The 70,852-nt window shown below is 40.4% G+C and overlaps 12 protein-coding genes across 12 annotated transcripts; 5 read left to right on the forward strand and 7 right to left on the reverse strand.

The window, feature by feature from the left end:
* Positions 1-381: 381 nt before the first annotated feature.
* MELLADRAFT_103474 (uncharacterized protein) lies at positions 382-1,616 on the forward strand (the record flags this gene model as incomplete). Its single annotated transcript, XM_007406337.1, has 3 exons — positions 382-448; positions 609-674; positions 1,345-1,616. 3 exons carry the CDS (start codon positions 382-384, stop codon positions 1,614-1,616), a joined length of 405 nt encoding a protein of 134 aa, XP_007406399.1.
* Positions 1,617-11,282: 9,666 nt separating this feature from the next.
* On the reverse strand, positions 11,283-12,489 carry MELLADRAFT_103475 (uncharacterized protein; the record flags this gene model as incomplete). Its single annotated transcript, XM_007406585.1, has 6 exons — positions 11,283-11,364; positions 11,533-11,630; positions 11,737-11,767; positions 11,921-12,026; positions 12,331-12,375; positions 12,459-12,489. The coding sequence occupies 6 exons, from the start codon at positions 12,487-12,489 to the stop codon at positions 11,283-11,285; spliced, it is 393 nt and encodes a 130-aa protein (XP_007406647.1).
* A 3,361-nt stretch (positions 12,490-15,850) lies between these two features.
* Positions 15,851-18,651, reverse strand: MELLADRAFT_103476 (family 90 glycosyltransferase; the record flags this gene model as incomplete). Its single annotated transcript, XM_007406584.1, has 11 exons — positions 15,851-15,925; positions 16,003-16,144; positions 16,203-16,244; positions 16,416-16,433; positions 16,504-16,584; positions 16,668-16,750; positions 16,828-16,973; positions 17,063-17,233; positions 17,323-17,568; positions 17,795-17,951; positions 18,031-18,651. The coding sequence occupies 11 exons, from the start codon at positions 18,649-18,651 to the stop codon at positions 15,851-15,853; spliced, it is 1,782 nt and encodes a 593-aa protein (XP_007406646.1).
* Positions 18,652-20,033: 1,382 nt separating this feature from the next.
* MELLADRAFT_103477 (uncharacterized protein) lies at positions 20,034-21,275 on the forward strand (the record flags this gene model as incomplete). The annotated part of the gene is made up of 6 exons (XM_007406338.1): positions 20,034-20,085; positions 20,175-20,325; positions 20,407-20,591; positions 20,672-20,784; positions 20,848-20,985; positions 21,069-21,275. 6 exons carry the CDS (start codon positions 20,034-20,036, stop codon positions 21,273-21,275), a joined length of 846 nt encoding a protein of 281 aa, XP_007406400.1.
* Positions 21,276-21,724: 449 nt separating this feature from the next.
* MELLADRAFT_33839 (uncharacterized protein) lies at positions 21,725-23,596 on the reverse strand (the record flags this gene model as incomplete). The annotated part of the gene is made up of 7 exons (XM_007406583.1): positions 21,725-21,812; positions 21,907-22,074; positions 22,179-22,349; positions 22,435-22,510; positions 22,590-22,662; positions 22,741-23,322; positions 23,435-23,596. The coding sequence occupies 7 exons, from the start codon at positions 23,594-23,596 to the stop codon at positions 21,725-21,727; spliced, it is 1,320 nt and encodes a 439-aa protein (XP_007406645.1).
* Positions 23,597-29,266: 5,670 nt separating this feature from the next.
* On the reverse strand, positions 29,267-30,196 carry MELLADRAFT_60546 (uncharacterized protein; the record flags this gene model as incomplete). Its single annotated transcript, XM_007406582.1, has 1 exon — positions 29,267-30,196. The coding sequence occupies one exon, from the start codon at positions 30,194-30,196 to the stop codon at positions 29,267-29,269; it is 930 nt and encodes a 309-aa protein (XP_007406644.1).
* Positions 30,197-32,624: 2,428 nt separating this feature from the next.
* On the forward strand, positions 32,625-33,417 carry MELLADRAFT_123562 (uncharacterized protein; the record flags this gene model as incomplete). Its single annotated transcript, XM_007406339.1, has 5 exons — positions 32,625-32,688; positions 32,812-32,832; positions 32,908-33,030; positions 33,095-33,157; positions 33,239-33,417. 5 exons carry the CDS (start codon positions 32,625-32,627, stop codon positions 33,415-33,417), a joined length of 450 nt encoding a protein of 149 aa, XP_007406401.1.
* A 588-nt stretch (positions 33,418-34,005) lies between these two features.
* MELLADRAFT_103481 (uncharacterized protein) lies at positions 34,006-35,598 on the reverse strand (the record flags this gene model as incomplete). Its single annotated transcript, XM_007406581.1, has 5 exons — positions 34,006-34,277; positions 34,883-34,884; positions 35,037-35,172; positions 35,395-35,464; positions 35,569-35,598. 5 exons carry the CDS (start codon positions 35,596-35,598, stop codon positions 34,006-34,008), a joined length of 510 nt encoding a protein of 169 aa, XP_007406643.1.
* A 7,090-nt stretch (positions 35,599-42,688) lies between these two features.
* MELLADRAFT_103482 (uncharacterized protein) lies at positions 42,689-43,340 on the reverse strand (the record flags this gene model as incomplete). Its single annotated transcript, XM_007406580.1, has 3 exons — positions 42,689-42,888; positions 42,966-43,058; positions 43,307-43,340. The coding sequence occupies 3 exons, from the start codon at positions 43,338-43,340 to the stop codon at positions 42,689-42,691; spliced, it is 327 nt and encodes a 108-aa protein (XP_007406642.1).
* A 2,817-nt stretch (positions 43,341-46,157) lies between these two features.
* MELLADRAFT_103483 (uncharacterized protein) lies at positions 46,158-46,717 on the reverse strand (the record flags this gene model as incomplete). Its single annotated transcript, XM_007406579.1, has 3 exons — positions 46,158-46,330; positions 46,409-46,564; positions 46,630-46,717. 3 exons carry the CDS (start codon positions 46,715-46,717, stop codon positions 46,158-46,160), a joined length of 417 nt encoding a protein of 138 aa, XP_007406641.1.
* Positions 46,718-47,316: 599 nt separating this feature from the next.
* On the forward strand, positions 47,317-47,794 carry MELLADRAFT_103484 (uncharacterized protein; the record flags this gene model as incomplete). Its single annotated transcript, XM_007406340.1, has 3 exons — positions 47,317-47,374; positions 47,409-47,598; positions 47,680-47,794. The coding sequence occupies 3 exons, from the start codon at positions 47,317-47,319 to the stop codon at positions 47,792-47,794; spliced, it is 363 nt and encodes a 120-aa protein (XP_007406402.1).
* A 12,442-nt stretch (positions 47,795-60,236) lies between these two features.
* On the forward strand, positions 60,237-60,626 carry MELLADRAFT_103485 (uncharacterized protein; the record flags this gene model as incomplete). Its single annotated transcript, XM_007406341.1, has 1 exon — positions 60,237-60,626. One exon carries the CDS (start codon positions 60,237-60,239, stop codon positions 60,624-60,626), a length of 390 nt encoding a protein of 129 aa, XP_007406403.1.
* Between the last annotated feature and the right edge of the window lie 10,226 nt (positions 60,627-70,852).

The raw sequence follows: 70,852 nt of genomic DNA on the forward strand, positions 1-70,852 counted from the left end.
TCGGATGGGGCTTGTCGGATGGTGAGGGCTGCGAGCGGTGTTGGTGTAAGCTGTGCAAGTTGGTTGCTGCTCTGCGATATTCCACAAAGCAGCATCAAATTGATGCGCTGGATCTCAAAGCAGCACATGAGAACTGTATCTTGCGGACTGACTCTGGTAAGTCTCTGGTAAGTCACAAATTATAGGATGTTTTATACTCATCTGTGCTATCAATCTCAGTTCATTCCTGCCTACACAAGTTGGGAACGGCCAAGAGAACTTTGGCGGAGAAGCGCTTGATCCTTGATGAGCTTCGAATAAAGCGCGAGTATACTCATATCTATTTTGAAGCACAGTGGTCTCGTCAAAAACTAGTCCAGGCGGAGGTCATTGGCGACACAAATGTACAGCAGTTGGAAAACCAAATCGAGGAGTTGGTTGAATATCAAGAAGACCTGCGAGAGGCAAAGTAAGTGCTTCTTGTCTTGAATTTTCAACTGATCAAAGCTAATATAATGTGTCAGATGTCTACAGAGAGAAAAGGGACTTACTACGCAGGCGCCAAAGGAGAACCCCCGCCGAAAATAGGACTCTGGCAGGTTTGCTGGGACACATCATCTTCCTTGAAGAGGAAGTAGACCGAGTATCACTGGAGCTTGGTAGTGACCTGTTCAGGAACATGCCAGATGCCTCAGGTAAGGTATGAACATATTGCATATGTTCATTTTTAGATATTTACTACTATCTTATATTCCAGACCCAACTCGGCTTTTGTTGATACAAGTGAAAGTGGCCAAATCAAAACTCTACTAGGCAAAGGTGGGAATTATTGAACTGTCGAAAAAATGGGAAACAGGTTTTGTGGTGGCTTTCAAATTATGGCCAATAGCAAATATCTAATTTACTCTGCTGTTATAACAGGCACCTCGTCTCAGGTTCGGATGAAGAGTGTAATGAACACTAAACAGAAGTTATTCCGAACAAAGTGGAAGACATTCCACGATCTCGTTGTAACCTACAATGAATCTCATCCAGACAATCCTCCATTGATAAATTATACACTTGACGAAGCCAAAGCTTTGCCACTAGACGATGCGTTTTGGAACTTTGGGTATCTGACACATCCTGATGAAGCTTGGGCTTCGGATGCAGACACCCAGAAGGGTATTCAAGCTTACTTATTGTACTGTCGCTCCGAAGAGGAGTTGCGAAGAATCTCGCGCAAAGTAAGACACATGCTGAGATGGTCTTTGGCAACAGATGCAAAAATTGAAAATGTTCTGAGACTTTCAGACTCAAGTACGTCCTTTTGAATTCTATACTCCCTAAGATTTGTGTCCTGTGTCTGACGTTACATCTTGCTAGGGTGGGACCCAAAGGCAGCGGCACTGCGAATAGACTTGGTCACTGGAAGTACACGTTCACGTATGACAAAGACCGCGTGGGAAGATTGTACCGGCGTGTTGAGATCTCTATACCACAGCCTCCTCCTTGATCACGCAAGACTAGTATTTCGATGGGATATTCACCTCTTGTCCCTACTGCACCGAACCCAAAGCTATTGTGGAGCAACCATTGCTGAGGACAGTGCTTTAGAGTTGAGGTGGAAAGATATGCTACGTAGAATAATAGGATGATTTTATTGGACTTTTATTTTATATCTTGATCCCTCTGACCTGGAATACATTGCATGAATGATAATTCATCATATTGATTTGATTGATGGGAAGTGCAAAAGTGAGACAGTGAGACCTAAATGTGAGGGTGGCTGAGTTTGGTCGGTGAGCGTGTGAGAATCAAAAGTCCCAAAGGCAGATGAGTGCAGATGAGAAACCCCCTGAAAATTGCCTGTACACACGCTTGATCAAAAGTTGATGTGTGCAGATGAGGACAGATGAGTGTCCCCCTTTTTTTTGATATACTATACGTGTCATGAGTTTTGAGTCATGAGGTATCAGATGAGTGCAGATGAGTTTGCCCCGGATTGTAATGTGCAGTATAATTTATAATTGAATTTCAAGTGTGTACTATGGCTTTTGAGTCTCATCTGGATTATTAGTGCAGTCAATTACAGATGAATCTGCATGCTTTTGTCAGACTGATCTGTTGATATGTTGATGGATATCCATGACTGTGGCAGATGAGTCTGACTACAGCACATGGATTTTGAGTGAGAAGTTGTGAGTCTCATCTGAGTTGATAGTGCAGTTGGTGGCAGATGAATCTGTATGCTGGTGCCAAATTGGTCTGCTGCAGTCATAGCTGTGTTAATAGCCGTGACTGTAGCAGATGAGTCTGGCTACAACACGCAGACTCAATCTGATGTCAGGTTTGGCCAGATTTGGTCAGATGAGCCTGACTTGGGCTGTTCTTGTGGATCTTGCACTGTTACAAGTGTCTCAAGGTGTTAGGGGGTAAAGTGGTCTCTGAGACCTTTTTTTGAGTGTTCAGGACATGCATGAACACTCATGAAATGAAGATTAATCATAAGGAAATTTTGATGGAATTGACTTCTGATTTCGAAAAATTTCCTCAGATGACTCTGGCGCATCTGTTCTCATCTGCAGGCGGTTTTTCGGCATCAAGCCGTTGATAATGCGCTACAATATCCTCGGGTATAAGCCGGGCAATCCCGGTGTGGAACTAATAGCACAACAAGGGCTATACAGTGCTTTGAAAGAGGATAATCTGCAAATATGATATCTTTACAGAAGGTGTCTGTGACTGCTCTTTCTGAGAATCTTTAACAAACTGGACTTTGTTGTTAAAGTCTCCTGATAACAGGGAAAAATAACCAGGACTATGATAAAAGAGAAAAGTATCTGTTGATAAGGCACCAGTGAAATTTAACTCAACACAAAAGTGTTATTCCAAGTGAAGCTTTTTAGCTTATAAGACCAATAAAATAAATTCTCTTATTATTTAATAAGGGCAGTTTAAGTGAACTAGGACTGTGTAGTGATTCTTATAATGATAAAAAACTACTACACTTTATCATAGATGAAGAAGAAAGGGAAAAGTACAAAAGTGGGACAAAGACCAAGCCATATATATCTGATTTTACAAATTAATAATGGTAAACAGCTTTCAAAAACCAAAAAGATGACTAAAAAGTTGGTAAACAGCTATGATGCAATGATTCAATGATCTTCTACACTTCCCAAATTCGCCATTTTGAGCCATTTTAGCTAGTACAAATATGTAGTATGATGTAATGTGATCAATAGATCTTCTACAAGTGATTCTTTATTCATTTACCCAGCAAAGATGACTAATTGCTACTGCCAAGCTTTTCTTATGATCAATTTGTGATTTGTTGAATGGTAAACAGCTATTATAACTTCTTTAACTCATATATATTTTCGTCTCCAATCCTTTATAAACCCTTTACTAATAATGATTCATCTTCTTATAGTCAATCTTCATATATAAATGCCTTATCCACCTTCATTTCTAATATTAGAAGAGTCTTTTTGATTACCAATCAATTCTAAGATGATGGTGCTGTGTATGAATGATGAAAGAATGTGTTTCTGATCTTCAATAAGGACCAGGCGCAGATTCGAGCGATTCTTTACTATTTGAAGTACATTAGAGTGGTTTTTGGCTTTGGTATCAGCAGGAAGGTTAAACTATAGGACGAGTGACAGCCTTGTGGATGTCACTCAGTCACCTATCTAATCCCATGCCTGGTGTTTGAGATACCTCGATGACATGCCGATGATTGAAACTTCATCCTGGCTGCCCGATTTCACCTGCCCCCTTCTACAAATCCTCTTTTACATATTTCAAGTGGGCAAACCCATAGCTATCATTCGTGTCATCTGGGTGAAAGGCACCTTGAAAGCCTCGATTAAAGTGCAGATGAGCACTTGAATCCAGTGATGTGCACTCTAAACCAGTCTCCAAATAGAAAATAGACTGGTTTTTGACGTCCTGCGCAGTTTTCTCATCACGAGATAACAGAAATAGCGATAGCAGAAAAAGGAATAGAAAAGCACCTTCCTATTCCTTCACTAACAAAAGGACTGGCTGCGTAAAAGCCCCCAATGCTGCGTTTGCCCGCGTCATCGGCTGTGTAGATGACGTCGAGCCTCACTGAAACTATAGGAGGCTCGACGTTTTAAAACGAATGTTAAAGTTGATCGGACTGTGCACGATGTCTAAAAGTGGTCCTTTGTCTACTTTGCAAGCGAAAACGTGAAAAATCTGGTAAAACGAGTACCATATCGACAAAATAGTAATAACGAATCGCTCGAATCTGCGCCTTCTCTCTAATGACTAATTCATCTACCCTTTTCATTTGATTTCATCAGCTTGATTATCCATCATGGTTGTTTGAGCTCATAACCATCTTCCTTAATCCAAAAATCGAAAATCGAAAATTTCAACCTGTAACAACCCATAATTCACACTGATACAGCCACTACATATCCCATAATACATCTTCACTTCCTCTTTACCTCGCTGTCTCGTTTTCACTCGATCGATCTCGATCTCGATCTTTCCTTCCAACACTCTTCACTTCATCAATCTGTAAGTCATCTCATCTACCTTTCATTTACAATACTACCTTCAAAACTACCAAACTAACCAACATGATCTCTAAACACCACTAATCATATGTATTTAAGTTTTCATTTTCACTCGTTTCTCTTTCTTCTCATTCAATTGAATATTAATTTGTACTTAATGAACCTCTCTTCTAATAAATGTTTCTATTCTTTTCTCAGTTTTTTCTTTTCTTTGTTTAAAATGAATAAAAATAAAACTAAAACTAAAAGTTAAATAAGTGTTTCAAAAATAAAATATGGTTTTGAATATATTAAAGGAGCTTCTGTCTTAAGATTTGTTTGTTTGTATATCTTTCTTATGAGTTGTTTGAATTAAACCATGAAACATTGAATGTCAAATCTAAAACTATGTGTACTATAATAAAAAATTGGTTTTTGACTTTTAAAATGAAATATATAAAAATTGATAACAATAAAATTAAATGAAAATTGATTTAATATATGTTAGATTGCAAAGTTATGATGTAATTAATATGTAATAATAACTCCTGCTCAATAATGATTATCAATAATTTAAATTTTGATTTTTTTTTGATTGATACCATGATCTGCGCACCACACCGGGGCCACAGGTGGATTCTATGGATATCATGTAATTTCCAAAGCCTACATGGTCGAGCTATAATGTGCCATGCCGCTTGGAGGCAACCAAAGGCTCTTTCAATATCCTTTTGAGCAGATTCTTGTGCTGTGGCGTGGTTGAGTGAGGCATCATCTTGTGGCTGATTGATTGTCTTGATCAAGACAGGCCACTTTGGGTAGATGCCATCAGCAAGATAATAACCGTGTTTGTATTGATTCCTGTTGACCTCAAAGTGCATCCTTTCATCAGTACCTGATTGGATATTTGTCAGTTTTTATTCAGGATGCTTGTTCTTGAAATAATAACCTACCGCTTAGAAAATCATTAAAGAGTGGAGATAAATTCAAAACGTTGATATCATTCAGAGAACCAGGGGTTTTGAAGAATGCATGCCAAATGCGAGTGCTCTTGGATGCAACAGCTTCTAAGACAATTGTAGCTTTTTTTTCTTTGCCTTGAAATTGTCCTGCCCAACCGGAAGGACAGTTTTTCCATATCCAATGCATCCCGTCAATGGAACCTTTGCATCCCGGAAATCCTTGTGCCTTGTACTCCTTGGTGATCTTATTGAGCTCATCTGGTCTTGGAGGACCGAGATATTTTGGACCAAAGATCTCAATGACTCCTTGAACAAACTTTTTCAAACACTGAATCGCGGTTGTCTCTCTAATTGAAACAAGTTCGTCTATAATATCCGCTGAAAGTCCATATGCCAGTTGGCGTATTGCACAGGTTACCTTTTGTAAAGTAGATAGGCCCAGCTGAAGGCAGCAGTCCTACACGGAGAAAACAGTTCATACGAATCCAACAATCTACAGCTTGTCACGAGATACATACATATCTCTGAACCCAATATATATCATGGGCTTCAAGCTGTTCACAGATATCGAGAAACCTTTCTCTGCTCATTCTAAACTGTCTTTGAAAAATTTCATTATTGAATTGTGGATTCTTGTTGAGATAGTTTTGCATCAGACGTTCATGAGCTTCCTCTCTATCTTGTTTAATCCTTCTTCTTCAATGCTTTTGTTCTTCATTCATCTGTTCCTCAGTCAACTCCAACACCAAAAAAGCCTCATCATTATCTTCCTCAGTGGCTTTGCAAAGTCTCTGGAGGTGATTGATCAAAAGCGTGTTTGAAAGTAGATCATTTATTTGCAAGTTGTGTATTGGATTGTCATTGTCCATGGTGGATAATTTGAGTTTTGTTCAAGTTTAACCTTGAAGATTGAAAATTTGAAGAAGAGTTGTGAAGATTGGTGAAGGTTTGAATTTTGCGGATTCTTCAAAAAACTACAATAGTGGGACAGTGTCCATTCTGTACAGTACGTACTGTACAGAATGGTATATATTTCAACAATAGTGGAATTACATGTTTCTGTACGTACGGCTACAGTACTTTACAGACATGTACAGTAAATTTACTGAAAATGTACTGTTGCAATTCAGCCTGAGCCCCAACCCAAAAAAAGCGGGTAATGGCCTACCCGGCCCCCGAACCAATACCCAATGAGCCCCCCCGCCACCAAAACCTACCCCGAACCGATGAAAACCCGGCTCTCAGACGCCACCCCAACCCCTATCCCAAATGCCAAAACCTGCGGGGAGCCGGGGGTCCCCGCGGATAAAATCGGGGGTTTAAGCATTATGCCCCCCCCGCCCCCGAACCCTAAGGGGCCCAAAAAGCCTGACCAAACCTGCACTCCGAGGGTTTGGGGCTCGGGGAACCCTTGGGGCATCGGTTCCGGGCTCAGGCTGAGTCACGATTGTGGATGCTCTCATGACACCAAAGCCGTGGCACCACATGGCATCAGGGCACCGGGTGTGAGCGTGATGTAGTCATTGGGTGAGCCACTACATTCAGGTGGTGGGCGCGGATTTGGCAGAGAGGGGCGCGCCCGCGCAGAATCCATTGTCTGGGACGCGCCCAAACAGCAGGGGGCGTGTGGGCACGCCTTTGAAGCAAAAAACCATTAAAAACATGAAAAAATCTTCACAGACACAGCAATCAAGGCTGTGATGAAGCTCAAACACAAATGGGGATGTGAGAAAAGCTGTTTCAAGTCAGTATGACCACACTTTCAAGATAAGAATCACTGAAAGTTTTTGTTCCAGAACTAGTTTAAGCGTCTCCCGACTCAGATGAGCTCATCTGTAGGGCTTTCTCTGCCTTGAAAGTTAAACGGACCAGAATTACAATTTCATAGGCTTCCTCTAGCCCAAGATTAGGCCCAAGAAGACCTCCTACACTTCAGACCATCCAAGTCTTGCGTATGGGCGTGCCACCCCCTAGTGTTTTGAGAAATATATGACGCGCCCGGCGCGCCTGGCCGTGCGCGCCCTTTGACGCACCAAACGCGCCGCGCCCACCACCTGACACTACATACATGAGCCAATACATCTCGCATATGTAACAGGCTGAGTGACAGCCACCTCAGCTGTAACGTAGTGGCTACTCAAAATAGTCCAACATTACCCTCACCCATCCTTATGAGGGCGACCGATACATATCAGTCGCGTTTGAGTCGCCCCGTGGTGTACTAAGATCCTCAATACGATACCAGTATAGTCTCATGGCTGTGATGATATTTGCAAACAATCCAAAACCAAGCAAATTTATAACCCAAATCAGCAGCCGCTTCAAAGTCTCCAAAAGCCATTTATAAATGTTTTGATTTAAAGAAGAAAATGAACCAGTAGAAGCTATATCAGTGCTAAGATAGAGTGCTTCTGGTAAAGGTTGGTTAGCTGATGCATGCTTTGAAATTATCTCAAGTGCTATATCAGTATATCTAACTAATAAAGGATTGGAGATACAAGTAGCAGGAGCATTTGATTTCTCAGGTGAATGTTGAGGTTCAGATCGAGATCTTTCACTAAATTTTAAAACTTTTCTAGCCCGTTTGATTCAATTGAGAGGATCGGAACATGAAAATCATCATTGTACTGTTGAGTAAGTGATTCTAGATTGACCACAGGGATTAAGATCTTTCAACTCGATGGAGGGATAAAGGGGATAAAGGGAGTCAAATTTGAGTTGGATTGTGATCAGGTGAAGGGAATGAGATAGGTTGTGAATGAGTCGATCGATCGCTATAACTGTTTTGTAATTGAGGTTTAGGTTGAGATGAAGAAAGATCCAATTGATGATATCGTAAATTAGAAGCAGTCTTTAGAAGCAGTCAGAGCAGATGAATGCTCAAGTTCATTTGATAAGATCCATTTCAATCAGTTTGTTTGATATCCATTTCGATCAGTCGGTCTCATAGATTCCATCTCGATCGGTTCGTTCTTCCATTTCAAGCAAGGCAGATTAGTATCGTTGCTATTAAGATACAAATATGACAGAGATGCTTACAATTTGCAGTTTGATTTAATCAAGATAAAGGAACAGGTGGAAGTAAAGGTCTAGCATACCTGGATTGAGATTGTCGCGGTGAGTTTGTTTCAATCGATTGAGGTGGTTTAGCTTCACTTGTTTCTACAGACACCTTTAAGTGCGGAGCACAGAAGTCTGGAGACGGTATCACTGTCTTCACAACTTGTCTCACTGGTAAGAGACACTTTCACCAGCTGGTAAAGGAAGGGATTTATCAAGCTTTTGATTCTGATTGATCCTAATTAGAATGATCACTTGAAATGCCTTTTTGGTCTTGTTGGTTTCTGAGTACAACAATCGTTCATTTTATTCGCACTCGATAATTGTTAATTCTGAACAAGGACCACCAAATTAAGACAATGGAATTTTGAAAACTATGAACAATGAACTAAAGCTATCGACCAGTAATAGTATGCTTGTCATCACCAAACAATCATAGTATGTCCTTTGATGAGATGACCCAGCCTAAAATGATCGATTCGTGTTCAAAAAACAAAGCAAAAAAAGAAAAAACCCACCAAGCACAAGACACGAGATCACAAATTCAAGTGATGGACACCTCAAGTTAACATCACAGCTTTCTCATGTTGATGATGGATTCATAATCATACACTGTGTGGGTCCTCCAATTAGATGGCTGATCAGTTAACAATTAGGAATTGGAATTCAAAAAACGAAGAAAAAAACGAAAAGAACAAAAAAACACAAAAATGCGAAAACCGAAGATTGGGTGCAGACACCTCGCGTCTTGGCTTCCGTAGATAAATGTATAGAATACAAATGAGAACATAAGAGTTGTGATAAGGTCATGAGAGATTACAAATGAAAACATAAGGGTTATGGTAAGGTCATGCGAGCTCGACCTTTTTTCACACTAATACATATATAACATTTTATTGTTTTAGGGGATTGTATAAGAGTTCCATATTACCCAAACATATAAAGACAGTTAGCTTATATTATTACATATTGTATATAGAGAGAGACATGAAACTTGATCATAACTCACCAATATTGGAAGTGCCTTCCAGCTCTGGAAGGGGGCAACTAAATGCCTCCGCAAAGGAGAGGCAAAGCGATCTAGGCCTCCGAGTGTAGAGGCTCCTCCGTGGAGAACCACCTTCGGAGGTGCCTTTTGAGTTGGCAAGGTGAATGTTATCTTGCTCTCCTTTGAAGGAGATCCATCGAATGAACCGCCTGCGCAGCTTACAAGATTGTAGGAATTCATGTAATCCCTAAAAAGCATTCTCAAATAAATCAGTGGATTCAATTGATCCCAGGTATGATCGCTCCACTTACTTTCAACTGTCTTCTCAATGACATTTTGACGTTAATGGAGATATGATATGAGGAATGAAATTGTAAAGGTTCGTGGTGTATAGGTATCAAACGCAACACAATTATCTAGCTGTGTGGGAGTGGAGTAGCAATCGAGATAGTGGATTGTAAGTTTTAAGCTGATCGATTGGTTGTAAAAGATTACTTCAACACAGAAGGAGAGAACATCAGGCACTTACGCCGTGAAAGGTGAAAAGCAACTGGTGGTATTGATGTAAGACTTTGGGATAATTAAAGATTCTCAGAAATTATACAAAAAGAAATCGATCGTGAGCGATGTGAAATTATGAGAGATTCTAAGAGAGTAGGTGACTCGATTGGATAGAATAGCAGAATAAATTGCAAAGGCGATGATCTAAAAGGCTTTTCTACTTGAAACGAAACGAGTATAAGATATATAGATTTATAGTGAATGGTAAAAGATGGAAAGAGATATTGTGAACGTGGTGGTTTAGAGGATGTGGATAGGAAAAGGGAATCGAGGACGAGCTCTATTTATAGTAAAAAAATCAGTCACAAAGCCAAGGAAGCAAGACCACTATTACAAGTCGTTTTTACACTGATAACTGTGTGGAATCGTAAGCGACCCACAACTTGATTGTTCAACTTAAGAATGGTATAGGTGCACAAATAGTTTTGTGATGATTGGAAGATGTGCAAGCATTGGCATTGCAAATTGTTTCCATATAGCTTATCTCGTCTTTCACATCTAGAAAGTTCTATTCCAGAAGAATAAGTGTTTTTCCATGTCAGTATGTTTCTTAAGAGTCATAGAAAGGAGCATAATAAATTGCATGTTTCCGAGCATTGGCTCACCTACTGATAGACTTTGTTGTGGCGCTTCAGGTCGTTTGAATGTTTTTGAGTTGTCCCTGGACTTCAGCTTTACAAGCCGGATTGGTGCTGAGTGACATTAACTGAGACCCGCAAGTTGATCAGTCATCACTCAAAAAAGGTATAGGTCTAGAAATGCTTTCGTGATGACGATGACCAAGAACTCTGGATAAAATTTCCAGATTCTTTCCAGAAATTATACCCTGGTAAGACCAATCTACAGAAGTACTTTTTGTCAGTATACTTCTTAATATCGCAGAGAGCTCCATAGTTCATGGTGTTTTTCTCAGCGTTGACTCACTTTCTGATATCTGGTCTGACTGACTGAAGTCTTTTATCACACAAACGCTGCAACTTTACGCTCCACTGATACTTGTGCTCAGTGGAATTAAATGACATTCAAGGCAATCATTCATCGGTCAATAAAAAAGGGTAGGTATACCAAGCCCTTGTCGTTTTTTTTCAAGACCCTCAAAGAGCTGACGAAGTTGTAGATTATCTCCAGGAAGGCTATCCTTTGTCTTTCCCATATGGAACGTGCTATCGCAGAATTGTAAGCAATCTGTGTCAGTAAATTGATCTGCACAGTCCAGCTCTACATACTACTTGTAGCTTTTGCTGAGCCTCGGGGGTAACCCACAATTCGATTTCGTAATTTATCCTGAAGACGTTTGTGCCTATTTACAAGACAGAATGAGGTTGTAAATTCTTTCCAGGGGTCCTACTCTAGTAATCCATGTAGACTGCTCTATCGCAGAAAAATGAACTGTTTTTTGTGTCAGTATGTGTCTTAAGGATTGTAGAGAGGTTGATATTATATGACGTGTTTTCCAGACTTAACTTACGGACTAATCAATTCTGATACGTCAGTTGAGGTCTCTTGCATGATTCCAGCTGTTTCAAGCAGTCTAGTTTTACATGCCAGTATCTCAACTTCGACATACTTTCAAAGGTCGCATGTCCTATTGTTGCTTTGGAATCATAAACAGTTCCAGAGCTTTTGTCAGATTGAATCTTAGAGTAAAGCGACTGATGAATACACTACATACCAAACTCGGACATCTTGTTGAAGTCATACGGCTGTAAAAGCCTATCAAAAACCTTTACTTGAGAAAGACCGTAGTGTCCTGAAGCATTCTTCTCCTAAAGCACAAAGCGTCAATTTTGACAAGCCTCAGGATCAAAACATTAAGTCTTACAATCCTTGTTTCCTTCAGTTCATGGAAGACTTACTTCAGATGTCGACGTTTCGACTTTCTAGATGCGATACTTATGGTGGTGCGGAGGGGATGTACATGAGTTTTGTTTTGATGATCAATAATCTCCGCGTGACATAAAGCTTTTGATGAGGACTTGCAGAAGTTTTTTTTCGAGGATCAGCTCCTTCATCCAATCGCCTGATCCTACGACCATGAGCTTCACGCGTTCCGTTTTCTCCTTTTTCTCAAAAGACCGTTTTAGATGTCCTCTCCCTACACCATTCTGTCGATTTGAGAACGATGTTCATCATCCGTGAACATCATATTCTGATCACAAAAGCCATTCGAGGAATCCGTTGATATACCTACGATTTTCGAATGAACTTGCGAAGGAGCTTTTTAGGCTCTCATTGTGATGCATCAATCTTTTCTGGTGATACGAACCTTTTTGTATTCTAAAGGCGTGATTGACTTCAATCTTGATATATACTATAAATCAAAAGACAATTAGTAAAGACAACACCTTTAAAGCTTAATGTGATCAGTTTTCGATTTGGTAACATCACACTTACCCTCTACCCTTCTTCCTAGTCTTCCTTCCATTCCGTAACATCGAGGTCTCCCTTCTCCAGAATTGGGATATCATCCAACCTAGTCCCTCCACCCTTCTTCCAAGCCTTTGGTCCATTCCAAACGATCAGATGTCTCTCCTCAAAGACTAGGATACTATCAATTTTATCATAGTTGTGGAGTCGTTTCTCACTCGTCCTTCAAAACTTCATATGGACCCGCGCCCACTTTCTTTCGTTTACTTTACATAGATTCTATCAGTTAAGAAAATAACTCAAACGCTAGCCTCAGTATGATCAGTTGACGATCTTGTGATACATCAATCATCCTTTTTCGAAAAATTCAATTTTTCCTGTCTTTAATCGATTCCAAGACCTCACGCTATTTCTCTTCAAGGGTTGAAATATCAATAATGATATCTAAGTTATGAAAAATATTCACCATAGTCAATCACAGACTCTTATACTGCTTATAGAAATTGCACTCACTTTCTTCCGTCTCTTGGTATTTCCCCGTCTCTTAAGTTAATCTCCTATGACTCATCCTAGGAAAACTCGCCTTGCCCTTTCTGTATATGGAAGTCATATGTTTACCCAAACAGAAATGTTGGACGTCTCATTCAAGCTTTCTAGAATCTTAACAAACCACATTTGATATACCGATACCAAGATGAACAGTACCAAAGGTTTTCATAATTTGTATCGCGATCTCTCTTGAAACTTAGAAAAGTCACTCTCCCTCGTCGCAAGAGGCCCTCGAATATCCTCGATAGTGATTTAAAACTCAAACACTATATATCGCAATCGCGCCCATTTTCTCCCGTTTCTGTAGACTTCTTGGGCTCTTACATTTCTTTCCTGTAAGTTTAACTCGTTCCAGGAAACTTCGCCTTGCCTCGTCTGTATATCGAAGCGAAATGTCTACCTAAAAAGAGATGTTGGACGTCTTCGTGAAGGTTTCATCAATCTTCATAAACTGCGCTTGATAACCGACATCAAGTTGAACAGCACCATAGGTCTTTGTAATCCGTATCACACTTTCTGTATATTGAAGCTCTGTGTCTTGTCAACCGAACATACTACGTCTTATTCAAATTTTCATGAATCTTCATACACCAAGCTTGATATACCGGGTTCAAGATGAACAGCATCCAAAGTTCTTCCTGTGCAAGCTTATGATGAACTTGAGTATTCATATTCAATCAATCTAAATATATATCCGAATTTCAATCAATTAATCTTTCGGAATACAAACTTTGACTCTGAAACAATGAGCATATGTGTTATGAATCCTTACCAATTTTTCTTTTGAAGCCAATTGGTCTGCACCGATGTTTCTTACATATACATCAATGGACCATTTGGCAGGAGATTTCGGTATATTCCATCAAGTCTCGAGTTGACCTGGCGTGTACCTGAATAAATTTATTTGGATGTCGAAGGGATCGGAAGCAAGATGATATCAAAGATCATGTATCAATATACTGCCCAAAAGTATTCCTTCTTCAACAAGCTCCACGCTACTGTCCAAGGGATTCCTTCATTCAACAAACTCCGTGCCACTGGCCAAAATATCATTTCTTGGAAAAGTTTCACGATACGATTCTCGAAAGGACTGTCCGAGAAGGGCCTGTGGTTTCCCTCGCCATAGTAATATACTATACTACTTGAACCACGGATGATTGAACAGTTTGATCTCACCTCACATCAAGATATAAACACACGACAGACGCTATTATCTCAATGGTCCAAGTAACTCTTTCCAACATTCTCAAGGACACCTTACGAACACATCAGCTGGAATTCGGAAGTTTATGATGTTGTGGCATTTGTAGTATAGTCTGCACTCATGTTGAATGTTGAATTTGTTGGCGAGTCATTAACTTGAATTATCTTCTCTAGATCTTGGTCCTGAATCCTTCAGTGTTCACAGGTTCGTGATCAAGTTTTTTTACTGACTCCCACCAAGGATTATTGATTCGAGAAAACGGTATAGAGTCCTTTGTGACGTCGAAGGATCGGCTGAGCGGTTGACAGTCTGAGTCATGACCAATAATAACGAGTCACGATGAGGATTGTATTTTTAGTGTTGTCGCTACACAGGTCATGAATTTTCGAAACCGAAAAAAACGAGTTGAAATGTACGATCCAACGAAGTTTAAGAATTTTCTTTCTGTCAACCCAATTCGAATGTTGAAGGCGATCGAGAAAAAGAAACCCAGATATCTAGAAGTCACGTCGTCTCTTCCGCTAGACGGTAAACAAAGAAGTGATTTGATCGAATTTCGGAGGATTCGTGCTACAGAAGCAACTTGAACTAAGAATTTGATTCGAATTTGAAGAACTAGCAAAACTTGAAAGCGGTTGAGAGCACAGCATAAATTGAGCAAGGTCATCAGAACTCCAAAGATTTGAGAAATCTGTTGCTCTGTATTTCCTACGTGACTATTTACAGTTCCAGGACCACCACTTTGTCAAATGAATTATGGCTGAAAGTTTGATCGATAAACCGGCTATTTATCCGGTTAGCATTAACTCTATTGATCAATCAAGTTGACTTGGTTTCAAAAGCAATAGAACTTTTCTTTCATCTTCAAATGATTCTCAAATCTTTATCTTTCAAAATTCTCTGGCTCAACTCCCCACCATTCACAGACTTTGTATCCATAAATTCATATCCATAAATTTATTTCCAAATCAGCTCTATTCCAGTTACCAAAATCCATTGTAAACTTCAAGCAAAACTTAAATCCTTTCAAAAAAATCATCACTAAAAGGCACAATGAAGAGTAAGAAATAAAAGAAGAAATTTTGAAATGTCAAAAACCAAAGTATAAGATAAAGATCTTGAGAAAACATAAAAAAAAGGTGATTGTCTAACCCAACAAACTTTACACTATGTATATATTGCAACTTCTGTTTTCTATAAAGTTCAGTGTGATGATGTTGTACATAAATTGAAAATAGCTGAGTGATACTTCATGAAATTCCGTGTTCAGTGATTTTGCTTTTCTTTGAAATTCAGTTATTGGAGAACTACCAATACTCAGCAGGGTTGAAAAACCCCCTTGGCTAACTTTATCAAAAACTTGATGGAACTATAGTGGGCACCAAGTTCACTCGGGTACTTTGCTTCAACACATGTCGTCTACTTAAATATCTCAAATCTTACTAATCTCAAAATTAATGCTAATATAATCTGCACTACATCATATTTCTCTCAAAACACTTAAAAATCAAAATCCTTCTTACAACACAACTTCAATACCATATAAAACTATATCAAATACAACAAATTCTATGGTCATCCTTGATTCACAGTTTATTACAAGAACCCCTATCCCAAAATTCACCAAAGACTCAAGAAAAAGCCAACAAAGGTTAAGATGAAGTGCCTATTCCTTAGGAGGATCATCAGTCAAAGTGTAATCCATCATCTCCGTATCCCTATGCAATAACCTACAATATTCCTGATTCCAAACACCCCCATAAGAAAGATATCAATATTTTTCCTTTGACTTTGAAAAATGAAAAAACGTAAACAAACCAATATCAATCGGAACATATAAGCTTGCATATCTTCCTTTCTCCAAAACCTTTCAGTCCATGTTTTACCAGCTTCTCCAATCTTCCTTCCTTCTTCATCCTGTGCTCCTTCACCATTCAAGTCACCTGTAAAAAAGGCCATACTGTATTACAAATATCAGTAAGAGATAAAAAAAGGATGAATGAAGTTGAGAAACTTACATATCATATAGATCTTGATAGTCTAGTCGAACAGGAACATAACTGTAAAGTAAGATCAAATTCGAGGTTTAGAAAAGAGTCAGAATTGAAAAAATGAATGAGATCTGGACTAACTGGTACCATGGCTGAATTCGATCCGAATACCTAGATCAATGAGTCAGTTTGGGTTCCTGAATGTAGAAACTCTCTGTTTGAATGAAAAATAAAACATACCATTCTGGAAAGATTGTGCTACACAAACAAAAAGTAGAGTCAGATTCAACTGACATAGCAAAGAAAGGAGGAGAAAAGATCTGCTAACCTTTTGAGCACGACGCTTTTTGTCCCCATCAATCTATGAAACCTACCACTCCATCCATTACCATCAACATCCATTATGTACCTGAGAGTTGAGATGACAGAAGCAAGGGATGCATATACAAATAAGTCAACAGATAAAAAGAAAGATTGCAAACGTTACTGAACTTGTACTGATTCATTTCTTCTGGATCAAGTGATGGCTTGAAGGTGTATAATTTTGCAACCGCCTCACAGGTACCATCAAGATTCTTTATAGCAGGACCGACCAGATATCAACAGATTATTCTCGTCTCTCGCCATATGGTCCACACATAAAGAGACTCACATCACATTGAACGGGCCTACCAGCAAAACCCACATCAAAATATTTTTGATTGAGTAAGGCGGTATCAGCTTCAAAATACTTCATTTTCCTTGGTAGAGTGCCATCGACCATTCGAAACGTCTTGTTTCCTCTCCCATCGTTTGTCACTGAATTGATTTACCCACAAAAGGATGAGTTGAGCCACCACTTTGATGACCACACATTCTGGAAACACAATCGAACGAGATCGACAAACCTTTAACAAGACGAGCACGCTGTGACATTCTCCAATTGGTTTCAGAATCAAATAAAATCCCGGTATTCCCACCTCGCCATACCAATTTATTATGTTTATTACTCCACTCTGGATCATTTCCCACAGGTACCGAAAACTGGGATGGCGGGGTGATGAGTATTTCTGAAAATCCTACGAGTGGTTTACAAAATGTAAAGAGTGGATAGAACGGATGAACTTTTGGTCGAGTTCTGTAAAGAAAGGATACGTTAGAATCTGACGATGAGGTGGAAGATCGGGTGAATCGTACGTTGATAGAAACCCATTTTGTTGCCACAGAGTAGGATGATGACACATGTTCATTGTAGAAAGATGATCATGATGAATGAAACTCTGGGTATTAGGTTGAATTGGGTCAGCAAGACCTTCTAGTTCTTTCCTCAATCGAGAGTCTGATGGACATATGTTTGGCCACCCTCGCAGCCCGGGTTGATTGTACGTTTCGTTGTATTCTGATTCGGGTAGATCTAGAAATGAAGTTGGCGCATGTAGTGTTAGAGAGTTAACATTTCAAAGAATGCATGTGAGAAGAATGTACATTTTGATTGAGAAGCAAGTTGGACGTGTCGTTGATGATTTTTGGCTGAAACGGCTACAGCTGTTTTTCGAGGTAGGGTGAAGATGTGAAAGAAATGCGAAGATATCAATACTTGTCCTTAGAACCAACACCGCAAGAAGATGATAAATGCTTACTTGGTATATCATGAATAGAGATAGGTAAATCAACATCAGGTAAGAGATGAACAATATCTTGTAACAAGTTGACGAGTTCTCTTGGTCTTGGACCATTTTGAGCTTGAAAACCAGAGAGAGTGAAATGACCAGATCTGATCGAGATCACAAAGGTATCCTGCAATCATTAAGAGAGACAAAAATCACCATTGTTAGCAGTAGATAAATGAGAGAGAGAGAGTTCAAGTAAATCATACATTACTCCATTTGGTCCGAGAGTTTGTTAAGTCATCAACTCTTTGACGAAAGAGACTAGCTGGTAAAGCAAAGAAAGGTTCGATGGATCGATTAATAGAGTCATATTCATCTAAAAGTTTTACATTCTTATCATTTGACCAATTCCACCATTCATCAAATCCACGAGGTGGTGATCGATGATATCTTCTTTTGTATTCTTCTGTAGCAGATCTCAAGTTGGTAGATTGATTCTTGAGTTTGTTTTCCCATAAAAGAGTTGCGTTTCTGATTAATGAGAAGATAGGATGATCGATCGATGGTTTCTTTGACTCTTTTTTCGATTTTTGATAGTTTGTATTCGAGGTTGAATCTGAGTTAGGTTGATCGAGTAGGTAGAGTAGACCATTTGAAGAGGTATGAGTATTGGTGATAAGAAGAGGTGGTGATGTTGTTGATGATGATAATGTTATTGAAGGTGTTTTTGATTTTTGATGATTTCTTATTGTTTTGATTGGTTCGTTGATGATGGAATGATGAAAGTAATAATAATAAGTGAGGACGATGATGATGCTGGTGGCAGTTAAGATGTAAGTTAAATTAGTAAACCGACGAAGGTTCAGGAAACTCGTTAACTTTCTCATTTTCTTCTCTCTTTGGCTGCTTTGGTTAAGAAGAATCTTGTATTAAGCGATTTACTCAATTACAGCGCACTCAAGCCGGCAGAATAACCAAGAAGAAATCAGAAAAACGCGAAAATCTCAAACACCGCATCCATACAGTCTCACTTCCGATCAACACCTATCAAGACTTGTGCCGATTCTTTAGTTCAAACTACTTCTTATGGAATAACTCAATCCGGCTAAGTCAAAATCACTCTCCATATAGAGTTGAACTCGATGAGTTCCTGTTCCCATTCCACACTCCCAAAATCTACAAAGGAATCTGTACACCACGGAAGGGTTCTGAGCAAACCTAGCAAAGTTCCTCGCCAAAGGTCCGAGGCTTCTATCGGAATAGCGCGATCCTTCATTAATTCCTTCAAATGTTCTTGAAATTTGATCAACCCCGCATGGCGCTAGTGGGTACAAATTGTCCAAGATCCAGAAAGCTGCTTATGTCGCCGTGCTTGAAGTACTTTCACCGTTCACCATGTATGATGAAAGTTTTACCTATAATCATGACACCGTACCAGTCCAGTCCTATCCATATCGTATACAAGAGAGGACAGACATTGGCAATGTCACAGGATCTTAGAGTTCTTCAAGGCTTCGGAGGGAAATCTCGACAATCAAAGGACCTTTTTCCATAATTGACCGAGTTTAAATATGACACTACACCCTACATTCTCCACTAGCAAAGGATCCATTCAACTTGGAAGCTGATTGAGTATAAAATCTCGTTGACCAACCCAATGTCATATTGAAAATCACCTCACTCGAAAGGAGGACTTTGCACTCAGAAGGACACGGGCACAATAGCTAGAATAATAACTGGAAGATGCAGAATTTATCATATAGAACTTGAAGTTGATAAGGTAGAAAGACTAGATTGGAAGGGGTATACATCAGTCATGGACGAATTGTCTGATGAATGATTTAGATATTATCAAGCAATTGATTGTTCGAAAATGAAACCAGTTGATACTGTTTGAGATACAACTTGATGTCTTTTTGAGGAAATACAATTCCTAATAATCGAGTAAAAAGACAGTCCGATATATCCTGGTTTCCTTTCTTTTCTTTCAATTAATGTTTTCAAGTGATGTTGTTAGTTTTGTTTGTATGAATGTGAATAACTCACAAAGTGAATACTTATTTGAAGATTGGTAAAGAGAGACCGTGACTTAGTGGTGAGAGTCTTCAAATGACGTCGTTTTATGCTTTCCGTCCCGGATTAACCGTCTCTTTGAAATTGAAAGGTTTTCTAGTTTCAATCAACTCTCAACTCTTGTGATCTTTTCATTCAATTCCCTTACTTCATCCTTCCTTCATAAACTCTTGTTTTGATCAAATCGAACCGAAAGATGTCTACTCCCGCATCCCTATCATTAAAATCGCTCATCGAGCTGAATTCAGGTTCAGTACTTCATTCTTTACCGCATCAGATTGGCTTGATGACAATTGTAAATCACTTATCTGTTAATTGGTATCATGATGGTTTTTAGGGAAATCGATGCCAATGCTAGGACTTGGTGTCTATAAATCTGGTGATGCCAAGGCTTCTTGTAAAACTGCTTTTGAAGGCGGTTATCGCCATATTGATTCAGCTAGAATGTACCATAATGAAGCTGATGTGATCGAAGCAGCCAAGTCATCGTAAGCTGAACCAACACAGTAGATCAAATGTCATCCTAAGAATCTGACTTGGTGTCTGTTAATCATCACATTTTTTTTCAGTCGAATCGAACGTTCAGAGTTATTTCTAACAACAAAAATCCTCGGTCGAGATCACGGTTATGAGAAATGCAGCAAAGCGATTCAAGATTCTATTGAATCTTCCAAAGCAGATTATTGGGACTTGATTTTGCTTCATGACCCAACCAGCGGAAGTCAAAAGCGTTTAGAGGCATACCGGGCTCTTGGTACGTACATATTCCAGTGAGATATTTAACGCTTTGTGATTGACCTCCAAGGTGTACTTTCAACTTTCTCTGGTCTGAAGCTGAAGCTCAAAAGGGTGGACTTGTAAAATCGATCGGGGTATCGAATTTCGGAGTGGCTCACTTACGCGAACTAGAGGCTTCCAACAAAGGACCCACACCAGCCATCAACCAGGTTTGCATAGTTTACCTCGTTACTGAAATTGCTACATGTTCTGATGGTCGAGTTGTTCTATAGGTCGAGTTACATCCTTGGTGCCAGCAAAAAGAAATTGTCGACTACTGTCGTTCAAAAAACATTGTTATTCAAGCGTATTGTCCGCTAGTCAGAGGGGAGAAAATGACAGATTCCACTTTGACCAAGATCGCCGAGAGGGTAAGTTTTACAACCTATGACTTAATAAAGATTGATCAAGATATACACACTCATCCTAACCAATATGATCACTTTTTATTCAGCTTAAAAAAACTCCAGCTCAAGTTTTGATCCGATGGTCACTTCAGCACGGCTTTGTGCCGTTGCCAAAATCTGATAAATCTCATCGAATAATTGAAAACTCTGAAGTCTTTGACTTTGAACTAGATGCGGAAGCTATGGATCAGCTTGATTCACTTGATCAAGGTGACAAAGGTGCAATCAGTTGGAACCCAATATATGTGGACTGATCGAATTGATCAGTGGATGGGTGGTATTGATGACAGTTTCAAGGGAGAATATCTTGCACAATTATATTCATCTATCTAATCATCGCATCTATATTGTTAATATTTAACTTGAAAATGAGCCACAACAAAAACAGTGTTACTACAGACTCGTCCAAAGTTTACCATACCTGGAGAGGGATGTTGTAAATGACCGTTCATAGACAAGGTGAAACTTGGCTACCAAAATAGAAAATTAGAATGTCCATCAACCTTGAGACTTGGAGAACATTGTACTTGACAATCATCTGACACAAAAATGTGCACATGTTTAAGAAGCTTCTTGGGAAATTCTACAACCTCTTATTGGAAGTAGAAAGTACAAGAAGAATTGCAGTTGAATTCCAGAGACAGGTAATTTCAAAAGAGAACATCATAGGTCAGATATATCACTCATAAGAAATATGAGACATTCAATCCGAGTCATGCTTCCACCCATGTAGGGTTGAAAGATCAACACGCTTGATAGCAGGTATGGAATCTAACTTGTCCGGTCTCCATCTACGTCAAAGAACGATCTCATCAGCATACATTGAGTAGTGAATCCCTCGAAAGAAGATATCTGAACTGATAAAATAGAACAAAGGTAACTGACCTCCATGCTGATTTGTGTTCTTCACTCAAATTACCCTCTAGCATATCAGCAACATACTTGCCTACATTTGGTAAATTCTTAAACGAATGACCGCTACCACCCGTGGCAACATATAGTCGATTAGGTGAAGATGGATGAGAATCAATGATCCATCCAAAGTCAAATGACCTACAAAAATACATCAAATATCATTCCTCAAAAGTTTAAATAAATGCAAGAAGGAGTCGAAATCGGGTGCAGGTAGAGAAGGTAAACACAGGCAGTAAACTCACTCAGTGTCCCAGAGCATCTTGGTTTGGAGAAACTCTCGTTCACTAAATTGTGGCATACAATACTTGATGAAATCTCTGACTTCCTTGATGTCTTCTTCTGGTAGACTATCTGATTCGTGGTACGCTGCATCTCGTGGAATAGAAACTGGATTAGACCTTCCTTGCACAGTCCTCATCCATGGATGGCCTGGTGGTTCGATTGAATCAAAATCAGTTTCGTTAGCTAATTAGTTTGATGCATAAAGCGTTCATCAACTTACCTACGTGCAAGTCGCAAAACTTGAGACGACCATCTGCGTCAGGTGGAAAGGTGTAACCTAAAGCCTCTACCACTGTGATCACAGACAGATATAGAGATATGTTTGGCTAAAGATACTCAGGGTCTAGATGAGGAGAGCTCGGATTGCCTACAGATGACAGGCATATTGCGATACTCCTCTTGTTCTTCCGGGGTCAGTTGGATATGAGTTGTGCTGTAGGCCACCTACAAAGGGGTTTGTTTGGAGAGATGAGTTCAAATCCATCCACCATTTATCGACGAGAGGTCATGCTAGAAACTCACCGCGGTTAGTTGTCCCTCCATATCAAGTAAAGTATCCGTGTAAGCTCCAAGACAGCAAATGATCTTATCAGCCTTGAAAACCGTTCCATCCTCAGTCTTCACACCAATCACTTCACTTTCCAGATTATCCTCCGTAGCTCTAACCAAGGAAACCGCCGTGCCTTTAGGACCAGTGACAAATTTCACTCCACTAGCCTCACAGAGCTTTCCAACTGTTTCTAAAGCTTTTGCAGCATCAACCCAACCAGCGTTTGAATCTAATACGCCTCTAAATCCAGGAGTATTAGCAAAATATTTAGGAAACCGGTCATGTAAATCAGAAGGAGTATGAAGCAGAGTTAAATGCTCTGGTTTACTGTAAAGTTGTAAGGTTTGAAGAAGTCTGTCAAAAGCGCCAACAGCACTGATAGAAGTATCTTCTGATTGATCTTTCTCTTTTGATGGTGCTGGTTTCGCATCACTAGTACCAGCGACCCAACCTGAGAGATTGATTACATCTTTAAAGATTGGAGTTTTCCATTCTTCGAGTGCCTCTTGAGCCAACTTCACGTACATAGGGTCGGCATAAGCAGTGCGAACGATCTGATTTGACAGTACTCATCACAGAAGTGTTTATCAGGTATAGACGTAGGGTTCTTTGATCAGGCTTCCATTTTCGATAGTCGGCATATGTATGACTCAAAATCAGACTCACTTTATTACGATCATAACCAGCAGAAGATTTGCTGGGGAATGGCCATCGATCTAAACAAACAATTTGATTATATCCTCGCTTGGAAAGATGCCAAGCGGTAGAAAGTCCAAAGGTACCACATCCACCTATAATAAGGATCGATTTAGATTTGTCGTTCGTCATGATATTCAAAAAAAACTATGTATTGTAACGTGAGTTGGCTCTGTGAAATGCTGAGTCTCGTTGAAGATTGAAATTTTGTAAAACAAGTTAACACTGAACTTCAGGAATCAGGATCTAGAGGGCATACAATCGTTCAAGATTTGGCCATAAGTCCGAAGAAAATCGCAACTTTCCCCGCTGCACCGAAACTTTATACGAGGTCTAAGATACGTAATTCAACCCAATTCAACCCCCACATTGACATTACGGAACTTTGTGAAAGATTTCTCTCGATGAAGGCTTGCGTCGTAGATATGTACCATCCTCTGATAAGACGGAACCATCCCGAGAATTCTACGATGCGCGTTTTATAGCTGCATGAGATGTAGCTTCAAAGCAGGTGTCGCGTTGACTTATGAGTTGGTTTCACTACTTCAGAACTCAGACAACACTCACCAGATTGTTCAATCCCACTGGGTTCGGAGGATTCCAAGTGATTGGGTCAATAGATAGTCCTCCGAGACAACTCTCCATAACCTTACACGTTACTTGTGAAGCTGACCAGGTTCGGAGGATTCCAAGTCATTAAATTGGGTCAATAGTCGTCCGAGACACTTCTCTTCAAATTACATGGCACTTACACCGTGAGCAAAAGCCACGGTTGCGACAGTTGGTCGCTGCATTGGCCCAGTCAATCGCATCAATCTGAACCGAATTCATCGATCAATAGGGGGTTTCAAGTTCATTTTTTTTGCGTGAAATTTATATCAATTCGGACTATCTTTTTACAACAACGTAAATTTATAAACTTGACCGTTTGTTTATAAAACGGTTTGTGATCATAAATCAATTTGCAACGTTTGATACCCGATCCTTAAAAATCATCAAATAAACCGATCATTCCCGTTTGAATGATAACGAATCTTCTCCCTTCGATCATCTTTCACTTTAACCATGGTTCGGACCTCGCAACGAACTGAAACTTTACAAACCGTTAGTCAACTCTGTGATATAGCCAGAATGGATCAAGATGATCAATTTTGGGAAGAAGCCATCCTTGGTGAACCACTCTTTCCAACTTTTGGAAACTTACTATTTGAAGACGATGAAGAATTGAGTGTCATGACCGACTTCCTATTCAATGATGTTGATGATTGTGAAGATCTGTTGGAAATTCTGGAAAATCTTCGCTATCACGATGAACGGTGGAAGATGCCATTTGAGATGGATTTCAGCTTGAATGACCTTCTTCGCGATTGAGAGGTCGAGTTTCGACAGTCAATGAGAACATCTCACGCTGGATTTTACGCTCTTCTAGAAATCATACAAGGACACGAGATCTTCCTATCTACAAGCCCAAACCCACAGCCACCTGTGGTCATCCAACTCGCTCTCACTCTTGAGCGCCTTGGAAGCAATGGTAATGCGTGCTCTGTCCGCCGTCTGGGGAGAGATTACAAGAGGTCAATGGGAGCGATTGTCAACTGTACTCGACAAGTTCTCACTGCGATCGATGAGCTATGTAGTCATTACATACAGTGGCCTGGCGAGCAGAGAAGAGATGAGATTTCAACTGTCATGGCTCTTGAAGGCTTCCCAGGATGTGTTGGTTTTGTCGATGGAACAACCATTCCATTATATCAGCGACCCGGATTTGATGGAGAAACCTTTTTTGATCAAAAGAAAAGGTACTCACTCAATGTTCAATTTGTATGTGACTGTGATGGTCGAATCACTTGTCTTTACGGTGGATGGCCGGGCTCATGTCACGATCAAAAAGTCTTTTCAATGATGACTTTGTCTAAGGATCCAGATGAGTGGTTTGCTAGAGGTTAGTATCCCTTCTTTTCAATCAAGAAGAACAATTGAATCCAGCTGACAAAAGTCCTCAATCTTATTTACTTTCAGATCAGTACCTAATGGCGGACTCAGCATACAAACTCACCAATACTGTTGTTTCTACCTACAAGGGAGCAGCATCACGACTCGAACGAAACTGTCTGTTCAACACCTACATTGCGATGGCCCGAGTTTGAAATGAGCATGGTATTGGTATTTGGAAAGGAAGATGGGCATCTCTTCAATGCTTACGTCTAAGACTTGATGAAGACTATCACATGGAGTGGATTTTACAGTGGATCAAAGTATGTGGGATCCTACATAATATGCTGGCGGACCTAGGGGATCAATGGGAGGATGAGTTCATAGAGGATTTCATGGAAGCTAGATATGAAGGAGCCTCTGGACTTGGATTGAATCCAATGGATTATGATCCAACTGACCCTATTGGCCAGCTTTGAAGAGAGCTTGTGAGAGATCATGTGGTTGCATTCAATGAGATTTAAAAAAATAGAATTTTGTTTCTCTTCAAAAAATAAATGTCGGCTTGGAACCTTAGCAAGTCTTCTTTTGCATCAGTCTTGCCTCTCTCTCCGTATTCTCTTTTCCTCAATTGTATCTGTGATTTGCGCTTCTTTTTCATAGGTTCCTGTAATGCAAAAAATAAAAAATGTTTGTTAAAAAAAAGAAGTATGCTGCTGCTTGGAGAAAATGGCAAAAGAGGGAGGAATCAAAATGCAAATATCGGTGAATGAGAAGAGTGACATGGGATTGAAAACTGTCAAAAGAATTGGGGCATACTTCAAGTTTCACACAGACTATCGATGATACACTACAAGAAAGATAATATTTTCTGGGCAGAAAATTAAATTATTGATACACAAAAATATTGAGAGGCCAGGAGGAGAGCAAAAAAAGAAAAAAAAATGCATCTTGTTCCCCGCGTTGAGAACTTCACTGTGCATATTTTTCCGTATTTTTACAGTCCATATTGATAAGTGTACTAACAATAAACCTCCACAATCATCCAATCACAACCTGTAACAAGCACTGAAATTTGGCTCATTAGTGTTTAGAGAAACTTTTGATTTCTGAAAATACTCATAACTTTTTCAATTCCGGTCCAAAACGCTCGATTTTGGGTGCATTGGTAAGCTGGAATTGTCCTCCAAATAGCTCATAATAGGACCACACAGCATGCTGGTCTGCTAAAAAAGATATCACCTTTTTTATACCTTTGTACATACAGATCCATAGAATGATTGGCATACTAGCTACATAGTTCTTGATCTTATGAAAGTTCGAGAGAAAGAGTTCAGCTTTCTAATGCACTTAAAATCGAGTGTTTTGATGCAGATTTGACAAAGTTATAGGTGTTTTCAGGTATCAAAAGTTTCTCTAAACACTAATGAGCCAAATTTCAGTGCTTGTTACAGGTTGTAATTGGATGATTATGAAGGTTTATTGTTAGTACACTAATCAATACGGACTGTAAAAATATGGAAAAATATGGAGAGTGAAGCTCTCACCGCAGGGAACAAGATGCATATTTTTATTTATTTTTTGCCCTTCTCCTGGCCTCTCAATATTTTTGTGTATCAATAATTTAATTTTCTGCCCAGAAAATATTATATTTTGTGTAGTGATACCCTAGAGCTTTTGACAACTGATGTGGTCTGAGACAAGCCCTAGGGCTCCAGTTTTCCTTTCAGGTCAAATGCTCCAAGCCTGGGACTCGAACCCAGGTCACATTCTTCTTAGTCACACTGCAGGAAATCCGCTGGCGTGAGCCTGGCTTGCGCCACCGTGACGTGAGCCACGGGCTGGCCCCGGTCTGAAGCCAGCCAGAATTTACACCGACGCCTGACGTCAGCCATTGGTCTGTTGAAGACAGCCTTGACGACTGCCACTCATCTGTTTGCATACACTTTTTGATCCTTGTCTTCATCACTTTCTATGCCACCTAACAACCTTGGCTCCTGGACCCCATTCAATTTTTCCAACTATCAAAACCTTTAAACCAGTACTCAGATTCACCAATCCGAACCGTTTCAAAACTCGATGCCTAAATCTAAATACATAACTGAATCCGAGTCATGGGTCACCTTCAAGGTATCTCACAAGCTCCTGAACCACATCCATCTCTTCAAGATTCAATGCCTGTGCCTAGAAAACCACCTTGGGATTGTGAATCAAATTCTTAGGAAATCCCAAAACCTTCTCAACCACATCTGTTTTTTCAAAATACAATGCCGGCAATAAGATTCACTGACCGGAGCCTGGGATCGATTTCAGATGGTTTGAATGTCTCACAATCAACTTATTCTCATCAACTTACTCAAAACTTACCATCAGCACCATTATCATTACCTAAATTCTCTGAATCAAGCTTAGAAGATTTCTTTCAACCTAGGCTTAAATCAACACTTGGTAACTCTGCTCAAGTTGATAAAGATCAAGAAAAAGAAATCAATGGATTTCTTTAATGATGAAGAGAGTGTCAATGATCAATTGCATTTAGAAATTTTAGTGAATTCTTCAAGACAACTGGATGAATGATTGAATGAGATAAAATGCAAAGTAATATTCATTCTGTAATTCATGTATTTGATTGACTGAATGTTCACTTCTCGAGGCTCTTTCTTGACTTTATCAGTCTTTATCAATGAGCTGTGTACGGATGTGTCGTCTTTCATCATTCTAGCGCGCATCAATAAGTACAGTGAGATTCAGATATGATAATATCATTCAATGGATTGAGATCGTTTGAAATCAAAATCGATTACTTACATACTTCGTTTTTCACATCCAGGCAGGTTTTAAATTTGATTCCGAGATACTTTGGACTGCTTGTATGTTCAGATTGGTTTTAAAAGGATTTTGTTAAATCAAGAGGTAAAGCAAGAGATAAATCGGTGATTTGAGATACATGAACCATTGACTATTTTTGCTCCGTTATATTTTGGATTTTGGATATAGCAAATCAATCAATTCTTTATAGTATGTATCTCATATTTTTTAAATGTAGGATCTGATTGATTCAAGCTTTTTTCAAATTATGTATTAGATTTCTCTTTCAATGATGTCTAGGATCTGTGAGTTACTACGGATTTTGCAAAGCAAAAAAACAACTGTGCACTAGAGAGACTCAAAACACATGTTTTTGTAATAAAAGGAGAGCGATTCATATTGAGGGGTTCAGTAGCTTGATTGGATGAGCAGAGGAGGTGGCAGAGGATTGTATGAATCTGTCGTTGATGGCGTACGTCAACCAGCTGGATGTCTTCAACAAACCAATGGCTTACGTCAGACGTTTGTGTGAACGCTGGTTGGCTTCAGACCGGGGCCAGCCCGTGGCTCACGTCACGGTGGCGCGAGCCAGGCTCACGCCAGCGAATTTCCCGCAGTGTCATGAGCCTATACCACTAGACTATGACCGATTAAAGTGACTGACCTAATAGGCAATCATCAAAGCACCCTTTCTGAGAGACATCTCCTGATCATTACTTTCACAACTTAGTAGACTTACCTAAAAAATCATAAAAATATGAAATAAGAATGAAACTGATAAATGTACTATACTACAACTAAAAGAATTTATTAAATCATAAAAATAAGATGAAACCAAAAAGATCTCATAGGCCAAAGAGTGAAATGAGCAGAAGAACTTGTAGGAGGTACAAAAATATATTCTTATGTATTTATAAATAATCAGAAAAACTACAAATGATTGAAATTCAAAGTTGAAATGTATAATATATGTTTTTTGTTTGATGTGAAACTTGAAATCAATATTTAGGGAATTCAATGATAGTTAAGTGATAAAAAAATATTGATCAATAAGAAAGTAATTTACTTAGCAAACATGAGATCCAAGTAGTCTTTGATAGCAGCAGGAGACATATTCTTTTCATGACATGATTCCATAACCTCTTGACGAATCTTGATTCTTTCTGTTTCTACACGAGCTTCCTCAGCTTTCATCAATAGATTATTCTCTAATGTAAACTTCTCGCGCTGCCATGCTATATCTTTATCGGCCTTTTCAGCTTCCATTGTAGCTTTTGATGTTTGATGTAATTGTAATGAAAGAGCTTTGCTTTTGAATTTTTCTTTCTCCCAGATCAAATTTTTTTCACCCAAAGAGTTTTCAGCTTTGTCCTTTTTTAATTCACGCGCCTCTTTGACATCAAGCCTGCTTGATTCACGTTTCTCCCGGGCTTCAGCTTTGCGATCTAAAAATGAAAATCGTTCTTCATCTCGATTACCAATGATAGTAGCAGCTGGATTCTTACGTCGAGGTCGGCTATCATCAATAGGAGCCAATGGTTTCATTGGTCGATTAGCAATGGCATCAGTGCATGCCTTACATTTCTTAGTTGCCTTAACAGCCTGCTTAATTGATGGAATGTTTTTTTTCTCTGGAGGAAGTGGTGATGGAGAGCGAGTATCAGATAGAGGATGGAAATCATCGGAGTGGTGAGAAGACGGGATTGAAGCAATAGGAGAAGCGTGATGTGAAGCAATTGGAGAAGTGTGATGTGAAGCAAAATCATTGATGATTTGATCAAGCTCTGAAGTCAAGGGAGAGAGTAATCGGTTGTAGGTATCCTTGGGACTGTTGTGTACAGAAGGGAAAGGGGTTGGATTGGCAGTGTTGTTGGTTGGACCTTTGTTCATTGAATGAATTAAACCTTTGTTATCGTCCAGATGGGGATTGATTACATTATCCATGTCGTTTTCTGAAGGCTGAGAGACCGGCTTGGAATGTTTTGGTGTCATTGTTTCAAAAGTGGCGGGTGGTGCAATATTTGCTTTGTTTCCATAGATATCATCGATCGTTTTGAATTGTGGGCACATCAATTCTTGCTTCTTTCTTAATAATACCAACCCTGCCTGCTGTTCTTGCTCTGTTGTACCAGTACCAGTTGATATCAAATAACGTCTTGCTGTTGTGTATCTCTCTTTGATACGCGTCCATCGCTTCTTGAGCTCAACTCCAGTTAAATCCATCCTGTCAGAACAGTTGGTTGTTGACTTCCGATTCTTCTGGTTGTGATGGACATTCATGAAAGTCGCAATCATGTCCCAAGCACCTGATCGACCCATTCCATCCACTGCAGTTGAGCTACCTGAGCCAAACAGTGCATTGTGATTTTCTTCCTGACCAATCATATCGAGTAGGTATGCAAGATCATCGTCATCAAATCGTGGGCTGATGTTTAAGGTTTCATTAGGATTGGCTGGAATCGTTTGTTTGGTCGGTTTAGTTGAGTTGGAGGTGGAAGGGCCTGATTTTGGCACAATCGAAGTCGGATTTAAAGCAGAAGCAGGCTGTCTTTTGGCTGGTGTGGCTCTTGCTCTAGGAGTTGGTTTTGAACTGGAGGGGGCTGAATATAAGGATGGTAAGTTTTGATTGGACATAGGTGGGTTATTGGGTTGGGTCGAGGCATCTTGGGTTTGTTCCTTTGATAGTCGGCTTTGTTCCTTTGATAGTCGGCTTTGTTCCTTTGATAGTCGGCTTTGTTCCTTTGATAGTCGGCTTTGTTCCTTTGATAGTCGGATTTGAGACTGAGATGGCTTTGAGCCCGGTGGAAGCCCACAGTCTATAGCTATTTGCTCCTTTGAACGCCTGACCATGATTCTGAAAGAGGAGACATCAGAAACATAAACTTAGAAATAATGAAAAGAATAAATAAACATACCATCAATAGAAACAATTTGATAACCCAATTCAAAAGCAAAGAAGAAATAAAAGAAAAAGATAAAGAAACGAGGTGGAGGAAATGACTTTGATTGATCGTGATTGATTTTGATTTTGATTTCAATGAATTTTGATTGATTTCGATAAAATTTGGGAAGGATATATCAAAGAATGGATGGTGGTTGGGTGATTTGAGATGGTCATTGATGTGTAGTGTGCGGTTTCCCCAAATCCGATGGGAAGGGACCTCAAAAGGTCCGGATAGTTGTTTATGAGCGTTACAAATACATATTTATTACGTATTTATAAAACGGGATGCCTAAAAAGGTGTCCCGATTTAAAAATATATACGTAAATTTTTACAAAATCATCCAAGTTTCCAAAACGTAAAAACACGCAAAACAATGAACTTGAAACCCCCTAATATCTTTTCATTCTATTTTGTTGCTGCCCTACTACAACTCAGTGAAGAGCCGCTACGCGAAAACAATGTCAACAGAGTTTCATAGACATTGGGTGTCTGTCAATACCAAAAACAGACATGTTTGAACATATATACTCATATATAGCCAGCTGTGCCCCTGATTTTACTGTGAGATCTGGATGACGGACCAACTTTTTCATTCTTACAAACGAAGCGATGCTGGTTATGTGACTGAGATTGGAGCCGTTTACATGATATGATACTTGTGTTCATACAGATAGTATCAAGATAACAAATAAATAGTTGATAAGAATATTGAACAAATGAAACAACTCATTGCAAAGCAGCAAATGGCCAATGGGTACCCAAGTTGAACGTATATCCTGCGCTCAAATCATATCCGGATCTCGATCTCCATAATCCCCTCTCATACGCATCACAGAACCTCAGCAGACACATGTCAGCTGATTGAAGGAGATACATAAGCAAGATATCTATACTTTTAGAGAGGTTCCGGTTGGACATCATCAGATAATGCCATCATTGCCGGAATGATATGAAGTCACGAAGAAAACTCGACTTAGCTTTTTCATTGCTTTTGTGTATCCCCTGACATAGCTCCACCTGATGTAACAGGTTTAAGATTGGGTGGTAGTACTTGCACTACAGGTTGCCTCTGTATCTCTGATTTTGGGTTTGATCAAACTGCGACACAGCTGATTCATCGCCGGCACAATTGTATTCATCCCAGATAAAGCAATTGGTGACTGAGGCATGCGGAGAATTTTGTTTTACAGTGAATTGGAATTCACTTATGGCAAGTTCCAACAATGGTTGTCTATACTTCCAACACACCAATAGTTGCAGGCTATGTATTTAAGATTTCTGACCTGCTCTGAAAATGACTGGATCCATGACCTGTCAGATATGGCTTCTATGATGAGTTGTGAGGAGAACCAACAATATAAAAGAGCCCATTTTGCTTGATTTCAAGGGTCTGGTAGCCCAGGCTTGTTATTGACTTTCTTTCAAGACTCTGATATCAAAGATTGCACTCCATCTCTATTTCTGCTTCACTCAGTATGCATTCAATCCTTCTGTTGACTGCACTCCTCTGTGCACTACCCTTTGCCTTGGGATCACCAGGTGAGCGCTGATCTACAAATCCAGTCTCTTTATCTGCTCTACACAAGCTGTTTAGTATCTTACTTGTGTTGGTTATACATTGATACTCCCAACTGTTTACCATTGCGTTGATAATGGATGTAGTGAACCCGTTTAATAAAGCTCGTGGGTTCTGATTCTGTATGCATGGATACTGATTCAACCAAAGATTGTATGCTGAACCTTTGAATTCCAAAAAAGAGAGTGATGTTGGTAGAAAACTTGAACAATACCTAGAGGGACGGCCTGCAAAAGTGCCGTTCAGTGATCTCTTTGAGCCCAAGCCTAAAATCTATTACAATGGAAATGAAATGGAATTCTCAGGTTAGTGATTGATCAAAAGCAGACTTGGTATTCCCTCTCACATGCTAATAACCTCAACTACCAGACTTTCATCACCACACTTTGGAAATGCGCTACAAGCCACGAACCGAGAAGGAGGAAGACCCAGGTATGTGACAATCAAATTTACAAGAACATTCAAAGTCATCTCACATTTACCAATTTAATACCTACCTTTTTTAAAAATCAGAACTGTGGCCGGATGACAACGAAATGATCAATCCACCCAATTCATACACACATTTTTGGCAATGGAAACATAATGTTGACGGTCAGACAAAGTATGGGACTGGCAAAGCAAAAATGTTGTCAGGCAGGCTAATCTTTGACACAGTAGCACTTGTTGATACTCAAGCTTATAAAAAGTAAAGTAGCTCCTAACCTCGCCAAACAACCGTACCCTGTTTCCTGGAGTACTTTTCACCACCATACACGTTTACAAATATCTACTGTAAAAACATCCACTAGTACCTTTTCTGCTGAAGAAACAACACTACCAACATAAAGTAATATTCACATTGGAATAGTGATCAACACCACCGGCGCTCCGCCCGAGATAGCGGCAGCGGAGCGGTAGCACAGCGCGCGCTCGCTGTTTTCCCATATAGCGGGTTTTGGGCTTCACTATAGCTACAGTGAAACCCAAAAATTTATAGCGGTTTTGTTGACCACCCTGTATAGCGGTATTCCGCTGCGCTACGGGCCGCCAGAGTGACCCCGAGCGCATAGCAACAGGGAGCCACAGAGCGCCCTGTAGCACCTCGTCAGCAACGATCATATCAATGTCATCTGAAGAATCACTCACATTCTTATTGTTTTTTAATCAGCCTGTTAAAGATTAAGTTTGTGATGAGGTTCATCATACCACTGTTGCTCCTACTGTAAGTTACTGGTCTTTATCTAGGATGGCCTAACATTGAACTCATATCAACTTTCTTTTTGATTTTCTTCAGACCGTCACCAATTAAATTCAGCTACCGCAGAAGATGATGTGATTCCACCTGCAGAAGAGGAAAACATCGGAGTCGTAGATCGAGGTGTTTCAGTGTTGCTTGAGGTGAGAATTGTATCAGATGTCCCAGAAGGATCTGTAAGAGTCATCTGAGGTGTAGATACGATACTAGCATCAGGCTTAGAGGCTTGTGTCGAGTCAGTGCTAGTGGTGTCTAGGGATGATGACGGAAGTTGACGAGCTGGAGGTAAGAAAGCTCCATTGATGTCACCGATTCCTATAAAGAAGTTGTCAAAGGAATGTAATCATATTGGCTAAATTCTGAGAAGCTACGCCACTTATTCAAATTTCATGAAGAACAGCTAAGGAAGCATATAGCTTTGTTTTATCCAAGTTTTTGATAGCATTGTAGCACATAGCTGCAGCTAAATAAAGGTCGGCCATGTAAATCTCCAATCGCTCCTATGAGATAAAAAGACAAGATAGAACCAGTAAGGGTTGTTAAGTCAGTTGGTCGTTGGTCAAGAGATAGATGAACAAGTGCAAACCAGCTTATAGAGCTCCAGTAAATCTTCAGCCCTACTCGTGTAAGTGTTAGCATTAGATGTTGATGACCAGTCAATCAATTCATCAAGAAGTTTCTTAAGTTGCTTTAATCAAGAGTCAGAGAATTTGATCAAATTTTCTGGTAAAGAGCAAACTGAGCATTGACATTCAAAGCCATAATGTTCACGAAGGTGAGCGCGTTGAGTTTCTGTTGGCTGTCGTATGTTCAGATCTAAGCGGTTTAAATATAACTTCATTCAACCAAGTGCAACGTTTAGCAAATGGTCCATTTCGCGAGCCTCTGAACTTACACATTGTGACGAGCTCCTGACCTACCTCTATCTCGCGAACAGCATACATATTCAACTTCAAGGTGGTTTGATCAGTGTGATAGATTGTATTGGAGCAACAGTCATGATTTGCCCGTCTTGCACAATTCATTCTCATGAGTGTGCACTTTCATACTCAAGACTAGAAAGTCATGACTTACAAGGCGTCCAAGAAGAGAGCCATGTAGGGCTCATCTTCTAACGTGAGCGCAAAGCTATTTTGCCAAATCACCGACATCATCCAAAATACTTCAGTTTCACCTTCACCAGGTAAGGTAGCAATTTCAGGTCTAGTTTCTAGTGGTCAATAATGAATGATTTACATGGTAAATACGACCAATACTAGGGCTGTATGTCCAGCTATTCCCAGACATCACCGCAATCATCAATGATGACTATCATACTGGTATTGACAGGAAAAAGTCTGGTCAGAGATTTTTGCATCATAGCTTTCATCCAATGATGCAAAAGAGTCAGATGGGATGTTGAATTGGATGCCAATCAAACACAACTACTCACTTCCACTTTCATCTCGACTTAGTACCCTACTGCCAAACAGTTCACTTGTGGGATCAATGATACAACAAGTCTGATGAATTTTTCACTTTTCATAACATTCAAATCCCTTTCAATTCTTTTTTCTATCGTATTCTAAATCCTTCAAAGTCTAATCACAATGCAGTCTTATCATACTTCACTTGAAGACCTTGTATCATTGCACATTTTTCCAAATCAATGCCCACGGAAAAAATCAAGTTTAATCGACCTGTAGTTTTTTATCCTTATACTTTAGAAATGATCACTTGTCCCTTTCTTCCGTTGACTATGATTTATGTGTAATCAAAGCTTTTGAGCGCTTTTGAACGTGAGATTTGCTCAAAGCGGAGCGGAGCAATTCAAAAGATCGCACCACTCTCATGAGTCATAGCGCCTTAAAAAAAGGCAATTGATAAACTACGCCGGCCAGAAACCAGGAGCGACGCCGGTTTTTCTTAGCTCGGACTCTGATGGAAGTTATACAGTGTGTATACAGAGGCACTTTGCCTCTAAACGGTGAGAGGTACCTGTAAGGGCTTCCGTAAGACTCTGAAGCCGGGTTTTGGGATTGAAAGTGGGCGTCATCCGTTCCAAATTGTTATAGGTTTCTTTGAGACTGATCACGGAAGATCTCAAGCTGTCCATGTTGGACCATAAAGTGAAAGGTACGCTCGAGAGCTCTCGAGCGTACGGGATGGCTATGTTTCCAGCTGACAATGATGGCTTTTGAGATAACACATCAAACCTTTCAATATCAGAAAAGCCGTGCATTGTAATCAAGGTCCCATAATGTGTACATAGATTCTGCTCTACAGCTTTCTCTTTTTCTCGTCTTTACTTCCCTTTCAATTGGAACCTTCAAAGAAATACCTCAATTCTTGCCCCAAGTCCTCTCTATCTATGGTGTTTATCAAAACAAATCATCGGATAGGCTTTTTTGCAAACAAACCCGAAGCTGATTGTGAGCAACCACCACAACTACACTCGGCTTCACATAGGGAAGTCGGTGTCAGAAAGGTTTTGACCGTCATTATAACATTCAGAATCCGGCTTCAGAATGTTTCTGAAGCCTTTACAGGCCGCTCCGACCTGTATAACTTCCATCAGAGTCCGAGCTAAGAAAAACCGGCGTCGCTCCTGGTTTCTGGCCGGCGTAGTTTATCAATCGCCTAAAAAAAATAGCGGCACGATTAGTGATTTCTCGTAGCGCTGAAACGCTCCGCTCGTGAAATTTCGAAATATAGCGGGGCGCCGGTGGTGTTGCCTTCACTATAAAAATCCATTGATCAATCAAAGTTCATGACTGAGATAAGTAAATGAAGAGTCTTTCTCAAAACAAACTAACTTATTGTGTTGAGTTTCAACAGCTGAACGTTTTTTAGCTCGAGCTTGTTGTTGATGAGAATGATCTAAAGAATGATCATTGATTTCATGACTGATTCCAGTTGAATTTTCTTCATCTCGATCAATTAAAAGAGGTAACAGGATCAACTAAATACTCATTGACTTCATCTTGGTCTACTTTTTCATATGCCTTAAAACCAAACCAAAACCATCAGTTTTGAACTTGTTTATTAGGGGGGAAATTTGAGAAGTGGTTTTTCTTACTTCTAACGATAAAAGCAATCCTTTTTTTGTTCTTGTTAATTTGATTTCTTTTTCCAATGAACTGATGACTTGATAATGTTCTCTATTGCCTTGATCTAACTGAATTGCTAATTCATCAATCTGATATTTCAAACCCAAATAAAATGGACAACTCGGATATTGATTAAATCATTCAACATCAAAGAGAGAGAGAGATAGAAGGAGATAGAGAAGGAGTGATGTAGTGCAATCATATTTACTTCATGCTCAGCCCTTAGTAATTCTTTTTGAATTGTGGTAGAAGTAGCTGTTATTGAGACAGTTTATTAAAATGATCTTGTGATAGTTGGTGTTGTTTTTGATTGATTGGATATAGGTTTGAATTAGTTGAACATTGTAATAATTCTCTTGGATTTCTGTAATGTTTTTGCGGTTGATATTTGTTTATGCATTGTTTTGTCCGTGTGGTCGATTGTTGACACTTTGAAAGTGGTTCTTCCTGGGGAATCACACCGCGGGAATTAACACGTTTGAAACCCGATTGAGCAGAATTTTGGTGTCCGGGTTCAAAATTTCCTCGAATCATGAAACTCGTTCACAACTCGTTAGCATTACGTTCGCTGATTTCCCTTGAGTAGACTACAATACATACACTTACACAGCACTTGCAAAACCTGTGATTCCAACCGTTTGACTACATATCTCACCGCTGATCATGTTCCCGCTGAACTGCTTTTTTTCGATTGATCGAGGCTTGAAGAATGAGGATGGAGGTGAGGAATGGTGAAAGGGGATGTTGCTGTATGATGTGACTGTACATACACGGGGCCAGCCGAGTACAGAGTACATCCCGAGGGGAATCGGCAAACATAATGCGAACGAGTTGTGAACAAGATTCACGATTCGAGGAAATTTTGAACCCGGACACCGAAATTCCTCTCAATTGGGTTTCAAACCAGTTGATTCCCGCGGTGTCAATGAAGATGAAAACAATCGAGATGGTCAAGGGGTTTTGTTTTGAAAGGAGACTTTTCGAAAAGCAGTAAATGCTTTCGGAATCAATAAAGGACTTTTGATGACTAATGGGAAGACATCCTTTGATTGCCGGATCTTGTGATAAACCGATTCAAATTGCTTTTTGATACACCACAATCAAAAGCAGAAAAATGTCAAAGTGCACGCAAAACATGAAGCTTCCGGGGGGGAAGACTATTCAGCATGAAGATAAACTGCTTTTTCCGACAGCATATGAAGCTTTTGAACCAAAGACAGCTTTTGGAAGCGCAGGACAAAATTTGAATCGAAGGGAGCTTTTGAATACGCAAAAGCCAAGATTAAGGCCAGCTGGAAGGTATAAATAGAGGGGCCTGAAGAAGTAAGGGTTGGGCATCGTTCAATGCTACCCATGGCTACACCTAGGTGGGTCGTAAGTGGGAAGCGGAGAGATCCCGGTCCGCACCCACCCAAATTGCTGAACCCATGCCGCTGTGACAGGGTTGGTGAATCCGGGGGGTGAATCCGGATTTAAGAATATTAATGTTCTTGATTCAAAATGCTTCGGGTTGATGCATCATTCTTCTGGGACATGATTGATAACAGTGTCAAACAACTTGAAAAAATAAAATCAGATGCAAGAGGCGAGATAATGAGATTCGGAAGTTTGTCAGTTTAAATATAAGAAATTCTTAACTTGCACTATAGAGCCCACAATATGGATCAAAAGTTTGCTTACATAATTATAAAGTAGATCAAAATCTGCATCCCAAGATCGATTCAAATCTGGATTATATGTAAATTTCTTCATGATGCAGTCAAATCGATCATTTGTATGATGATCGCCCAATCATTTAAAGATTTGTATCAAAGATGCGAGAATTTCTATCAATCATTGTAGGAGGTAAGAGTCATATTAGGATCTAAAATTCTTCTTTGACTTCGAAGATAATGCAAAAACAGATCATTTGTGAGAGTTCATGTCAGATATTTAGTTCGATCCTACTCTGTCCAATCTGTTTTGATCATTTTTGATTTTGTCCGATTTTGTTCAATCCGTTTTGATCAAATACAATCCAATCCAATTCGATTTGACTTGTGCAGTTGAATCCAGTTTGAACTTTTGAATTTGATTCTGATATTGAGATTAGCCTCAATCAAGTAAAACATGAATAAATCAGACTGTATATCAACAAAGCCTTTAAATCAATAGATGATATTTGAATGGTTCACCCATTATAAAGAATTTGGAAGTAAAAGGGTCAGCAACGTCTTCCAGGGTTTGATCAGTATTTGGACAGGATACTGTGTAGTATGGTAACAACGCACACCTTGATTAGAAGAAGTTCCAATGGAGGGTAAGGTGTCTTTGGATGATTGATTTTTTGAAGTTGACACTACACAAAATGTCATCTTTACCGGGCGGTAAAGAAAACTACTGACATAGAAAAGTCCTGAGGCAACAGGAAGAGAGCTAAAAATCTGAAAAAATATGCACCTTGTTCCTAGATGTTGGGGCGTCATGACGAGTATTTTTTTGTATTTTACACACAGATATTGGTTAATGTACTAACAATAAAGGCTGAGAATCATCAAAAACCCACCTGTAACAATACCTGAAATTTGGCCCTTGACTTTGAAGACAGGATTTTGGAATCTTCAAACATCAATAACTTTTGCATTTCTGAATCAAATCACTCGATTTGAAGTGCATTAAAAAGGTGAGCCTTTCCTCTACATTTTTCATTCAGATATCACATCTGTAGCTGGTCTAAAAAAGATCCTACAGAGCTATTCATGCAGAACTGTTTGAACATATGTAGAGTGTTTAAATGACTAGATAGCACCTTACTAACATTATGAAGTGTGAAGGAGAATGGTTCAGCTTTTGAATGAACCAAAAATCGAGTTATTTGGAGCAGAATTGCAAAAGTTATTGAAGTTTTTAGACCACAAAATATTGTCTTCATACTCATGACCCAAATTTCAGGTATTGTTACATGTGAGTTTTTGTTGATTTTCAGTGTTTATTGTTAGTACATAAACCAATATCTGCGTGTAAAATACAAAAAAATACTCATCATGACGCCCCAACATCTAGGAACAAGGTGCATATTTTTCCAGATTTTTAGCTCTCTTCCTGTTCCCTCAGGACTTTTCTATGTCAGTAGTTTTCTTTACCGCCCGGTAAAGATGACATTTGGTGTAGTGTGATGATGTTCTAGGAATTGAGATAATAGGTCTCACTACTTTAAATGATCGAGGGTGCTTTGGATTAGGGGTTGGTTGGATTATTCTAGTCGCAGAGTCTGGAGGATTGATGGATTTAGATGGGACTGCTTTGACTACTATGGTTGGACTATGAACATGAGATCTTGGTGTACTCTGATCTGACAAAGGAGAACTTTGATGAATTGAAGAAGTTGATCCACCTGAACAAGTAGAAGAACTTGAAGATTTTTGTATAGGTTGTTGTGAATCAATTGGAGTCTTTGATCCAATGCATTAGCATAAACCACATAAGATTTTCTAACTTGCTGTCTTGCCTTTTCTGCTAATTATTCAATTTGATAACTACTATTCCAATGATTGATAGTTAACCTTTTATGACAAAACTGTCCTCAATCAGTTTCTAGAAACTTTCTACTGGAAAAATCGCTTTTTGTTTACTAAACTCAGATCAATTTGCTTGAATTATTTCTCCTATTCTGGCTGATGCTTCTGCTGATGCTTCTGCTTTTGATTCTTAAGGTTTTCAGCTGATTTCATGTGTCAAATGACGTCAGAACATGAGGAGTAATAGTTCATTTGACGCAGAATCATCAAATTCAGAATGTTCAACCTTCAAATCATTAGTAACAGAGGTTTATGACAAAAGTTATAAGGAATCAAAGGATGTGATTACACATTAACAAGATCACAAATCATTAATAACAAGCAATTACATCATTGGAATGCTGAATCATCATAAAATCAAATCAAGATTCATTCTAGAACATCCAAAACACAGCATATACACAGCATATACACAGCATTTGATCATAAGAATAGGGATTAGTAATAGATCTTATCAGATGATGAATAGAAGATCACATTACATCATGGTAATGATCATAATGAGTTAATGAGCTACTGTTGGCAAAATTTAGGAGTGTACACCACGGGGTAATCCATACCGTTGTTTGGCGGCCATGGAATACCGCCGTACGGCGAGATTTGCTTGGTGGTGGACGCTCGCCGCCAGATGGTCCGTGGCGCGGTGGTCAAACGGCGAGATTGCCTTACCGCCGTTAGACAAGCCATCTGGCGCCCTACAGACCGTTTCCGAGGAGATGTTTCCGAGCAAAGTTTAGGTGCCGATCATCGGGGAGCTGATTGAGGGAACCTCTTTGTTCCCTCCCATAGCGACGCCATCCACCCCTGGTGGGTTAAGGTATCAATGTCAAGGAAGACGTGGAGGAGCTCCCAGACCAAAGAATGGATTCTAGGAGCTCTCCCGCTGTCAGAATAAAAAAGGGATGCCTTGAACCACGTCTATGGAGGCAATTGTGAAAATGGACCTTAATTTCACAGCCTCCGGTTTTACATTCCTGGAAGACATTACGTCTTACCATCTTCTGCTCACCAAAAGACTGGTTGACCTCTCGCCAGGCCTACCAGCTGAATTCTGGCCGAAATCCCAGCTTTTGACCAGAAATCAGCTGGTATGGCCATACCAGCCAAAATCTGGTCGCACACTGGGATTTTGGCGAGCGTTTGGCCAGATCTCGACACAACCAACTTTTCGCTGGTATTCCAACAAAAAGTTACCCTGTGGTGTAGAGAGTGGTGGAATCATTAGATCATAGCTGTTTACCAAAATTTTAGTCATCTTTTGGTTCTTTAGATGGTGAAGAGGATTTTTAAGAGCTGTTGACCACTCATTGATTTTTATATAAAATTGTGTACTTTGTGCAAAGTTAGGTTTCCTTTCTTCTTCATCTCTTACAGAGCTTCAATTTAATTTATCATTATAAATTTATTTTAGCAGTACTAGGTCACTCAAACCAGCCCTTCATCAGAGGAGAAATTTGCTTTATGTGCTTTATATGAAACTGTCATTCTGGAATAATATCAAAAAGATATTGAGATTATTTTTCTTCATTTTGACTTGACTGGAATAACACTAAAATTGTGTTGAGACTAGCCATTTGGGCGGCGGGCGCCGCTCTGGAAAGACACTCCCATACAGAGTAGCCTAAAATCAAGTCAGAAGAAGGTTCAGACTTATTGGTGCCTGTTTTAGATGTTTTGAAACTTGAGATTCTAGATATCCTTTTTGCGTTCCCTGATAAATACCTTAAGACCTGGTCTCACACACTCAATTTGGTACAACATTGAAAAAGAATAATCCAAAGATCTACTAAGTATCTCATTATAATGAACACTTTGTTTTAACACCGAAGAATCATGTAAATAAATGAGAATTTGGGGTGTTGAAGTACATAGTTGAGATGCCCCTCAATTGACTCTGAGCTCCACGCTTGTCAATCTACACACACGCGCAAGCAACCCCTTGATTATAACTCTTGGGAACGTTTCTTCCAATACAACGGCAGCTCGTACCGCACCTGGACTTGGAAGGGTAATGTGAGGATGCTCTTGAGTATCGGATGCAATCGTACACAAAGTAACTATTACGCACAATAAATCAATCTCAATATGGAGAAGGGAATAAGAGGACAGATGGACAATTACCATGACCTTTGCTTTCACTTGGGTTGATTCGCAAGGTAGTGTATACACAATATGGGAGTCCATCCGCCATATTGACTATTTGGAATGCGTATTGACCATACAAATGAACACAGTACATTCGACCGTTGTCGTGGTATAGCCTAACATTTCCTTCAACACCTTATAACCAAATCGAATATCACCAATTTCAGTACAAACTTTGACATCCTCAAAGTGCAAAAATGTAGATTGCTTACCATCACGGAATCTATCCCTAATGATAAATAGTTGCTGAAGTACATCAGCATCCATGTGAAGGGTGGTTCCATCTGGTGAGACACTCATGAAAACTATGATAATAAAAGAATTGAGAGTCTGAAAGAAAGTAGAGAGATCTTGTATCTTTTTGATTGAAGTAGAGAGATTGTGTAGCTTTTTGAACGATTTATGATTTTGTAATAGTGTTAGGATCGATTTATGAAATTGTAGTAGTCTTAGGATGTGAGGGGATAACCATCTCATTTGGCAAGCTGTCTAAATAAACAATCATCCTGATGACTCGCAATGAAACAGTCCAAGAAGTTCGAAAAGGACCCACGTAAGATTTGAGAAGTACGTGGATAATTTTCCATCGTGCAATAAAGATAAAATGAGATTAAATAAGATACAAACTGAGTCGGTCGGCATTCAACAGCAATTGATGATATCGAACGACTTAACCTTCATCTTTGTTGATTGAAAAAATGTATGAATTAAATGACGTTTGTTAAATGGCGATATGAGCTCATTATCAAAGGGTTCAAATCGAGCGACTTACGATTTGGTGTTTCTCAAAAGAAAAAACGCTATAAACCCTATAAGATTTATCAAAAGAAAACATGAGCTAAATGTCGAGACGGTTTGGGAAAATTGAAAAAGGCTCTGAATTGCCATTAGGGATCACAAATTCTTCCCAAAATTGGAAGAAAATCAAGACTCAAGGTCTGTTCAACTCAATAATACCGTTCATCACTTAGTTAATCTTATGTCAAATCTCTCTCGAGTTATCTCAGAGTAGAAAACGTACTCATAAGAAGCTAAAAAAATGGAACACATTTTTTAATATTTCAATTTTTGATTGTTATTAAGTTATTCGGACCAAATCCATAGACTACTACGTTTAAAGCAATCAGATGATACCCATAAGACAGTTCCCCCTCTTTTAAACAGTGAAGTCCTAACGCTTGCTATATAACAATGAAAAGGAACATCACAACACACATATGACCCCTAATAACTATTCTTCTATAAGTCCCGTGAAAGGTGATGTAGATCTTGTGTTAGAACTTCTGAACATTTAGAATCATAGGTATAAAACACAGCTTACAAAGATGTCAGTGCATGACTACACTAATTCTTCTATCTTCCCTGACTGGTCCTCGAGTTGATCAATAAACTCCTGTGAAAGGGGACGCAAGTATTGGGTTAGGGATGTCTACGAATCATAACAGGGCTAGCAAGCACAACTTACCAAGATATCCGCATGATTCATGTCGATTCTGAAATGACATGTGATTCCACGATCCCTGAACAGAGCTTCCAACAAAGGATCGCTATTGATGCTCCAAGTGTAAGTGATGAAGATGAAATGTTTCAACTTTGGTGAACCCTTGAATGTTCGAAGATCTGGCAAAACTTTGGCCCAGAACGTTTTCGTAGCTTCATAAGTTGTAATAAAAACTTCAACCGTTTTGAAAATGGGCCAATTGAACCAAGATAATTGAGAGATGTAAGAATCAATAGACATGGTCCGTACCACTCGAAGTTTTGGTAGCGACACTCTAGCAACATGGCAGGGTATGTGCCAGGGAATAGTCTCCAACATAATCCCTTTGAGAGTGTCTGACAACTCCAAAATAATTCCAGCACAATGATTGGGGTCAGAAGGCGGCGTGTATCCTAAGAGTCGGATTTTCTTGCCTTTGATTGCGCAGAAATCGTGGAACGCAAAGAGATTGTAGATATGGCAGGATATCCACAAATGCACGAGATTAGGTAAAGCGCCAGTGTCCACGTGTATAGGATTGAGAGTCGCAAGTCTGAATGATAAAGATTCTAAAGATGTAGCGTTGTTCAAGACAGCAGTGATGGATTTTGAATCGTTTGTGATCTCTCGCACCTTTGTACCTTTGATCTTCAACGTTTTTAATTTCTTGATGCGTTTCAATGCGAGTACCAAACCATCTGAGAATCCTACTGAGTTAGTAAATTTGAGCTTTAAATGTTCCAAGTTGGAGCCGCATAAGCTGATGATGCTCGCCACGTCCGGCATAAGAATTGAGTTTGGTTCTCGATTCGCGTACTCCAATTCAAGTTCGTCTAGAGTGTAGTCCGGTAAAGCTCCATAAACGGCGAGGTTGTTGAAAGCGGGGATATACATAACTTGCTCCAAACATAGGTCACGCAAATTTGAAATACACGAAACAACCATACAGCTCTCCCACATCTTGACCATATAGCCCTTGATCCAAGGAGTTCTCAAGTATAAACTGCGATAAATGACAGGGGGAATAGCTATCAACCATGACCTGGCCAAGAACCTCAAGCAAAGTAGATATGTAATAGATGCATGATTTAAGAATGGCTTATCAGCAATATCAAGAGGGTCACCGAATAATTTTGGAAGGTCATCACATAAGAAAGATATAATACACTCTACAACTTCTACAGGTAAACCAATAGGGCGAGTCATGTTTGGCGGGGATTACTGTTTAGGGAAGTCAAGGAACTTGAAGGCTTTTAGAACAATTTTGAGAATGGATTCGATCCACCTTTGATTGTCATTTTCAAAAAAATAACAACTTCGAAGGAATCAAAAAGGTAAGATTGTACTACCCATCCTTCCGAAAGGCCCACTGCTTGTTCTTGTGTAGACAACTTACATATGTGTGGATTGGAAGAAAGATGATGGATCGCACGGGCAATCCAACGTAGTGGGTCTGTCATATCACCTAAAACTCTTGCTCGCACCACCGGGACATCTAAGATAGGAATTTAGAGGCGTCATCTCACGCTCTTGCTTAGGGACAACTTCTTTGTGACTTCAGACCACGCGGTATTCTAATCTTCAACAGTCTCATGTACACAGATAAGTTGATTAGACATTTTGAAGTTGTAGAGATCACAATATTGCATTGTGATATGAGAACCTTTTCGGTTAGTTGCATCAGAAAATGATGGTTATTCTTAACAAACGTGAAAACGGCAGTAACAATAGAGCTACAAAATGAAAATCTAAAGCCTCAAAAAGATGGGAATTTACCCACGCAAATGACGACACACTCTGAGATTGGGCGGGCGTTTCTCTCAGAGATACGCCATACTCTTAGCTTGATTACATGAAGCCCATACCTGCCCATTCTCAATTCTCTACACGCTTCGAGCAATGAACAAAAATAGCTAAGACACATTTAAAGGGATTGATGGCCAAGATCCCTTATGATCGCGATACGCAAAAGCACAGCGTCGATTGCTGCTTTTGACATTATCTGTTCTGATAATACCTTAGCTCGTAGAACCCGTGTACTTGGAAGCACGAGCAACCAATGATGTCGGGTTTTGGATGAAATTGTACACAGACCACCTGTATAATAGATACAATGGATATCAATATATATATCATTGGGTCAACTCACAGGACCGAATGACTCTTGAGACTTACTCTGATTTCCACTTTCAGTTGGATGGTATTCTAAAGTCATGTACACAACATGATCCCCATCTGTTGCGCGGACTATTCGAAAAGCCTTATTTCCAAATGGATGGACATTGTAGCTTCGGCCATCATTGTGTTGTAATCTAGCACTTCCTTCACTTCCTTTGAACCAATCCCAATTTCAGTGTTTCATTTACTCCATGAAGTGCAAGGGCTTAATTACTTACCGTCTTCGAATCTGTCCCTAACGATGTAAAGCTGCGCAAGGACATCATCCCTAATTTCTAGCGTGGTTCCATCTAGTCCAGTTTCCATGGCTACTAAGTTGAGAGACAGCGAAAGAAATAGTAGAGAAGAGTAGATTTTACTTTGGAGTACGAATTGGTGAGTTACTTCATAGAAAAGCTGACCTTGAATGTGGTTTTTTGGGGAAAAATTTGGAAACACCAATGAGATGAAAAGGGAAGAAGAGAGCTTGCTTGATTGGCTGTAAACACTCAAGCAGAGGGTAACATATACGCGATTTGACCTTTTTCGAGTGTTTGGATCAGCTTCTGCATAGTATTCACGAAATTCCTTACTTGAGAACGTGGCCTCACTTTCAGAAGAGTCTTAAAACCGCACAACTTAACTTTTTAGAACTCACAGGATATAGACTTTTTCATTGAACAAAGGGGATTGTTCAAGATCGACCAACTTGAATTAAGAGTCAAACGACCCCATATCTTTGAGTTTCAACGGCTTAAGGTGTTTGGATCTTTACAAATGAAAATCCTTCGAACGTATATGAATCTGAATACTTTGAATCTTTATCAAATGAAAGGCAAAGATCGAAATCAATCCAGTATTTGCACCGATTACGCAAAACAATATCATCCTTATCAGTTCCGCGTGTATATAACTTATCATGTCATATGTTAAATAAAGGAGTGGGCAAGACATTAAGAATGAAAGATATCGGTGCGTTTCAAGGTAAGCACTCGCTCAATCACCCCTTCAATGGTAGCTCGTGGGATTTCATCCTCTGATACAATCCCAGCTCGTAACTCGCCTCCAGCAGCTGGAAGTGTAAACCTTGGATGTTCTCGAGTTTCCGATGAAATCGTACACGAACTATCTAAAAAAACAAATGATATCAATACAGACAGTGGAAAAAGAATACTGGTCAAGACTCACTGTCAGTGTCGGAGTGAAAAGTAGAGTATACACCATATGAGGCTCCTTTGGTCCCTTGCACGATTCGAAATGCATGATTACCATACAAATGGACATTGTAGGTTTGCTTCTACTAATACAAAAGTCCATCAATCAGAAGTTGGCTCCTCTTTCAAAGGAGGCTTAGAAAGTAAAAGACTACAATTACTTGAAGTTGAGGGAGATGGAGTGACTTGAATTGTTCAAGATAAAATGAGTTGAATTCTTGGAAGTCAAACAACCCCAAATTTAAAAAAGTTGGTACTCGTAAAGATCTTTTGAACAGACGATTCAGAAGATTGAAAAAGGTTGGGTCTGTTGAATAGATCCAGGAAAGAATTTCTTCGAACACGGATCAGCCCAGATGATTTAATGGAAGGACGACTCGCCAAATGACATCACTAAGTGAAAGAATAAATCAAGTTGATTGTCGTTCAATTGCAAGAATGACCCAGGCAGATGAGAAAAGTAAGAGATGGGCTTGTAAGGCTGTGCAAAATTGAGGTAAAGGAAAATGTTATTGATTAAAAAAGTTTGAAATTTGAGTAGTTCATTGATATGGCCTTGAAAACTGGTCAACTCATACCACTGATAGGGCAACATGTACGTAGAAGTTAGAGACATGTATAAGAAAATGAGAAACAAAAATGTATTTCTTGAATCGATTGGCATACATAAAATTCAAAGACAAATACATGCAACTTCATTGTTTCTTTTTCCCGCCTTTTGTTTTTAACTTGATCTTCTCCATCTTACCATTATTCTCATCCATATAAGATTTGACTCTCTGTTTCTTGAATTTCTGCCACTCCGCATCTGAGAGACCCTCCTTTTCCTTCTCCAGTATCCTTATCCTATTTACCAAGCTTTCGGAGATCTGACATGATGAGCCATATAGCGTAACACCACAATCTTTATGCTCTATGACCTTACCCTCCGCATCCCTGGAGATCGATGTTGTTGTATAGTGTGGCACCTATGTTTACATAATCAATACAAACCCACATCAAAGGTGAAAGAGGTTTGAAAATAACTTACGGTAACATCCCATAACATCTCATACATTCCATCACAACGGCTGAGGACCACCTTAACGCCATAGCTTTTGACCACAAAGCATGCCCCTTGCACAGAGCCGAGTCGCTTTGCTTCCTTAGCTTCAATTGGATTTCCAGTTTTACGATTGATCAAACCCCACGTACCCGATGCATACCTTGTATGGTCACGGTCAGTGTGCACACGGTTTGCAAATCCATCCCAAGTCACAACCAAATTTGATGCAAAGACTTTACCGTTCTGAGTGTCCTGCCATTCCAATGCATCAAACCCTGGTACCTTAGTTTCCAACGCGAGTGCCAGGTTGGACTTGAAAATCAAAAGTGAGAGTGTTGAAAACCTTTCAGCCAAAAAGTCACGAATGATATGGAATCTTATCATGCGTTCGAGGTCGGTGAGGAGGCGATCTTCTGTTGTTGCAGTGAAAGAGTTCACTGCGTAGGCACCTATGCAGCCACGCGATTAGTATCTTTCTACTGCATTCGGTGACTATCAAAAATGCAACTACTTACCAAGTGAACGTTCCAAGTCAGTGCCTCCCCTCCAGCCACAACATGCCATGCATCCACACACAGCATGTGCATCTTTGTCAACATCCTCCTTATCCTTATGCGCTCCATTTATCTTGCAGAGGTTGCGGGCACGTGCATGAAGGAACGTCGTCGATACCGCGTTATCAAACTGTTCTCTTAGCTTTGAGTCCATCGAGGGAAACATTGTACACCTCACCACCATTACGACCGACAGAGCCTCCTTATCAATAACCACTACAGTACCATAATAGATTTCAATAAGTTCTTCCTCATCACTAATATCTTCATCATCGCTTCTCTTCCGGAAAATAAATTTTGTGTTTAGTGGTAAGCCTAATTCCCGTGCCAGCTTCGATTGCAGATCATTCCGTTTTCTATGAAAGCGATATAATGGTCTTCCTAAACCTGTTGGTTTCTTTCGATGCTCTTGATACTTAAGATGGGAGGGTGAGGTTTTCGAACTGAAGTTTTTAACTGGTATACCTGCAGCACGCTTAGCCATGTTACTTTGCTGACGACCCATCCTCAATCTGATACAGAAAGAGACATTTGGTTAATCCCAAAAATCAGTGAATTATGAAGGTGATAAGAAGAAGTTTGAAGTCAAGCAAAAACTCACCACCTTGATCTAAACTGGAAAACGGTAACGACACTTGAGCTTCCAATGTAATAGAGTGTCAGTGCTCGATTTTCTGAAAGTTTGCTGATCAAGGAAGGTAAAAGAAAGATAAAAAAAGAACCATCTTAGCATCAATTATCGATATGTCGCCATCAGTTGGCAGTAAGATTAACAAAGTCAAAGTACACTTTGATTCTGGAGAAGTAACATTTCAAAGTGAGCAACCCCTTCAACATGAAATGAAAAATTAAGAGGAAGAAAATCACCTACTCGTCTGTGGACTCCAGATGGTTTCAGGAAGTGATGGAAGCAGGGTGATATTTGAAAGAAAGAAAGTCTTAACATAGTTAGATTCATGTTTATGACATATTAAACCTTGAAATCGTTGATGTTACCAATACGTGAATGACCTCCAGATGATTTGGAGATGAACGAAGCAAACTGTAAATTTCCAGAAGTAAGAGCCTGAGATTAGGTTTCTGTTTGACTGTGTATGAAAAATGAAAAGAGACAACGATACCGATTTATTTGTCCTCAACAGATGATTCCTGGAAGACAATCGACGCACGCTATCAAACGGAAGATCCCCGTATGTGATGCCGGTTCGTAGCTCAGAGGCCAACCACACAACAAACACAATCAGTTCAAATGCCAAATGATTTTGTGATTGTCGTTTGACCTTGATATGATTTGAACCAACCTTGTGATTGTTGAAAAGCTGAGATTTGATCGATATGAACTTGGTCTGAAGGTGATTGAAGTAAGAGGTAAAGTTGAAATTTGTGGAGTCGTTCCAAACTCTCAAAGTGAGAAACCTTAAAAGAGATTAGGATTCAGAAATGGATTATGGGACTGAAGTTACATTACACGTGACATGGAGGTGACTGTCTACATGGTGTAACATTTCACCAGAACAAACCGGATGAATGGTATTTGTCACTAAAATCGCAACATACACAGCATATATATATATATATATATATATAATAAGTTCATTATATCGAAGGTAGATATCTGCACATACAGTCAAGCATTATGCACTGAAAACAATTAGGCCAGCTAATTGATTTATTGTTGAAAAATTTTTAATGAAAGCACATAAGTTGTGAGAAGAAAAAAGAAATAGAAAGACGGTGAAAATAATGGCCAACACTATGATTTTTGTGATCTATAACAAATGACCATTTGTGCAGAGATGGAACCTGACTTATGAGAATAAGGGGCATTCGAACCAAACTTAAAATTGTAGCACAGGGTGGAACACTATGTTGTTTGTTGCTAAATCATCAGAGTCTGAAGTAATACAAACATTGACATTCGTGGCCATAGTGCAACGCGATAAAGCCACATATAGCTGGCCATGTGTGAAGACAGGACGTGGGAGCAAGACGGTTACCCTATCCAGACTTTGACCTTGACTTTTGTTGATGGTCATACAGAAGGCAGGCGTGATTGGAAATTGATATCGAATAAACGGGATTGGACAACTCTCGGTTCCTTCGTGATGGAGCTGGATCTTTGGCAAGCTGATTGAGGCACCTTTTAGCTCACCGGTCAGAATTCGACATTGCAATGCACTCCTTTTGCAATTGGTGATCAAGAGGCGGGTACCGTTACAGAGACCATCGGCTAGATTCAAATTTCGTAACAGCATTACTGAAGCTCCGACTTTGAGCTCCAACTTGTGAGGAGGAAATCCAGGGAAGTTGAAGGTATTGAGTACATCAGTTGTGACTGGATCGAAGAAAATTTCATTCATCTCGTCTCTTGAAGTTGATATATGAAGATGTGAAGTGAGAACACGCAGGTTCAAGATTGAAAGCTTTCGAAGTTGAGGCTTAGCCGTATATATAAAAGGGATCACCTGGGGAAATCAGGTGTCGTATAAGTACTACGGCACAAGCCTGATAAGCTTCGAAAGAGCTTCTAAAATGAAAACACACCTGGGGAAATCAGGTGTCGTATAGGCAAAAGAAGAAAAAGAGAAAGACTTGAGACAAACCTGTGCGTAAAAGCAACAGGATAAAGTAGAACAGTATCAAGTCGGAAGATGTAAGTAAAAGAATAAAGCACTAGAATAGAGATAAAAATAGATGAGACTCTTTAACGTAGATAAGTTGATGAAGAAGAGAAAAAGACTTACAGTTTCTTTCCGATGAGGAAAGAAACTGGAAGGTACAATAAAGATCTATATATAAGAAAGACATGATAATCTTATCCACAGTCATACATATAAGTCACGCAGGCCACACTCGGCCTATTCCCAAAAGAAAGAAAAACACCCAAATTACACACAGACCAATCTACCAACTCGAACTCATAACTTATCAATCAGGAAATAGAAATCAACTTGATCTTCTTTAACGACTGAAGTTCTTGACCCGTCAAGTAAATTTCATCTTGAATAGAACATTCCAGCCTACGCACCAGCACCCACAATTTCTCGAACACACACACACACCGTGGTAGGAATAAGAATACCACGACACGCCCCCTCAAGAACTTCAGGAGAATCATACATGCTTCATCCCCAATAGTTGGTGCAGATAGTAGAATTGCTGCCTTCCAAGTGGTTTGGTGAGCAGATCAGCCATCATTTCGGTGGTAGGACAATGCTTGACTATAAGGGCGCCCTGTTTAACCACTTCTCTGATCCAGTGATATTGTATTTCAATATGCTTAGTGCGAGCATGGAAAATAGACTTAGTTGTAAGATGAATGGCCCCCATATTATCGCTACATAGCTCTGTAGGATCAGGATCTTCAAAACCGAAAACAGCCATCATACCCCGTAACCACAGTAACTCCTGGCCAGCTTCGGTGATGGCCCGATACTCCGCTTCTGTTGAAGATAACGCGACCGTGGGTTGCAAGCGAGATTTCCACGAAATGGGTCCTCCCGCAAGTTGAAAGATGTATCCAGTCGTTGAACGCCGAGATTCACGATCACCGGCCCAATCAGCATCGCAGTGAGATTTAGGCAAGCTGAAACTTTTGAGACCGTTGACCTTAGTTGAACTAGACTCCTCACCACTGTAAGAAATTCCGAGGTTGATAGTTCCCGAAACATAGCGAAACACGTGAATCACAGCATCCCAGTGTTTACGAGCAGGTGAATCTAAGTGTTGAGAAAGCACACCAACAGCGTAGGAAAGGTCTGGTCTTGTGCACTGGGCTAGGTACATTAATGAACCGACGGCACTTCTATAATTAAGGTTTTCAAGTTGAAATGCACTAGCCTCTTCATTTCTTGCTCGGGAAAGTTTTAATCCAGCAGGAAACGGAGTAGAGGCTGGTTTTAAGTTCAACATATCAAAGCGCTCAAGTACAGCTCGGGCTAAAGCTGCCTGAGTTATGGTGTAGCATCTTGGTGATTGTCGTATGATTTGAATTCCTACAACTGTCGTAGCTACTCCTAGATCTTCCATCTCCCACTTTCTACTGATTTCGGATTTGAAGGTGGTGACGTCATTACCTGTGATGGCCATGTCGTCCACGTGCACATATACTGCAGTGAAAGTGTTGGTTGTATTGCGAGTGTAGATGCACGGATCCAGAGGGCATTGAACAAAACCAATAGAGACTAGAAATGCAACAACGTCATCATACCATATCTTGGGAGATTGCCTAAGTCCATAAAGAGAACGCCTTAATTGACAAACTCTACGTTTTGATTCCTTGATAAACCCTTCAGGTTGATACATATACACCTCCTCATCCAAAGTTCCGTTAAGAAATGCAGTAACAGCATCCATTTGATGGATCTCCCAACCCTGTAGAGCAGCAAAAGCTATAATGAGTCGTAGAGAGGATGGTTTACCGGTGGGAGAGAATGTCTCATGAAAGTCCACGCCTTCCTGTTGCATATTTCCCATGACAACAAAACGCGCTTTGAACTTCGCGACAGAACCATCTAGATGAAACTTCTTTCGAAACAACCAAAAACCTTGAAGGATGTTCTTGTCTAGTGGCGGATCAACTAATTCCCAGACACCTTTACCAATAAGTGAGTCATACTCCTTTTGACAAGCCTGACGCCATAAATCAGCCTCCGGACCATTAACAGCAGTTTTGAAAGATTTCGGTATAGGTACGTCAATAGTTGATGTTGAAAAAGCAGACGGCAACACATCGAAAGCAGACACGTATGTGCAATCCTCTAGATAGACATGTCCTCCCATGCCTTGATAGTTGACTGTTTCTTTAGTTCGTAAAGATCTACGAGTGGTGACCTGGTCGCTATCACAAGGTGGGTTGATGGTTGGTGGAATCGAATCAAAGGGTGTGTTATCACCAGTAGGTACAGTGGGAATATCTTCCACGTCACTGTCATCGTCGTTGTTTAACAGTACTTGAAAACGATTAGGGTTTTCGACAGACAGGGGTTTGCTTTCAGGTTCAAAGAATAAGGTAGGTAAAGACAAGTTGATTAAAGTAGAAGACTTATGAAGAAACGGGAATATGTTTTCACAAAACGTGACATTGTGAGTCAAGATGATTTTCCTCGTTTCTAAATCGAACACTCGATAGTTAAAGTTGTCATCCTGAAAACCGATTAAAACTCCTTCGGACGTTAAAGATTTAAACTTGTTAGACCTAGCCTCCTTCCTGATGAGAACATTGGCTTGACAACCGAATACTCTAAGATGATCAATGCTGGGCTTTCGGTAAAACCACATCTCGAACGGAGTCTTCTCCTTCGGAAGAGCAGCAGTCATGGTTCTATTGGTGATAAAAACAGCTGTTGCGCATGCCTCGTACCAGAAACTTAAAGGCACCCCAGACTGCACCATCATTGATCAAGCTCGAGTCGTAATGGTTTGATTACTTCTCTCGGCGACTCCGTTTTGTTCAGGGGTGTAACTTGCGGTGAAATGTAATACAATTCCCTTATCTTCACACAAGTTTTTCATGATAGAGCTGATGAATTCGCTTCCTTGATCCAATGTGAACTGAATGACTCGACAACCAGTTTGTCTTTCTGCAAGCGCTATGTATTTGGTAAAAATAAGAAAGACAGACTCTTTCGTCTTATTGCATAAAGAGAAAATATGACGAAAGGAAGAGAAATCATTGGTAAAAAGTATGTAATAGGATTCATTATGAAGGCCAGTAACTCGATTAATGCCACTCAAATCAACATGAACATTTTGAAGAAATGAAGATGCTCGAGGTCGGGAACCAGAAAAGGGAAGCCGCTTTGCTTTAGATTGAACACAAATTGGACAAGGATCAACCTTAGTAGAAACATCACACAATCCATCTCCACTCCCCATCTTAGCCATTTCATTCATGTATTTGTGACTTATATGGCCTAAACGTTGATGTTGTAAATGACATGAGTTTGAATCCTGAATAGATTGAGCAGTGGCGATAGAACTCACAGGTTCGAGTGCAATCAACATAAGATTTCCAGTAAATGCTCCATTAAACAGTGCACATTGACCCATAACCAAGCTGAAACAGTCAGGGTCAGATGAATTGATTAAAGTAACAACCCCCTTTTTCAACAGAGCACCCCCAGCAATAAGATTTCGGCTTAATTCTGGAACGTAGAGGCAATTGGCCAGAGTAAACACGGTACCATCTCCAGCACGAAGTTTGACGGAGCCAGTGGAATGCACAGCTAATGAAGTGTTTCCTCCAGCTAGGCGAAGTCGTTTATTGTTGTCCTCCAAAGGTTTCACGGTGGCCGCATCAAAAAGAGATATGTCATTAAACATATGATGAGAGGCGCCTGTGTCGTTTAAAGCCCAAAGTCCTTCGGTAGGGTTCACAGCAGAAGCAGTGGCTTCAATATCAACTAACTCAGAGCCTTGAGCAGATGGAGTTATCACGTCGTCGTCTCGAGTCAAAGTAGGTTGATCAGAGGGAGTTTGGAGAATTTCCTCAGGTACCGGAACTTGAATAAATCCGGAAGATACATCAACAACGGGTAGGTTAATCTCAGCTGACTCGTGATGAGGATTCGGTCGAATTTCAGTAGGTTGAAAATCAATGAAAAAGGTCATGGCATGGTTTGAAGAAGCAAGTGGTGGTCGTACTATCTTGATGCCACGAACATTACTAGAAGAAGTTTCCGTATGATTTGCTTGTGCTTGCTGAAAACTACGACATTTGAAACGTTTCTTGTTCTCATCTTGTTTACTCATCCACTCGTCTCGTTTGGCAAAATTTGCTGGCTGCTTGAAACACTGCTCCGGTTTTTGAGGGTTTTGGAACGTGTTCCCAACACAGCGATCGATGGTGCATTTGGTCAAGTGACTGGGGTTGGCTTGATAATGTGAGACATGTTGAGATGACTGATTAGAGGTGTGGTGAGATTGAATTAAAGAAGGAGATACATAAGTCTGCTCATCTTCATGCATTAAAAGTTCTTCTTTGACTTTGTCGAAAGTTAGTGGTTTAACTATTCGATATATGATAGAGATGGTAACCTCGTATCCTGGTTTCAAACTTCAGATTAAAGTTCTTGCGGCTTGATCAGAGGACATATCACCTTTAAACTTGTGATATTCTCGTAGTAAAGAAGAAAATTTATCGATGTGAACTTTCAAAGTATCAGATCGAAGTTGCGACATATTCAATAAAGCAGTTTCGACATGTTTCAATTTGGCTTCAGAGATGCTGGCATGATAGTTTTTCAGATGAGTCCATAGCACATACGGATCGTAGTTTATCGTCATTTCCTTAGTGATGGAATTTCGAGAAGTTAAAGCGTCTCTGGACCTTTCTCCGTTTACTCCATCACACTTGTTGAGAATCCAAGTGGTGATAAGGAATTTAACCTTCTTATGCTTGTCTTCAGAAAGAAATGGGTCACGATAATCCTTCACATCTAAATATGATTCATAACCTAATGATTCAATAGATTCGTGTATAAGTAAATTCCAATAGTTGAAGTTCTCGTCGGTTAATTCATTCTTAATGTTGAATTTGCTTAGAGAAGTAGTGGTTCGTTGGACAAAGATTTGTAAAGGTGTAAAGTTTGAATCAGAATTATCGGTAGACATGTTAGGAGATGTAGGTGACAGTACAGATGGAAGAATAAGGGATCTTTGGCCGGTGAAGCTCTTGACAGTTGAAGCAGTGTCAGAAGATGAATCGGACTCTCTAGTAGTTTCGGAGTCGGTGTTGGAAATGGTTGGATCCTCTTCAGATTGCATAGACAGGATAAGTCGTCGGAGTTGGAGTTTGATAGTATTATCAGACTCTCGCTACCATGTGAAGTGAGAACACGCAGGTTCAAGATTGAAAGCTTTCGAAGTTGAGGCTTAGCCTTATATATAAAAGGGATCACCTGGGGAAATCAGGTGTCGTATAAGTACTACGGCACAAGCCTGATAAGCTTCGAAAGAGCTTCTAAAATGAAAACACACCTGGGGAAATCAGGTGTCGTATAAGTACTACGGCACAAGCCTGATAAGCTTCAAAAGAGCTTCTAAAATGAAAACACACCTGTGCGTAAAAGCAACAGGATAAAGTAGAACAGTATTGAGTCGGAAGATGTAAGTAAAAGAATAAAGCAAGTTTCTTTCCGATGATTAACAACTAACCTGGGGAAATCAGGTGTTGTATAAGTACTACGGCACAAGCCTGATAAGCTTCGAAAGAGCTTCTAAAATGAAAACACACCTAATCACGCACAATAGGTTAGTGTAGGAAAAAGAAGAAAAAGAGAAAGACTTGAGACAAACCTGAGCGTAAAAGCAACAGGATAAAGTGGAACAGTATCAAGTCGGAAGATGTAAGTAAAAGAATAAAGCACTAGAATAGAGATAAAAATAGATGAGACTCTTTAACGTAGATAAGTTGATGAAGAAGAGAAAAAGACTTACAGTTTCTTTCCGATGAGGAAAGAAACTGGAAGGTACAATAAAGATCTATATATAAGAAAGACATGATAATCTTATCCACAGTCATACATATAAGTCACGCAGGCCACACTCGGCCTATTCCCAAAAGAAAGAAAAACACCCAAATTACACACAGACCAATCTACCAACTCGAACTCATAACTTATCAATCAGGAAATAGAAATCAACTTGATCTTCTTTAACGACTGAAGTTCTTGACCCGTCAAGTAAATTTCATCTTGAATAGAACATTCCAGCCTACGCACCAGCACCCACAATTTCTCGAACACACACACACACCGTGGTAGGAATAAGAATACCACGACAGAAGAGCGCCAGGGAGTGATCGCATGACATGTTTGTTCAAGGAATCAACCGTAGCATTTAGTGGAGTAATGAGACATCGGGAGGCGTATAACTCGGTCAGGCCAGTCCAATCTTGGCATCGAATTAGATGGTTTACCCCGCCGTACTCGGTATCTAAAAGTTCTTGATCAAATGCGGTCGGGTTACGTGTGACAGACACATTGCAGTGTCTCAAGGGAATAGAAGCTGTGTATGCCTCTTGTAGATTGCCTGATCCCAGATCAAGCAACCATTTTGCAAAGTTGACGTTGTTGGGATCAGGCTGAGCTCTTCCAATTCCAAGACGAATGTTAACGGTGAGTGCAAACTTTTCCATTTTATCCCATAGATACGATGCTTTGAGGGTTGCTTTCGCTTGTTCCATCAGAGTCGAGCGCCTCACTATTGGCAAGGTTTGTCGGAAGTCGCCCGCAAAAAGGATGATCTTGCCTCCGAAGGGCAAATCAATATCGGTAAGCATCCTGAGGGTTCGGTCGACCGCTTCAATGGCATGTCGGTGTTGCATCGCCACCTCATCCCATACAATAAAACGGACTGATTGCAAGGTACGTCCAATATTATCACGCACTGATACTGAACCAAAGGAATCGTCATATACCGGGATCGGTATCTTGAAAGCACTATGTGCTGTTCGTCCCCTTAGAAGCAATAAGGAAGCAATACCTGCTGCTGAGACCGCTTGGAATGCTACATCGTTCGCATTACAATAGTGCAGGATGCAATTAAGAACAAAAGTTTTACCTGTTCCTCCAGGTCCGTCCAGAAAAGCCAAATATGGCTGATTTTCTTCAATAGCGCTGCATATGTTATGAACTACAGCACGTTGTTCGTTTGTTAACACCACCAACATTGCCATGTGTTTGCGTTGACTTTCTTCTGGAGCAACAGTATTTGTACGATCAGTCCTAGCATGATCTGGTAGACTGAGTTCAAAGATCAATGCTTGGTCAACAGGTCTTAGTCCGACTTGTTCCAATGTTGAATCCATTCCAACTATGCACTTTTCTAGGAGGTAGAGGGCGTAGTTATGAACTTGATCTTCGGTTGGTTCTATGAGGGGATTAAGTCTTTTGATTTGATGTTTGCAATCATCGGAGAGATCGTCTATGTGATGGTCCCATAAACTGATTGGATTTGCGGGTGAACTATGGCATAAGATTATTGCTAACATATGTCTCAATTGCCTTCCTGTTTTCCAGGTGGCCGCTTCCGTGAGAGATTCATGATAGTTTCGATCGTCCACTAACAGTCCCAACTTGTCTGCAGCTTCGCGAAACGTATTGTAAAGAACACCATCAACTGTTCGGAGATGAGCAAACGATGTTGGTCCTGGCACATGTGTCAATAAAAGTCGCAAATAATAAACATCCCCACGTCTAACATTGGCGAAATAGACTCGGCCTATTGATATGACTTTGTTTTTACGGGGTGTAAACTTTCTTGTTTTGTCGTTCCAGGTGAAATGTTTGGGGATTTCTTGATACCTCAAGGACCGAACTGTTTGGGTTTCCGATTTCGGAAGTTTGGTGTTCTCGCTACACAGCCTGAAGAATTTGGTAAGTGTCGTCCTTTCTGCTCGGCCCGTCTCGACTGCTCTACGCAAACCGTGCTCGTCAAGGAAATATATTATCTGGCCATCTTGCAAATGGAGACTGAGACGTTGAATTGCAGGGAATCTCCCTGATATTTCATACATGAGTAAACACCAGATAGCTATCATAAATATCAGTATAAAATTTCAAAAGATCAAGCAGAGGATGGAACTCACCTTCTGGTGCACTGAGGTAGCGTGCATTAATCAGGTGCTTTTCTTTTATCAAATCACTTATATTTTTTCTGGTGCCTTATCTTGCTTGTGTTCCCGAAGCCCGCGGTGGTACTCTGAATTCCATTATCCGGAAGCAGTGTGAACCACAGGTGTGATTAGGCCGAGAGACCCGAACGAGTGACAGTCCCGACAGACCTGTCACAAGAGTTCGGGACTCTGGAAATTGAGAAGAGAGAAACAGAGTTTTTTCCTCTCTCTCAGCCAATTCCAGATCTCTCCTAATCCGCACCTGTAGTGTTCTCACAAGTCTATTCTAAAACAATTTAGTTTTAAAAGCAAGATTGCATTACATCCCAGATATAGACGATACATTCAACTAAAGAACACCTCCTTAACTTCTGCCCAACTGAAGCAGACACCCCAAAGCTAAAAACATCATTAAATGTGGAGACAAATCAAACCGAAGAAAACACCAGAAGTCTCGACGTCACAAAGAATGATTCAAGCCATCAGGAAAGCAGAAGAGGAGAAAAGGGAGAAAGCAAGAATAGAATTAGAACAAGCGGAGAAGAGAAGGAAAAGAGCTGAATCAAGAGGCCCGAGAATTCTAGCGGCATCAACGTCAAGAGGACCAACCCTAGACCAACACAGTCTAGAACCTCCTATCCAACAAACGGAAGAAGACCGGAGAGAAGACGTCACTGGCAACCAGCCCCAGAGGATTGAACAGCCGGCTCACCTCGAAATCTCAGACGATTCGGAAGGAGACGCTAGAGAGGAACAATCAGAATCAAACGATTCCGAGACAGAAGAGGACACCTCGGAGAAATAAGGAGAAAGACAGAAGAAGAAGAAAAAGGAACTTACGAAGAAGGGTAAAGAAAGGAAATTGTCAAGCTCGGAATCTTCAGCCAAAAAAGAGAGGGAGGAGAAGAAAGAAAGGAGGAAACTGTATGGATCCCTAATCGAGAGAGACCAAAGTAAGCATCAATTTCTGATAGTAAACAAGGAGGCAGACACGGAACACACGTTGTAGAAGCTGTTTCGACGCTCCAAGAATCCAGTGGCCTGAAGGGTTTCCTGCTCTTAACGAAAACGTAACCAGTGACAAGCTCCAGTAAGAAAAACTGTCGTAGCTCCTGGAATAGACCACTTCAACAGAAGAGCTCCAGTTCCTGAACTGTAGTAGCTAGAAGGTCTAACAGCTCCGAGTCAAATGTAGATGCAACAGCTCCTAATATCCATCAGAGATGCTAAAGCTCCATTGAACTTTCGTGACGCTAAGAGATCAGAAATTTCCTTCGTGAAACTAAAGAAATTGGCCAAGTAATAAGAAACTGATGCCGGTAAACTTATTTACTTGTGACGCACCAGGAAACCAGCAGTTGTCAGAACCTAAGAAACAACACAGGCCTGGCACGGCCCATCTGGAAAAATCGAGATCTTTAACGGACAGACTCGTCAACGCTATAGAATCAAATGACATACAGTCAGTGAGAAGCATCAGGATGGAGATAGACTCTTTTGAGAGAGAAGCAGAGAAGTCAAAGAAAAAAGGAGGTGAAAAAGAAAAAGAAAGATAGATCAAAGAAGCAAGAGAGAAAACGTGGGAAGAAGAATTCAAAAAAGTCCGGAAAGAAACGGAATTCCTCACCTCCCTCTTCATCGGAAGATTCATCCAGTTCCTCTTCATCCTCACCACAATCCTCCTCTGAAGCCGACACATCCTCCAGAAATTCTTCCTCTCGCCGACAATCTGACTCAGAACATCGCCAAACTGATTCAGAAGATGACTCTGACTCATCTGAAGAAGAAACATCAAAATCCTTCAAACCCCTAGTATTTGCAAGGAAACCTCTCTCAGGGTTTGACCTACCAGATCTACCCATCCAATGGGAGAAAAACTTTCAACGCATGAAGTACTATGTACCCATAACCGTCTTCGACACGTCATACATCGACCTATACAAGTCCACTGGGAAGACCAAGGCAGGGAAAACCTCGTGGGACGGCCACCTTACGTCGAGGGAACAACTAGAACGTCAAATGACTTATGGTGAATTCATTCTTGCATGCGACCTCGAATATTGATACGCGAAAGAACAATACAAATACGGAGATTATGCTAAATACGTCGAACAACATAAGGAACTGGTCAGTATGCTAGCTAGGAAGCACAAGAACTGGATGGTAGCACTCCGATACCACTTGGCGATCAGAGCGGTCACCTTCAGAGTACGAACAGACACGCCGTATGAAAAATCAAAGAAAGGAAAAAGCAAGAAAAGAAAATCAGATGTGGTGATCTTACCTGACGGTTTACAGGAAGAAGCAGAAAGAGAAGCGAAGTGGGACGCTCAAACAGCGGGAGACCTGAAATTCAAAGGTAACCCTTACGCCCCAGGCCAGCCGAAATTTGGATTTGATTTCATGACGGGAGAAGCAAAGGAATCAACAAGCTACTCTCGACCGAAGAAGGCCCAAATGGGCGACTCACCGGATGAAGGAGAGAAGAAAGGCAACTGGAGACAGAACAAACGGAAGAGAGCGGGTAACAGAGGGCACAGCTCCCCATACTCAAAGCCCAACCCCAGTTACCCCACCTCCAGCTACCCCAACCAACCGACCACCCAGTACCAGAAAAAGGAGAGTAACGGAGGGAAGGAATGGGTCGCGATGGGCCAACAACACGCTAACAACGTGGCGTCGGGTTCCAGTAGAGGAGGAAAGAAGGACCAAAAGGGTACAGGTGGAGCAGAACGGTAAGCGCTTGCACCATTACCAAGGAGAAGGATTGTACTAACATTGTTTTTGACGATGGTGACACGGGGACAATCGTGTGATGGGTAATGGGAATGGGGAATTGATGGAACGGAATGGCTTGACTGGTATGACCTAATTCATTGTAGCTGAATAGTCGTGAAAAAGATTGATTCTGAAATGAAATGAAAACAAATGCAGAAACCTAAGTGCCGTCAGAGTGAACTGCAGAACCTTCCGTGACACACCAGCACTAGAGAGAGCGAACGCAGCCCCTCCAACAACAGGAGCTGGTGAACACACACACCAGGATAATAATCCACGTAGCTCAGATTCAGACGAGTCAGACGGGTTGTCCGAAGAATCAGAAGAGGAAGTGTCGGCGGAAATCTTGCCCCTAAACAAAAGGAAGACTTACAAAGTCAAAGTAGCCACCACCTGGCCCTCTCCAGTAAAGTCAGACATGAACATCCCAGAATGGGAAATCTTGATGAAAGAAGCAGGTTTAGACAATGACATCCCATACATCATAGGAGGCTTCAAAGACGGTTTCGGCTTGGGTATCCCTCAACACGAGATTGAAGGGTTAAGGTGGTACACACCTGACAACCACGGATCCGCACTCTACGTAAAAGATCAGATCATCAACACGCTAGAAAAAGAAGCCAGAGCGGGCAGAATCATCGGGCCTTTCACTCACGAGCAAGTCTTCGAAAAATACGGTTTCTTCAGAACCAATCCGATGGGGAGCTCCATCAACGGAGACGGCTCGGTCAGGATGATCAACGATCTATCCCATCCAAAAAAGAAGAAACCAAGGAGGGGTCGGAAGAAATTGACGAGACCGGAAAGAGAAGAACCAGAATTAGTCCCGTCGGTAAACTCGTTTGTAGACAAGAAGAACTACAGTACGAACTGGGACAACTTCAAAAAAGTGGCAAAGTTCTTCAAGTCAAACCCAGGAATTTGGCTGATGGCTCTATTCGACTGGGAGAAGGCTTACCGCCAACTCCTTACACACCCATCGCAGAGACGATACTTATGCATCAAAGACTTCAAAGGCCGCATATGGATCGACCTAGCGGTCGGTTTCGGGGGTGTCGCAAGTTGTGGGGTATTTGGAGCACCGGCGGAAACCTGGAAAACGATAATGATCAAAATGTTACGCATCCCCATGATTTTCAGATGGGTCGATGATAACTTGATATTCAAACGACCGGGGGACACAGTAACACTGGAAGAAGTGACCCACCTATCCAACGGTCTTGGAGTAAAAACGAACCGAGCAAAGAACCATGATTTCTCGATCGAACAAAAATTCCTCGGATTTATCTGGAATGGCGAAGACCATACCGTCAGACTCCCACAAGAGAAGTTATCAGAGCGACTGTCACAAGTGAAAGAGTACTTACTAACAACGAACCAATGGAAATTCAACCAAGTGGAACGATTCGTAGGTAGACTAAGTCACACAGTATGCATAGTGCCACACATGGCAGCGTTCCTCTGCTCCATTTATAGGTGGCTCAAGACCTGGCACAACCTGGACGCAAAACAATACGCCCCAGAAGATGTGTTAGAGGACCTGACAGAATGGAAGATCTGTCTCGAAACGTTCGAAGCATGTAGATTAGTTACAGACCCAACCCCAGAGGAAGTGGGATGGGTAGGTGACGCTTCGTCCAACTTCGGGTGAGTGGATAGAAGACAAATCACTTAATCATTGAAACTCACGTAGCTCTGTAAACCTAGAATCGGGGTCTTGATAGGAGCCCACTGGGCGTGTTTCGAATGGGATGAAGAATGGTTGACCAAGGGTCTCACGAAAGGAAAACGAAACATCGCGTGGGCGGAAACGGTAACCATCCGCCTCGGCCTGTTAGTACTAGAAAAAGTGATACCCATCAGGGGCAGAACCTTCTGGGTGGAAACAGACAACACCACTACAGAGTACGCGATAAAAAACAGGAAGTCAAAGGATGAGCGAGTTAACAATGAATGGAAAGAAATACAAAGACTACTGACCAGACTAGGCTGTAACATAAAGCAGCGACGTGTCACATCGAAGAATAACCTAGCCGACGATCTGTCGAGGGGAATCTTCGAAGGGAGAGTGTGGAGCGACAAAGTCACTATCGAGATCCCCCAAGATCTGAAAGACCTCCTCTCGCAGACCTCCATCCCAATCCCATCTAGTCCAGAAGTCGATGCCTAGAAAGAAAACGGACCCGAAAACGAAACTGGAAACGGTGGAAGGCAAATCAGATGAGAGACTCCGTAAAGCGACGAAGCCGTTCGGATCCTTCAAAAGCAACGCGGCGGGAGTAGATAGCTCAAAAGTGGATGAAGTACAGAAGCACTTCCTAAGAGGAGCATGGATGGAAGGCACCTTAAAGCACTATAACTCAGCAGTCGTGAAACTCAGACGATTCGCCACCGTGAAGAAAATCGAGCCAACGAACCTGTTACCCATCTCATCTGATCTAATCTTGCAATTCGTTGTCTGGCTATCAAGGAAAGGAGAAGAATTAGCAAAGAACGACGAGTCAGTGAAATCCTCAACGATAAAAACGTACCTGGCAGGAGTCAAAGCCTGGCATATCTTCCACAATGAAGAATTCCCACACAAGGCTGAACCATTGATCAAACGCCTCATCAAGGCAACAAAGATTGTAGAGGCACGTCACAGGGAGATCGAGAAGAAGCGGCCCCCGATCCTAATCTCAGACCTAGTCCTCCTCGCCAACAAAGGAGACATGTCAAACAAACAAGACATGGTGGCAGCGATCGTAGCGTTGGTCGCATTCTGGGGTACTGCAAGACTCGGAGAGCTCGTGTCAGAAGACCCCAAGAAGTTACTTCCGACCTGGGAGGACGTAGAATGGGGGCCAGATGGATCGTATGTCAGAATAGCTTTGTTGGAAGCAAAAACTGCTAAACCAGGCGAGGTCCAGTACATACACCTACAAGACCAAAAATCCTGCCTAGACCCGGTACGAGCCCTACGAATGCTTTACGACCTGAGACCCCGTCAACCAACCGACCAAATCTTTGCCATGAACCGAGGAGAAGGAAAGGGTTTAGTCTTCAGGAAATGAGGCCTAATTGAGAGATACCGTAAGACGCTGAACAAACACAGGCATCCGAAGAAAAAACTCCTCTACGGCCACTCCTTCCGGATCGGTGGAGCTTCACTCAGATGGAACCTTGGGGCAACAAGACAGGAGGTGAAAGAAAGTGGCCGGTGGGAATCGGATGCTTACAAAATCTATCTTAGGAAATTCGACGAAAAAGAATTGAGAGAAACGGTGAGACTGCTGAATGAACTGAAACTTCCACCGATCTGACAGGAAGAGGAGAAAGAGGTACGAAATCAATAGGGAATCATACACGTAGATCATTTAGAAGATTGTTCACACATGTATTCAAACTTTAAAAAGAGATCGGGAGAAAGTTTAACAGCCAACTCTAAACAGATTACGTAATGCATTACAAAGTGGCTGCAGAACGCAAACTGAACTGTACCAGAGGAAAGATTGAGAGATCCAAAGACCTGTCTAACAGAACAGGAGGCTAAAACCGCCTGTGGGAAAGGGGTCAAAGGGAGCTGAGCGACTCATCGTGACAAATACTCACGTGAGGAGAGGTTTGGGGAGTTTCGACTTCTCAGGCTCACGGCTCATACCTCCCGCGAGTGATGGGGTTGAGAAGTCTTCTTCTCAGGCGCTGTCCTCGTCCAAAGGGTAAAAGAAGGGAGTTGGCTGGAACCAACTCCCATACCTTTCTTCTACCTTTGGGCCCCACCCCAAACCACAAAACATGTAGGATGCTGAGGCCCTTATGCAGGGTAGGTACTTCTATGTGAAAGGTAGGACAGTCCTAAGAATAAGATCAAGGGAGAAAGAACTCCCTCTTACTTATACAGACATAGTCCCTAGTATTTCCCAAATACACCTGACTTGTAAACAACCTTACGAATAATGGAAGTACTCAAGTCAACAGAATTCCCTTGCTGATTGACTTGTTTTACACAGATATCACCCAATTCTAAAATCAAGATATTTTTGGGGTCCTCTTGTTCAAGGATCTTCAAAAATATCCCCAGAAGACCAATTTTCAAAGTTCTTGTTTTCTTTTTGATTTCTGACGGTCAAGAGTGCACCAAATAAAAATCAGATTGTTTGTTGTAATTACAAATTACCCGGTCTGTGGCTTCTCGCCTCTTAATAGTTCCCACTATAGTCATTTTTATAATTAGTAGATTATCATCTCCCAGCTCTGTATAAACCTTGTTGGGTTATACGTTCTACGGCAGTGGGGATGGTCACGCATGGTTGTGGATAAGGTTGATGATTTCATAATTAGTGTTATTAGTGTTGCGTACATATCATCAAAAACCAATAAACTCCGTCTATCATGATCTCAATTTGTTGTTCTCTCATGCATTCAAGATCTGATACTCTTGATCACAGACACGTCAAGCAATACATGCACATAAGTGTTTGATTGCGTTAGCAGCAGTGACGTATTTCCTCTGCGCATTCATGGCATTCAACTGCCGATGACACTTTTTATGTAACACTGAGGGGACTCTAAACACCACTCAATTCACACAATCTGAGTGGAAACCAAAGAACATGTGGCAAAGCGTCAAAAGGGCACACTTGTTGTGCAACAATCAGTGTCTCCACAATAAGCAACATAATCTGTGCATACCAAAATGTGAAGCAAGTGGAGACTACAAGTTTCAAGGACACTAGCAAATTAGGCGGCGGGCGCCGCCATCTGGTGTTCTGTGCAGGGTTTCAGGGGCAATACCCAAACCACTCCGATACGCTATGGAATTTGGACCATTTTCATATTGTATCGGAGTGGGCGCTATGAATCGCTCCGCTCAAGATCGCTATTTCTAAAGAAAAAAAACCTTGCAATGTTTCGGAGCGAAGAAATTGCTATTTTTTGCTCTATAGCGCGCTATATAGCGCATTTTCGCGCTGATGATGTACAAGCAAAGAAAAAAAAATATTTCAAATCTATGTGTACGTGACCAATCCTATAGGGCAGGGACAGGTGGAAGAGTAGATATAGTGTCTTAGAAAAGGAAAAGCATGAGAAAAAAGAAAAACATGTGTAATAAAAAAACTCAAGATGTGACTTGATGATGATGATGAGCAGGATGAGTTGAGTAAATCAAAAACATCTTGATAAAGTTCCATCACCTTTTCTCTTCCAGGATGATTCTTTGACTAAAGATGTAGATCCAAAACATTCCAAAAACAGCCAGTCAAGATGATAATATCATGTGATTACAAGATCAAATCCTTTACCAATCTTGTACAAAGTAAATCATCTTGAGTAGAAGCCAGAGTTTGTCGAAGTTTAATCCTACATTGCACCAATTCCCCCCAATCGATCGAATCCGACGGAGAACTTTGACAAGAGAGTTCATTCAAGACTTCTCCTTCGATCTCACCACACCGTTGGATTAGAATCCAATCGATAAGCTAACCCGAAAATCAAAAGAGAGACAATCAAGAAAGGTAAATATGAAGAAGTGATTTTGTAGTTAGTTGAAAGAAATAAAAAAAACAACCAAATACCTCAGATGGTAAACTTTTGGATAATGGATTAGACATTGAAGATTGATGATCGATGTCATTTACTTTTGATTGAAACTTTCCCTTTTGTTTTTCTTTTGAGAGCCCATTCCAAGCCTTCAAAATCGATCTCCTTAGTCGTTGGATGTGAGCTGAAGTGGAAAGTAGGCTGTCTTTGAACAATGCCCGCCAGTTAGCCTGTAGCACAAATTTGAGATAATCTTTCTTGCAGAATTTGGTTTGGTTCAAGCTTGTAAAGACTTTGAGCTACAATCGTTAGTTGTTCTCCGATCATACACAGATCACCTGACTGTTTTGTATGCATTAGTCTTGAAAAGCAACAGTCAGTTTCCAGAACTCAGGATGAAATTCATATGAAAAGGTAAACAACAGACAATTAGCCATTCCGGATGTTCATTGTGGTTGGTGTCCGCTATATAGCGGAGAGCCCAAGGCCCCTATCCATTTCGCAGCGGTCAATCTGCTACGGAAAAATCCGGCTCGTGAGTTCGGTGCGCGGGCACCGCTATAGACCACGGAGGCTATAGCGGGTGCCAAAACCGCTCCGAAACCACTATTTTGAGCGGAGCGGTTTGGGTATTGTCAGGGGCTCTCATACATACATATGAAAAGCCATAAACGTCACCAAATTTCAGTCTATACATACAAATTTGCCAGGACTGTGTAAAATCTAACATCCCATGTTCATTGGTAAATCATCTGCATCAATGCCCACTTTGATCCAATCAAACCATTTTGGAATGGAGTCAAGTGAATGTTCTTTGGTGACCAAAAATTTTCAAAAAAACTGATCAAACAGAATCAAGTTGTGCATTAGTCTTGGTTTCAAAACTGGCCAGCAAGGTATAAGGGAAGAAAATCGATCCATGGAATGTGGGTCAAACAACTTCCTATTGTTTTTCATAGATATGAAGTTGAGATCAGCTTTGTGAACACACATGAACCTAGAGGATTTTCAGACTGACTTGAAAGTGACTGCAAGATGAAGGAGCCTCAGTTTGGCCACAAAGTCCTTTCTGGAAAGTAATTTAATCTGCATCTGAAACCTCATTTGCCTCTTTATTCCAAAGTAACCCCAAAAGCAATTTACAATTGGTTTCTGAAAGGAAAAAACCTTGATATCAAACTTGGTCCAAACATGTCCTATTGTGTTCATTTGATCACATAACTCTTTCTTTACTATCTTGTTTCTGGGGGCAGAAGGAGTAGAAGAGCTGTCTTCCTCATCTTCCTCATCTTCAATCTTTGATTCCTCATCATGTTTCTCATCATTGGCTCTCTCTTTTGCTTTTGATTATTCATCTCCCTCAATTGGATTTGTTCTGCTACAAATGATGGTTATTGGGAATTCAGTCTTTGAGAAAAAAAGTGTATTGAAGAGTAATTAATCAAACCTTTTTCATTCCAAACATGGACTGAAGTGGTTGTAGAGATCTCAGATTGACTTGAGATCAGGTAGTGTGTTTTATCAATCTATAAATACTGTGTCACATCATCCTTGTCTTCCCTATACAAAAAAGTACCAGGAATTGATAATGCTTCACAATCAACTTTCTTCCAAAAGGTTCCAACACTAAGAATATTTCAAGAGAACTAAAACAATATTAAAAATATAGAAGAGCTTTTTAATAGAGGAGGTTAATGATGGGTAGGAATTTGATTGACCTTCTGCAGTCTACTAAAAAGATACAACCGCTAATAATCTGTGCACTCATAGACTAAGAAGGTATTTTCAACTGGAGATGGAACAATAAAGAACACTCTTTAAATGTGATTCACACTTGGAAATTTCCCAATATCAAACTTTAACACTGGCAATAAAATAATGACACTGCCCTTATAAGGGTTAACACTTTAAATTGAGATCACACTTCTAAGAAAACACTAACACACTAATAAACAGACAAAAACTTTGAAACACACAAGCACGCACACAGCCACACCAATAGATGAATCAAAAGAAGAAAAAAGAAATCCCAACAATCCTGCTCTTTATACCCTTTCAACTTCACCTCCTAACCAATTCCTTTGTTATTTCCAACTCCTATCATGTTACATCAGCAGTCCTTTAAATTTGGCTTTTCAAATCAAATATGATGTAAGTGTCTCCTTTCTTCTCCCATTCTCATTTGATTTTGTATTTTTAAACTGGTTTGATCAAGTTGTTTTGGCTAATTTAATTTTCTAACTTGACTCTTTTACTAATTTAGATCAATCAGTTTGATTTTCCAATTTTGATTCTTTCTTTATCTGATTCCTTTTTTTGATTTTCAGGTTTATTGATTTGTGTCAAATGATTTGATTTTAAAGTGAAATCATCTTTGCTGTTGGATTGCGTCCGATCGATTGATTTGATTTCAAATCGTAAGTTTTCTTCTTTCCTTCTCATTTTCTTATTTTGATTGTTTGGTTGACTAATTGTTCTTCTCGATTTGATTTATCTATTTGAGTCTATTAAAAATGATTTTGTTTTATTTTACTTTATTTCATTTCGACGTTTTCTCTTCTCTTTCTAGATTGATCCATTCAATCTTGACTGACTTCAAATTTCTAAAATCAAGCTATTTCAATTTACTCGATTTTGTCCTCCTTGTTTTGATCTACACTTCCAGCATTAAAGAGGTTCCCAGATGGGAATATGGGTCCTAGTGATCAGATTCCCATTCTGCTACTGTTACAC

The sequence above is a fragment of the Melampsora larici-populina genome, assembly GCF_000204055.1.
Source record: "Melampsora larici-populina 98AG31 unplaced genomic scaffold MELLAscaffold_6, whole genome shotgun sequence".
NCBI lineage: Eukaryota > Fungi > Basidiomycota > Pucciniomycetes > Pucciniales > Melampsoraceae > Melampsora > Melampsora laricis-populina.